This window comes from Apium graveolens, chromosome 4, assembly GCF_009905375.1.
Source record: "Apium graveolens cultivar Ventura chromosome 4, ASM990537v1, whole genome shotgun sequence".
NCBI lineage: Eukaryota > Viridiplantae > Streptophyta > Magnoliopsida > Apiales > Apiaceae > Apium > Apium graveolens.
In genome coordinates, this window is record NC_133650.1 from 293,778,490 (window position 1) to 293,850,578 (window position 72,089).

Consider the following 72,089-nt stretch of genomic DNA (forward strand, 5'->3'; position numbering starts at 1 on the left):
TCAATGAAGCTGTTCTTGTCGCAAGAAAGATACATTGAGAAAGTCCTTCAAAAGTTTAGAATGGACAAAGCTAAAGTGGTTAGCTCACCACTTGCTAGTCATTTCAAGTTAAGCAAGGAACAGTGTTCTTCAACTGATGAACAAAAGAGAGACATGGCTAACATCCCATATGCATATGCAGTTGGGAGTCTTATGTATGCCATGGTATGCACTCGTCCTGATTTGGCTCATGCAGTTGGTGTTGTAAGCAGATGCATCTGTCAAATCCGGGTAAAGAGCATTGGAGAGCTGTGAAATGGATTTTGAGGTATCTACGAGGAACCTCAAATTTAAAGCTCAGTTTTTGGATGGAGAAAGTTGAGACGGTGGCCTATTCTGATTCAGACTTAGCTGGAGATGTTGATACTCGCAAATCTACTTCTGGATATTTGATTAACTTTTATGGTGGCGCTGTTTCATGGAAGTCAAGACTGCAAAAGTGTATTGCACTTTCAACAACATAAGCTGAGTTTATTGATGTGACAGAAGCAAGTAAAGAGCTTTTATGGGTGAAGAAGTTCTTGAGAGAACTTGGGTTTGAACAAAACAGGTATGTACTACTTTGTGACAATCAGAGTGCAATTCATCTCGTTAAGAATTCTTCGTTTCACTCAAAGTCAAAATACATTGATGTGAGGTATCATTGGATTCGAGATGTTCTTGATGCTAAGCTCATGGAGGTTGACAAGGTTCACACAGATGATAATGGGTCTGATATGATGACTAAGGCATTGCCCAGAGGAAAGCTTGAACAATACAGGTTACTTGCCGGAATGGCAAGTCCTCCCACACAGTCATGAGGGGGAGATTTGTTGGACTGTCCTTCCTATATGGGAGTCCAATGGGGTATATGGGCTAAGCCCAATATGTGAATTAAACATAGGGTTTTGTTATATAAGGATTGCAGGTCCTTTTACGTGGGATATATATATATATATATGCATGAGGTAAATCGGGGAGCCGTCTTCTTGTGCCCTGCAATTTGGTCTGTTTTTGCTAATCGTTAAAGCTGGGTTTTGGGTATTTTTGTGGGATCTCTTGATCGTTGTTCTACTATCTTGTGGACTAGGTTTGTGTTCGTAGTTACCATACTTTGTGACTAAAGTTTGGTGGTGTAATCTCTAGTTTATCTAGAGTATAACTCCTGTAACCTATTTGCTGATAGTGGATGTTTGGGTGGACTCCGAAATCGGTACTGTGGTTTTTACTTCCTTCATTGGGAAGGTTTTCCACGTAAAAGTGTTTGGTGTTATTCATTTTTCAGTTTTCATTATATTCCATATATTGATTGCTTTGATTATTGCTATTAGGTTTGACAAAAGTTGGAAGATTTGATTTCTGTTTGCGCATGTTCTTCCCATCACTTTGGGTCAATGACTCCAAAACCATATGGTCATAGGACATTAGGTGTTGAGACACCCTTGAGGACTTAATTACTCGAGTAACAAAGGCCACAAAATAAGACTAGTCAATTTACTATTTACAACCATTTATTTTTTAATTTTTTAGCGAAGGCATGAATAGACATTGTTCTAACATGTGAGTTCTCTCTTAGGTATCAAAAATTATCTCACCCATCTTCTCAACAAAGACCTTTTGAATAACGTGCGACGTCTTAGAATTCAAGGTAAAATCTAATTATAATGCAAGTTTGTGAAGGTCACTATGCTTTTAATGTTCAAATCCTCTATAAGCACTATACATATAAGATACTTGAAAAAACAGTCAACACCAACTAGTAAATAAGGTCAAGAGTAAACAACCTAGCTAACATCCTAATTTTTTTTATTTTTGCTTTTCATCATTTTTTTTCATTTTTATTTTTTGTTATTATTATTATTGAGAAAAAATAATAGGATCAAAGTTATTCACAACTAACTCTCCCCATATCAAAAATCTACATTGTCCTTAATGTAAAAGAAAAGGATACACCAAAGAGATAGAGGTGTACCATTCTTTCACCACGGTGATAGAGACAATTTACAGTTCAATGTCAATCCTATTTAAAAATAAGGAAAAAACAACTTTCACCACGGGCGTACGCGAGTACAGGGGCAAGTACGGGTCGAACCACAGAGAACGCGAATAAGTTTTTAATTTATGAAATTCAAAAAAACAATTACACTAGCATTTAAGATATCACTTTTTTACAGATTTATGGAACGGATTTATCAGCTAAACATGAACATCATGGCATAACCATGTATAATAGTAAATAAACTCACAGGTATTCAGAGTAAATACATCCAATGATTCTAAATCAAGTTACATTCACAACCATAAAAATATTTCACATTCATTTTACCAATTAAATCAACTCTCAAAATCATATGGATCCTAACTATACGAACTCCCAACTTTAGTTGTGTGAAATGTATGAAATTACTCACATAGATATGATATTGGAGATAATAAATAAAATAAATATATAGCAATTAAAGCGCATACACCATGATATCAGGTCTCTTTAGCCAACTACATACTCCCCTTAAAAATGGCTTAGTTGAACATCATCGAAACCATCATGATATAAGAAAAAAAATAATTCATGCCAAGGATCAAGATGATGAACTTGAATCTTTTATTAATGATAAACCAGTATTTACAAGGGGAATAGAAACTCTAAAAGAAAGAGATGAAGAGAGATGTGACAAGAGGTGTAAGGTGAGAGGTAAGATGTGTGAGATAAGTGATGTGATATATGTCTAGAGTGTGAGACTAGGGGGTCTATTTATACTAAAAAGTTACACATCAATATTGATTACAAAGATCTCCTAATTAATTTATAACAATCTTCATGACCAAACGCTTGCACAACTTTCCCTTATTAAAAAATTTCCTTCAATTCACCATGATCCAGGTGAATTGTGATGACATATCGCAATATTCTGACTTGTGGCCTAATTCTTTCCATTTAACGAAAAATCCTGAAAAGTATTCTTTAATACCTGCACAATCAGAAATACCGCAAAATCAAGTGTAAAAAAGGGGAAATAACGTACTAACTAATTAATATAATATATTAATTTTATACAATAAAAATGTGTAATCAATTGGAAACCAATGCCATAATTTTAATTTTATAAAATCATATATATTTCTCATAATTGATTAAAACCAACTCTAATGCTTGACAGTTTCGGGCATATCAAATATAATTAATTTTTTTAAAAAAGCTAATTTCATCCTACCAAATGAAACACGAATTTTTATTAATATAATCCATATTCTAGTATTATTACTAGGAACATTTTGAGTTTCAAGGACATTTGTCCTAACAGTTTTCACATAAAAAATACTAATTATGATGGAAATAAATATCTTCTGATTTCTTTAACTATTTCATGCTATAAGAAGATTTTGGAAAAATTATAATCATTTTATTCTTGGTTATATATATGCCACACAAATGGAGATCATTGGGTCTCATTGTATTACTATTTTTAATATCATCCAAAATCCCTCATTTTGTAATATGAAAGACTTGATCATCTGGTAGTTTATATGATGAACTTTCTTATTCGACATGTTCTCTAACAAAAATTATTGTTCGACCACCTTCTGTTAAACTTTAAACTGAACACGCTAAAATCTTAGATATGATCCAAAGTATTTGTGTTCACATTCATCCATGTAGTCCTATTTAAATATTTCGTGATTTTAATTGATACATCAACCATATGGTCTCATGCATGTATGTCTATTTTCTATCCAAAATTTAGCATTTGTCAAATTACTTACCCAAATAATCAAGTTACGAGCCTAATTTCATAACCATCCACTACGCTATAGATGGCTTCTTGGAACACCAAAATTGTATTTCTATAGACCTCATTTGATGTTGCTATAGGCCAAAAAAAGGCTATAACAATACCAAAGCTATGTTGGGTCCTAGCTAGTAACTATAGGTATCTATAGCAACATCAAAACATGTCTAAAGTAACATAGCTTCAGATGTCATAATAGATCCATCTAGATTTAGTAATAGTGTCCTAAAACAACATATAATGCTATATTGCAATAGTTGTTCTGATTTAAAAAATAAAAAGTGGGCCACACATGTGGGCCCCACAAATTTGGGGACTACATTTTTGTGGGGCCCGCCTAAAATATTTCTTCAAAATTTATATTCAATAGTTTGTTTTTTCTTTAATTTTCACAAATGTAACAAGAAAAGGAGTCGTTAGCTCTTTGCTTTTATTGTTCCAATTAATCTAAGAAGTCTTTGTATCCCACCTGCCCTGTAGAAGGACCAGTATTCCATTAAAATATCAAGGAGTAAAAATAGTTTTACTTGCATGTATGAAGGACCAAGAGAACATACCCAGGTATTCTGCACCTTCAATAACATCTATAGTTGGAATATGACGTTTCTATGTATTATAAGGAAATGAATTGATTAAGAAAATTAGAAGGTTCCTAAAAAAGTTGAGGTACATAAGCGGAAACTATAAAGAGATGTTTTAAAGGATTGCATTAACTACTGTACAAAAATGCTTCTACTGAGAAAATATATATTATATAATTATAAAAACTTATCTATTTTATACTTTCCATACTTGAGAAAATATATTACAACTTTAAACGCTACCTGAAACTGCAAGGATGTTAACATCCTTAAAAATTATGATTATAGAATATTTATTATATAATAACTGCAAATGGGTATTCAAGTGTATATGTTTTACATCGAAAGTTGATGAGTGTTTTTTTTATTGGAGGAGATGTCATTGATCACACTGTCAGTTCTGAAATTTGTACTAGTTCTAGCGTTTTCTTAGATCGCTTAAGCAAATAATGACTTGCTACTTATTATATGTTTCCAAATAGTTTGAGAGGGCTAATCCATAAGCATACATGTTTGTAATATGTGGTTCCTAGAGAATGATAACACACTGCATTCCTAGATATCAACGCAATAATCGATGGGGAAACAATCATACCTGAAGTGCTAGATCCCTCGATGCATCAATCTGAAAGTTAATAATGTCTTCATTACCTCTTACTATTTTTATCGAGATATATCTCCCTTCAATTTCAACCAAAAATGATAGAAGAACATCTATAACAATCAATTCATGCACAATATAACAAAACGCCAACAAGTTCAACCAAATTTTTAAACATTAACAAAGATCACAGAACCTAAAAACCACACATTACACAAATATACATATACACATACCTGAAACGTAGCATCGTAGCAAGCAATAGGCGTTTCCAATTCAGGACTATGTAGCAAATAATTTATAGAAATAAATTCATACATAATCAATGAATAAGTGCAATGAAATTATCACGAGAAGAAAATTTAAGAAAAATTCAAAAAAACTAATAAGAAATGCTGAATTATACCTAAATGACTCCATCGAAAGCCTTTCGATTCACACAATCTCGACACCTATTTGATTTTTTGGGAAACAAAAAAATTATAAATGAAACACTAAAACCTTCAATTAAGTTTAAAATGAAGAGAGAGGGGGAGAGTGTAATAACCCCAAATTTTTAGAATTTCTGTAATCCTTATCAATAGTAAATTTTGTTGAAATTATTGATTGATAGAAATTTTCATGCCACACTATATAGGAGTTCTTTTATGGATATTACGAGATCATATTAGTACTCCATAATATAAATGACTGTATGTAAAGATTTTCTAAATTCAAATCCGGACACTTTGATTTTTCCCGAAAATCCACCAGATACCGAAATAAATTAAGTATAAGGTAACATGATTAAAATGATTTTAATTCAAGGATTATAAGAGAGGATCATTAAAGGAATAGAGAATATTAATAAAGGTTTAAGGAAGCCCAAGTAAAGAGATCCCAGATATGATCCCTCAAACGAATAACAAGAGTTAAGCGAACCGCAAAAAAAAAGTGACTGAGGATCAAGCTTATGCAAATAACAAAGATATTAACCAAATAATTAAGTACCAATCAAGAGGATTAGAGCAAGATGATGTCATTAATCCATAAGAGTTTGATAAGTGGAAACAATGTGACATAGGGAGGATGATGTCATCAAAAGAGGGGATATGTTACCTTGGTTGATTTGTGGCCATACAAAGTACCCTTGATTAAGCCAAGGTTAACTTAACCAAAGCCTAAAATCACCACACAATTAATAAAAAGTCAAAACAAGAAGCATTTCTCTTCATTTCTCCCTTATTTGCTCTCAGGTCCATTAAAGAAATGTAAGGAAGAAAATTGCAAACTCAAGCTCCACTCCTTTTTATTTAGCAAGGTAATTAACTAGGCTTCTTGATGATTAGATATAGACTTCCTACAAGTTTGAGCCTTAGATTTTTTACCAATCGTTTTCTATAAATCATCATAAGTGATGATAAATAGTGTTTTTCAAGAACTCATTTTCTTGGTCGTGTTTTTTTGGATAGATTAAGCAATAGTAAGGCTATACAATGATCATACCAAGCTTATTAGCCACTCTTACACACCAAGGAAGGTATAATATTCAAAACCCTAGCTTTTACTAGAAGTTTAATGAGTTTTATGGTTGGATTAGTGAATGAGAAGCATGATCTATGTTTGTTAATTAGTTTTGATTGATTCATTATGATTATGGTTAATGGATCTATGTTGATGGTTGAATGAGTTGTTAATCTTGAGAAAGTGGACTAAGTTAGTGTTGTTTAAGTGAAATATTGGTGTATTGGTGATTGTAGATGGTTTAGTGTGGATTTAGTATAGTAAAAATTTAGAAAACTCATAAACATGGCCATTGTAATGCCCGGTTACATATAGACTATTTGTTCTGAGAATTCGGAGCAGAAAACTCACTATTAAAACTGATCTTTGCTATGTTTATCTAAATCACATCAAACTTCATTTTGGTATGTGGTTCGCTTAGATCCGATTTACGGTTTAGGAGAAACGACCGTTTGAAGTAACGGCGTTTCGCGAACGAACCCTTACCCCTCGCATAACTTTAAGACCTTGTTTAAGGCCCTTAAAAGACTAATTGGATTACAAAAAAATTATGTAAGGTTTATTATTCAGTTTGTAGAGTACTCACAAAAGTCTCCTTAAAACATTTAACAGTTAATTTTATAAAAATGGTGGAGCCGAGGGTACACGAGCGACTAATGTAAATCGTTAAGCGTAAAATCGAACGTTAGGGTCTATATGGATAAAGTCTAATTTCTTAAGCGACCATGGATTAATTCTAGCTTATATGTTATTTATAGGTTACCGGACTCATACCAAACCTATTACCACCCCCGATCGCTCAGGCAAGTTTTCTACCGGTATAATGTTGTTGTGATGATTATATATATGTATTATCTTGAGATAAGTGCATGATTGTTATTAGAAAATCTTGCTGTATATTGAAGCATGTTAATAAATATATATGCCTATTTCAAAAATCTTGATATTTCATTGTCAATTCAATTGCTTATAACTGCATAATACCTATGCTAGAGTTAGGCATTATTTGCGTATACCCATAGTACAGGGGACCCAAAGTTGAATTTTTTTTAAAAAACGGGAGGCGAGGTTCCCTAGCATATTTTATATAGTTTTATATAACTATTAATCGAATAAGGTGTATTTGATAGTTTTGAATAATAATCAAACTTTATTTTCGATTATTCAAAAAAAGGTCATACTTTTGTATAAGTACATCTTTTGTTATTTATTATTCGTTTCAAGTATTAGTTTCAAAACTTCTACTTTATTTTTTTTTATGAAAACTATTCTTTATGGGAATTTTATTTAAATAATAATATTCAGATATTTTCTAATATATCGGAACTGGTTTATTTTATTAAATTATTCTTACTCTAAACATTTTCAAAAATCTTTTCAAATCTTCAAAATGATTTTAAAAGTTAGAGCGGATCCCAAAACTCATTTTTAATTTAAATCTTTCCTTTCATGGGGGAGTTTAAGAGGCCAGAAGATGGTCCAACATAAGGTCCTAATACGTCCAGAGTGATGACCTGTAGGGAATTCATTCATCTACTAGTAGAGAATGTGACTCGATTGATATCTTTGCCTGATCAGCAAGATATCAGGTTTATGCCAAAGTTTCTTCTTTCCAAAATTCTTGGGTATGACAACTCTGTGTATACTTTTTATAACAGAGGTGTTCAAGGAATGTATGAGATATATATGTGTGTGTGTATCAGGGCTTAATGAAGTATCTCATAACTTCATTTCTTTTAAATGATATTTCAAAGATTGATTCTATACAAGTTTTATCTTGCAGCTCCTTCTATACGATGAGCTTTTGAAAACTTTTTATACTTTGAACAATGGTAGTTCAAGTAGTTTTTCTAAAGGGTATAAGTATATTAGAATATTTTGTAATTTCATCCTTTTAAGCTTATATCCAGTAAGTAATTATCTTACATTTGATAAAGAATTTCAGTAAGTTGTCGATTCGGATACTTGCATTATTGATTAAGCTATATATTACCTTGCGAGCTGTAATGCTCACCCTTGCTTCATTTTTTCATCACACAACAACAGTTAGGAAGGATGGCCAGACTCAAGCAGACCCTGCGCAAGAGTATGGAAAGCATCCCGCGTCTACCCGTTGATATCGTAGCTGCCATTGCTGTAGAGGTAGATCTATCTGTAGTTCAGGCATTCTGCTTTTGGGAATCAAATTATGTATAATTATAACGGTGTTGGATAATGAAAAAGAATTGTAAACTTATTAAGTAATCATTTTGGGATTGTAATAACTTTTAACTTATGGATTTCAACGACTTTTACTTATTTCAATTTCATCTCAGAGACTATAACGTGTTATGGTGTGTGTGTGTGTTATTGTGGGGTCACATCATGCAGTTATTTATTTTAATTTAAATTAAATGATATAAATGGAAAGAAAGACCATGACAGCCCCGACTCCCGACCCCGGATCTAGGGGTATTACAGAAATGGTATCAGAGCTAAACGTTATAAACCTAAGAGATGATACAACGATATAATAATAAATTCACAAAGATAATAAGAACTATTTCCAAGTTCATAGTCAGGCTACTTAAAGTAGCACTGAAAATTAAAACCCTTACGGGAACTCTTATAAGTATCATGATAGTAACTTAGCTCACTTAATGTGTAGGAGCACGAGTTCGAAGATCCAGAGATGTATGAGCAGGAGCACGATGAGGCATTTCTACGTGTTGTGGATTAGGTTGAGCCTGGTTATGAGGATGTTGTTGAGGAGTAGGACCCCTCGAAGGATACTGAGCCCCTTTTTATTGAGGAGACTGATGAGGAGGATCCCATGGAGGACACTGAGCCACTTGCTGTTGTGGATGATGAGGACCCATCGGAAGAGATAGAGATAGAGGTTATCGAGATTTCTGATGATGAGGACCCGGAGGAGATTCCAGTTGATGAGGACGTTGAGACCCTTATTGCGGAGCCGTTTGATGCTATTGTGGAGTACACTGGTACCCATCTACTCCCACTCCCTATAGTCAGAGCCCTTACCCCTGTACCACTACCCTTGAGTCCTTATAATGATGGCTCCGAGACTCTTACTCAAGAGCCCATGCAGACTGAGCATGCACCCCTAGCAGATCCAGATTCCCCACCCCTCGACCTTGCTCTTAGGCAGTCCTTGTTGGTTCATGGCTTTGATCAGGACAGATTGAGTTCACGATTGGACGTTGATGAGGCCAGGTTAGATGAGGCTAGGAGGGAGCTACAGGCAGAGAGAACTCAGAGGCGTGCACCTATTCCCGAGGCAGGAGTTGTCATTCCGCAATCTGCGAGGCATGAGTTGACCAGGATCGAGCTTATGGCTCGCATTAGGATCCAAGGACTTCATGGAGACTGGTGCGACAGAGTATCCCGGAGGCAGGCTGATTACATTCTCCGTCGTGCGATGGAGAGAGTGTAGGAGTTGACCCACTCTCGTGATTGATTCAGGATCAGTGATGTAGTAGTCTAGTCATCTGGTTATTAGAGGCCATAGTTAAAAGCCAATTTTCCGGGATAGTTGACTTGTATATCGTATCCCTTTCACTGACTAGAAAGATAGACTTATGTATTTCACTTTTGGGCAGCTGACTGTAGCACAGTTATACTTTTGACCAGTTCTACTATGTATTTACCACATCATGTATATATTTGTTTCTATTCAGTTCAGTATTAGTTCATTGGTGATGAGAACACTATTTTATCTTTATTATATCAGCACTTCTTGCGATTAGAATTGTCATATTTGTATAGAAATGTGAGATACGTTCTTCATATTGTAGTTGAAGGGTTTTGAGCATATAAACGCAACGGAAACGATGTAAAATTAAATTAAAACCGGAATAAAATCAAAACCCTAAGCAGGATACATGCGAAAGTAGATATTTAATTTGTAGTAAGAATCTTTACCTTAATGAAGCTTTAAGAGTTCATTAATGGAGGATTAATAGAATTCCAAACCTTGTTGAATCACCACATATCCCGCTCGCGCGATCTACACTCTACGGTATCCACATGAACGCTTTTCTTGAAAGACCGATGTGTACGAGCACCCGAAAACTCCATCTCTACCTCTCTTCCTCTTTCTCCTTAAACGGCTAGGGTTTTGTAAACCATGTATCCTCCATGTATTCTCCTTGTATTCTCCTATATAAATCATCCCTCAAAGAGTATATATAGGGAGAAGAATGATTTTTCTAGTTATAATCTAATTATAATTAGTACTAATTCAAAATCCCAATTTATTATTTAATTAAGTCACACTTAATTAATTAATAACTTATTTTGGAATTAGTTTAAATAATTTCTCTATTTTATTTATTTAATTAATTAAGTCATACCTAACTAATATCATAAATAAAATAAATTACTTATTTAATTTAAATTCATAATTCAAATTATCTTCAAGCGTTCTTTTGTGTCCCTGTAGGTTATTATTACGTTGGCAATAATTTAATATCTCATATTAAAATTATAAAAATGAGCAGCATCTAGTAATACATCATTGCTAGCCAAATAATAATAATTAAATCGGTGATTCGATTAAACCTTTCGTGATAATGTACAATGTAATATAATCCCTTTAACCAAACATTAAAGATTAAACTAGAGGCATGTAATGTGTCATCCTCATCATAGTTTAATCCAAGTTTCCCTGATCAATGAGTACACAATCATATCAAATCAATATTTGAGCGTGGTCACGCATTTCATAGTCTAACTCACACAAGAGGCCAATAATATCACTCCTAAAATAAGAGGGTTAAATATCATCTAAATCATTCATATTTCTCATGCGATTCATAATATACCTAATGTCCACTTTTATCTTTACCCGGTCAAGGATAACTTTTAATGGAATCAAAGTATATTAATTCTCATATAGAAATATAATGACTTCAGGTCTAAAGACCATTACATCATTATCACTGTGAGAATAAATTATGACACTATAAACATGTAATATCTCACAAAAGGTCAATCCAGCACCATGTATCTAATACATGTGCCTGAGTTTTGACTTTAGTATCACCATACATATGATCAATGAGATGTGATCATCAGTCAACAAACACACCAGTCTTAATGCATTATTATTGTCCCTTAATAATAATACTCGACTAGGGACCTTTGGATATATTGATACTATTCTCGTAATCTCATTTATAAGTCATGTACTTAGAGATATATAATTCATATCATATTCCAAGGATATTTATTAATCTAACATTTATATTGCAGTAATTTAAGACATAATAAATTATAAAGAGAATAATCGATAGAACATAAATATTAATAATCCAAATGTATTAAACTAAAACATCATAGTGTTGTCTCTAGGGCACAAACACTAACAATCTCCCACTAGATCCAATCACCCATGTATCTAATACTCATGGAACTAGTATGACCATCGTGCTTCTGCTGCGACAAAGCCTTAGCCAGTGGGTCTGCAACACTATCATTACTATGCACTTTATATTTATATCTGCTTGATTATTAATCTCATTAATAAGGTGATATCGCTTAAGGACATGCCTAAATAGACTCCTTGGATGTTTCGAAAGCATCAATATATTTGGCTTTCATTATAGAATCATTAATGTTCTTGTTGTGAACTACTCCAACTAACATCACTTATATTTAGACAAAACACAAAATAAACATAAACACATAATCATCCTTGTCTGTCCAAAAATTAGGTCCAGGAACTAGGATCAGTGTAACCTTTTACAACAAGTTCCTTATCTTCTCCATACACCAAAAATAAATCTTTAGTCCTCTTTAAGTACTTAAGAATATTCTTGAAAACTATCCAGTGACCCTTTCTAGGATTAGACTGGTATCTTCTTGTCATGCTCAAAGCATACAAAACATCAGGATAAATACATATCATTGTACACATTATAGATTCAATTGATGAAGCATATGGAACTTTCTCAAATGGACCTTATCATCTAATGATTTAGGGGGCAAGTATCTTTTGAGATCACTATCCCATGAGATATCGAAGCATATCCTTTCTTTGTCTCCTGCATCCTAAAGTGATGCAATACTTTATCAATGTATGTACTCTGACTGGGTCGATTAATCTCTTCAATCTATCTCTATAGATCTTGATCCCTAATATATATGTAGCATCGCCTAAGTCTTGCATCGAGAAACTATTTCTCAACCAAGTCTTAACAGCCTATAGAGAAGGTATGTCATTCTATATCTGTTATATGTCATCTACATATAATAATAGGAATGTCACATGGCTTCCACTAACCTTCTTATAAACATACGGTTCATCTTCATTTTGAATAAAGCCAAACTCTTTGATTGTTCAACAAAATGAATATTCCATCTCCTTGAGGCTTGCTTCAATCTATAAATAGATATAAGCAACTTACAGACCATCTTAGTGAACTTTGGATCGAAAAAACCCTCAGGTTGTATCATATATACATCCTCTTCAAGGCTCCCATATAAGAAAGCAGTTTTGACATCCATTTTCCAAATCTCATAGTCAATGTAAGCAGCTATTGCTAGCAAAATCCTGATGCACTTGACCATAGAAACTGGTGAAAAAGTCTCATCATAGTCTATACCATAAATTTGTTTGAAATATTTTTCCACTAGTATCACCTTATAGGTATGTACTTTACCATTGATGTCAGTTTTCTTTTTAAAAACCCATTTGCACCATATAGGTTTTACCCCTTCGAGTGGATTAACTAAAGTCAATACTTTATTTTGATACATGGATTTCATCTCGGATTTTATGGCCTCCAGCCATCTCTCGGAGTCTGGACTGTTCATAGCATTTTGGTAGGTGAGAGGTTCATCATTATCCGTAAGCATCACATCACCATCATGAGTCAAGAGAAATTCATAATATCTCTCAGGCTCATGGTGAGAACAAGATTACTTTCAACATTTTGATGTACATCCTGATCTTGTTCCAACTCAGGTTCAATGTTGTCATGTGGTTCTCGATCTTCATCGAGATATATTATCATCCCATTGATTTTATTAGAAAGTAGTTCTCCTTCAAGAAATACAGCGGTCCAAGCAACAAACACTTTATTCTCGGAAGGTTTATAAAAACTATACCTTTTAGTCTCACTTGGTTATCCCACAAAATAGCATCCATCTAATTTTGGTCCAAGCTTGTCAGATGTTAAACATTTCACAAACACTTCACGTCCCCAAATTTTCATAAATGACATGTTATGATGTTTCTCAGTCCATATCTCATATGGAGCCATTTGAACCACTTTTGTCTAAAACTCGGTTAAGTGTATATGCAGCCGTTTCTAGAACATAACCCTATAAACTAATTGAAAAATCCGCTTGACTCATCATCGATCGCACTATGTCCAACAAGGTATGATTTCTCCTCTCATAATCTTCATTCTATTGAGGTGTTCTAGAAGGAGTAAATTATGATACAATATCACACTCCTTCAAGAAACTCTTGATTTTGAGGCTTAAGTATTCTTCTCCACGATTTGATCATAAAACTTTTATATTTTCCTCTGTTTGCTTTTCTACTTCGGCCTTATAGTCTTTCAACATTTCAAAAGAATCAAATTTGTTCTTTATAAGAACTACATATCCATATCTACTAAAATCATCAGTAAATGTTATGAAGTAGTATAAGCCACCCTTTTCCATCATACGCACTCGACCACATACATCATTATTTATATGTCCTAATCATTTGGTGGCCCTTTCACCTGATCATGTAAAAGTAGCTTTAGTCATAATGAGACAAAGTTCGCATCTTTTGTATGATCAAAATCAAACTTATCCAAGTATCCATATGTATGTAACTCAGAAATGCGTTTCTCATTAAAATGGCCTAAACGACAATGCTAGAGGTAATTTTTGATTTGAGTCATCGTAGAACATATAAATTGTTAACTAATTGTGCAACATTACAAGTCTTATCATTGGAATAGAATAAACAATTATTGTTTATTTATTAAAATGAAATACATTTCTTGTCCCTACAAGAAATTGATATAATGTATTCGCTAAAGGCAGGCACATAATAACAATTTATCAAGTTCTCAATCTCGCCTTATGGGAAAAATTAGGTATCGAGTTCCTTCAACTAGAGCAACAACCTTTGCTCCAAATCTAACCCGATAGCTGAATCTTGATCATTGCTAGTCTTCTCCTTTAGATCTTCCAAACAAGCTCGGCAATTTAACTTCTAATCATCCAGTTATTTCCACAGGAGTGACAATCATCTCCTTTAGCAACACCACTATCAGGCTTCAAAAGCCCTTTGTGATTGGACTTTGGTTTGGCACCGAATAAGATCAAATCTTCACCTTGCCTGTCCACTTTCCTTTCCCATTTGCATTCCATGTGTACACGATCAATATGGACGTAATTCATGCCTTTACCGTGTTATTTTCAGCAGTTCTAAACATGCCTAATAATTCAGTGAGTATTCTGTCTATCTCATTCCCTTTGTTCTTAACAAACTGAGAATAGAAGTTGTTCAAAGATTATTCGATCAAATCAAGCTGAGTCTCTAGACCATTATTGAAACCCAAATATCAAGATACATATACTTATCATCTTTAGAATATGTGGTCCAACCAGATATCATTCTTCCATTAATGCAATAGTATGGTGCCTTATTATTGTCAAATATTTCTGACGAGCCTATCCTTCAAACATCCTTTGAAGGTGCTCAATATGCTCTTGTTGTTTCTAAAGCTCAGCACTCATAGTTACAAGCATGAGACATGAAACTTCAGTTGCATAATCAATTTGCTTATGGTAAACATTTTGTTCAACACATATTTCATTCTCAACTAGAAGAAATAAGGGAGGGGTTTGAGTGACATCCTTGAACCTGAGGACAATCCTCAAGTTCCCATGTCAGTTGAGGAAATTATTTCAAGTCAACTTGTCCTTCTCAAGGACTATTACATAGAGAAGTTATTTATGTTATTTGTCATTTGATATCTACAATATTAAAGTGCATAAAATGAATTATTCTACAGATGATCATTAAATTATGTTCAAGTGATTATTCATATATATTCACAATATATATATATATCCAACTATTTTTATCAAATCAATAGCCCTAACTATTAATTCGGAAAGAACATCTTTTATATCGTTTCCAGTGAGCCAAGATCCATATTTCACCATGCGTTAGGTCGGCTTTAGCTTTTCTCCAAAAACATGATTATTTAGGTAGACAAAATTTGTCAATTATATCAACTATATAACTCTTTGATAGCTTGTGGAACAACATTTGTTCATATTTATCTAATAAATCTCGCCAAACTCTATGCCTTTAAGTTCACAATCCTATTGTGGTAACTTAGTTAAGTCTAACCAAATAGTCAAAAAGTATCAATATACTTCAACACATCTCCCATGATAGATGGGAGTACTTCACTTTGGTGAACCCACTCCTTATCGATCTAGGGGTTAACGCATTGGACTTATTGGAAGGCATCTGATCAACTTAATTTTAACTTTAGGGTTTGTTAGTTTTAAAAGGATCATGATCCCATCATAAAGAGATTCCAAATTTTTCCTTGAATAAGTTACTTCAAATCAATATTCGTCAATGGTTTGATTTCCAGGTAATGAGGGAGTCACAACGGTCTCGTTTAAAACCCACAACCTTACAAGTTCAATGAACTCGCTTTTGAAAAAATCACCCCATGTCAGAAATAAAGAAGATTAGTATTTTATTCCATGTTTCATAAACATGAGAATCTCATAATCGTTTGTTCATTTTAAAATCTTGAATCATTACAGATTTTATCTTGTTTAGCAAGCATGGCATGGGTGTCGTATCTAATACATACATCCTTAATCTAATTAAACATGCATCATTAAACTTCTCTACACATACATTCATCATATGAGCATATATATGTAAATATTGGGCTTGCTGAGCAGGCCTAACTCCACATTAGTATGATATTGTCCGCTCTGGGTCAAGCCCGCACGGGTTTGTTTTTGGGTCACTACCAAAAGGCCTCATACTAATAGAGTTATCTGGCTGCTTATATTCTAATAATATGCCCCTTCCACGAATGATGTGGGACAACTCCTAACAATCTCCCGTTCGCACATCGGACTCGACACCTGTCAAATCTGCGACCTGATTGTGTAATTTGGCTCCCCCTTGACCCGTACTGGAATCCTCCTGGCTTTTTGACTCCCCTAAGGCCCATACTGGAAGGCCCACCTAGATTTTCCTTGAGCCCATACTGGGTAGCCCATCTATCGCTTCCTATGTTTATTTTGGAGCCCACATAAGATTGTTATTGGACCGTTACAACCTGAAGCTCTGATACCACTTGTTGGGATTGCTGAGCAGGCCTAACTCCACATTAGTATGCTATTATCCGCTCTGGGTCAAGCCCGCATGGGTTTCTTTTTGGGTCACTCCCAAAAGGCCTCATACTAATAGAGTTATCTGGATGTTTATATTCTAATAATCTGCTCCTTTCACAAATGATGTGGGACAACTCCTAATAGTAAAGTGCAATAAAGTAAACGTGGTTGGTTATGGCTTCATCCTATGTGATCTTCATCAAGCTAATGACAAAGATCTAGTTCAATTTAAGGTGGAAAATAAATATAATCTAACTATAACATGTCTTATTTCTTGAGTTATCTCTTCCTTGTATTGCTTTCTTGGATGGCCTCCATGTAAGATTACCATTCCTTGATATTAAATCTTCATGTCTTCATGTACATTACAAGAATGAAATATAAAAACTAATCTAGAAGAACTCAAGTTACATTTGAGATTTTAATTACAAGATCAAACGACATGCAAGCCATATTTAAAAAACCAAAACCATTAACCTAAGATCATAAGCCATAATCATCCACCATGCTCAATTAACACATAAGAATATGTTAGAACACATAATATGATCTTAACCTATCATACCCATCATGATCTTATCATAAAAACAAAATATGGAAAAAATCAGAAAAATCAGAATCAAATTATAAAAATATTAAATCATTGTTTACAGACAGTAAACGACGTCAAACGCCTTACAAACAAGTCGATGATAGCTTTAGCTATTAGTAGTTTTGCTCAGATGCTTGATTCCCCATCGAATAGGGTATTCGTTCACAAAAATCGGACACCAGACCCAAATTTCAGAAAATCTGCAACATCTGATTCAGAACCCGTATCTAATACGATTCTCGTAATAAGAACAAATAGAAATCATCTATATATCAGTATACATACAGATTATATAATCATCATATGATTATACAACTCACATGAATATCATATATTCAAACCATACATATACAAACATATTGTATCAACATCAAAACATGGAAAATCACGTACATGCTTGTATATCAAAAATGGTTAAACACATAAACGAATTAAACACTTTCGCAAGTAGCTCTAATGCCATTGAAGGGTTTCGAGCACATAAACGTAACGGAAATGATGTAAAATTAAATTAAAACCATAATAAAATCAAAAACCTACCTAAGATCCATGCGAAAGTAGATATTTAATTCGTAGTAAGAATCTTTACCTTAAAGAAGCTTTAAGAGTTAATTAATGGAGGATTAATGGAGTTTCTAACCTTGTTGAATCACCGCGTATCCCGCCATCGCGATCTACGCTCTACGGTATCCACACGAACGCTTCTCTTGAAGGATTGATGTGTACTAGCACCTGAAAACTCCATCTCTACCTCTCTTCCTCTTTCTCCTTGAACGGCTAGGGTTTTGTAAAACATGTATCCTCCGTGTATTCTCCTTGTATTCTCCTATATAAATCAGCCCTCAAAGATTTTATAGAGAGAAAAATGAGTTTTCTAATTATAATATAATTATAATTAATACTAATCCGAAATCCCAATTTATTATTTAATTAAGTCACACTTAATTAATTTATAACTTATTTCGGAATTAGTTTAAGTAATTTCTCTATTTTATTTATTTAATAATTTAGTCGTACCTAATTAATAACATAAATAAAACAAATTAATTATTTAATTTAAATTCATAGTTTAAATTATTTCTCCTCCAAACGTTCTTTGTGTGTGACCCTGTAGGTTATTATTACGTTGGAAATAATTTTAATATCTCATATTAATATTATAAACAATGAGTGGCATCTAGTAATACATCAGTGTTACCCAAGTAATAATAATTAAATTAGTGATCCAATTAAACCTTTCGTGATAATGTACAATATAATATAATCCATTTAACCAAATATTATAGATTAAACTAGAGGCATGTAATGTGTCATCCTCGTCATAGTTTAATCCAAGTTTCCCTGATCAATGAGTAGACAATCATATCAAATCAATATTTGAGTGTGACCAAGCATTTTATAGCCTAGCTCATACAAGAGGCCAATAATATCACTCCTAAAATAGGAGGGTTAAATCCCATCTAGATCGTTCATATTTCTCATATGATTCATAATATACCCAATGTCCACTTTTATCATTACCCGGTCAAGGATAACTTTAAAGGAATCAAAGTATATTAATTCTCGTATAGAAATATAATGAATTCAGGTCTAAAGACCATTACATCATTATCACTATGAGAATAAATTATGACACTATAAACATGTAGTATCTCACAACGGGTCAATCCAGCACCATGTATCTAATACATGTGCCTGTGTTTTGACTATAGTATCACCATACCTATGATCAATTAGATGTGATCATCAGTCAACAAACACATCAGTCTTAATGCATTATTATTGTCCCTTAATAATAATACTCGACTAGGGACCTTTAGATATATTGATACTATTCTCATAATCTCATTTTTAAGTCATGTACTTAGAGATATAGAATTCATATCATATTTCAAGGATATTTATTAATCAAACAATTATATCGCAATAAATTAAGACATAATAAATTATAATGGGAATAATTGATAGAACATGAATATTAATAATCCAAATGTCTTAAACTAAAACATTATAGTGTTGTCTCTAGTGCACAAGCACTAACAGTAGTGACTGTGTGTGGTACACTTTTATGTGTGTGAATGTGAGCCAGGGCGGCCCAAAATCAGGAGTCTTCCATTTCAACCAATCTCGACCTCCATTATCGGCATATAACACTTATGGAAGGGTGCATTCCGGAGAGTGTAAAGGGAAGCCAGTAACCTGCTTTAAGTGTGGTCGAGAGGGTCACTATTCAGATAAGTGCACTTCGCCAACCCTCATTGCCAATCCAACCACCATTTTTATTAGTATGGATGCCCGGGTCATTGAAAGAGGGAATGCCCAATGAACAAACCAGCGGCTTCAGGAGCAAGCAGGACTGCTTCCAATAAGCCACCTACTGTAAGTACTTTTAACATGATAGTTCAAGATGCTATGAAATACTCAAGTGTGATAGCAGGTACCCTTTCTCTAAATTCAGTCAGTGTATTTTATTTGATTCGGGAGCAACTAAATCTATTATATCGAGGGACTTTGTACATAAATTAAGACTTAAAGCTAAACCCGCGATAGAACCCTTACAAGTAGAAATAGCCAACCATGAGGTTATCCCTGTTAACCAGATTCAACCCGCCTGCGAGTTAGGTATAGGTGAACAATCTTTTAGTGTTGATCTGATTCCTTTTAAATAAGGGGAATTTGACGTAATTTTTGGAATAGACTGGCTATCTAGAAATGATGCTCAGATAGACTATAAAGGAAGCAAGTTAAGTTGAATATCTCATGGAAGAAAGAAGTCATATTCAGATGAAAGAGACAGACGCAAAAAATTTTGACCATGGCCCGACCAAGAAGATGCTACAAAAAGGAAGTGAGGCTTACTTATGGTGAACACCCAGATGGAGGTGCCTAACTTACAAGATATCCAGATAGTCAATGAGTTCGAAGATGTATTCCCACAAGATCTTCCAAGACTACCACCCGATAGAGTGATTGAATTTGCTATTGAGTTGGCCCCAGGGATGGTGCCAGTTTCGAATGCACCATACCGGTTGGCCCCAGTAGAAATGAAGGAATTAGCCACCCAATTGCAGGAACTATTGAAGAAGGGTATGATAAGACCCAGTGTATCCCCTTGGGGAGCACCGGATTGTTCGTTAAGACGAAGGATGAGAGTATGAGGTTGTGCATCGACTACCGGGAGTTGAACAAGGTAACCATAAAAAAATAGGTACCCGTTACCTCGAATAGATGATTTGTTCGACCAGCTGAAGGATGTTATCTACTTTTCCAAGATTGACCTGAGAACTGGATATCATCAACTAAAGATTAAACCCGAATATATTCCAAAGACTGTATTCCGTACTAGGTATAGACACGATGAGTTACTGATGATGTCCTTTGGATTAAACAACGCCTCATCAGCTTTCTTGGATTTAATGAATAGAGTGTTCAAGAAGTATTTGGCCAAGTGCATGATAGTTTTTATTGATGATATTTTGATCTACTCGAGGATCGAGGAAGAACATGCAGAGCATTTGAGGATAGCTCTAGGAATACTCAGGGAAGAACAGTTGTATGCTAAATTCTCGAAGTGCAAATTCTGGTGGAATGAAATACAGTTTTTAGGACACGTGATCAGTAAAGAAGGAGTATTGGTCGACCCCTCCAAGATAGAGATGGTCTCAAATTGGGAAAGGCCAACGACACCCACATAGGTAAGAAGTTTTATAGAATTGGCCGGCTACTATCGTAGGTTTGATCAGGATTTTACGAAAATTGCAGCCCTTTTAATCCGACTTACTCGTAAGACAGAGAAGTTTGAATGGACAGAAAAATGCAAGAACAGCTTCCAAGAATTGAAGAGAAGATTGGTGACTTTGACGCCCTCAATCTCGGGGTTAGGAAATGAGGACCCACACACCTTTAAACTATGATTAAATAAGCATAAACCCTGATAAACTAATAACAGGATCAAACAGGATTAAGTTTGAGACAAGATTACAACTACCAACCAGATAATATATATTACAACCCAAAATAACATTTAATTTACATAATCGATTCCGACTTGGAACCGACTGATAACCCATTGTATTTTTACAAATTTTCTGACTAAGCGCTTGCTCACACACAACCTGTACTACCTGCTCTGGCATCTAGAAGCCTACAACACGGTAGGGGCCACCAGGTATGCTCTTACGAGCAGTACGCCTAAGTCTGACCATCGTCTTGCTTAACTGTCATGGTTCGAACAAAGCATAAGATATGAGTATAAAACTCAGCAAGTAACTAAATGATAGTTCTATGATGCAATAATCAATATCTATCCACAATTACTTTTAAGGCATTCTCTTTTAAAACTCTAGGTGGCGGATTTCTATCTTTGGTCTAGGGAAGGTTTATGAAGAGATAGTTGGGCTTTCAAGAATCAAGGCTCAAGATGTGGAGAAAGCCGACATTCATCATAAAGCGAGAATATATTCATCTTTGGGAATCAATTGCATGATTGATAACAATATCAAAATTAGAATCAGGTTCTCAAAGCTGTATACTAAATAATAACACAATCAACTCATTTCGAATCATTATAAACCATTTCATTTTCAAAGAATCAATTTGCTAAAGCAATGTATTCAATATCTTTTATAAAGTGATAGGGAACCCTTGATTGGACTACTTCAACTTTTCAATTAATAATAATAATATGGGTGATCAGCCCGTACCGACCTCCATCTGGTCGTTAAGGTGCCTATGGCATAATTTCAGCCTTAAATTGAACTTGCCCCGCTAGTCTCTTATATGACTGGACTAGTCCTACTAGTCTCTTACGTCTCAATCCAATCCATCAGGAATTTTTTTGGAAAACCTTGTGTTGGAAAAGAAAGGTTTTACTAAATTCATTTTATCATTACCAAGAATATGAAATCATTCGGACTCTTTCAAGTCGAAAATCATTCTTATATTCAATTTCAGGGATTCAAAGAAATCAATTGGATCAAGACAATCAAATACCAATGTTATGATCAAGATCAAATGACAATAAAAATCGTAAGTTAAGAAATCATATCAGTCTTAGAGATCATTACGGAATAAGGTATACAAAGGAAAGATATAGGTTTTTTAACACAATACGCAAGGGTGTTCACAAAGGTTCTTATATGGTTAACAAGAATTTAAAGTATCCAAAGAAATCAAAAGGCATTAAGGGTATGAATCAACAGGTTTACAGTAAGGGTTTAAACAATAATCAAATCAATTTGTTACAAGAACACTATTAGGGTGTTTCAAGGAATCAATAACAGGTATGGTACACGAATCAATATCAAGGTTCAAGAACAAAAACAGGTTATCACAAGTGTTATAAAAGATCAATACTCTATCATAGCATCATCAATATCCTTTCAATATACGACTTATACAAGTAGGAAGAGTTACTTGCCTGAATTCGCTTTCCTGTTTCACAAGGGTTGAACTACTGCCACCTAGTACACCTTTCTCTATCATAGCCTGAATGCCTTCACGCTCCGAATCTACAATCTAAAAATCAAAACCCTAATTAGATTCTATTAGGAATATGTTGTGAACTTGATGACAAATTAAACAAAACACCTTAGTAGATTTAACTTGATGAATTTTGTAGCACTCGAAGAATGCTCAATTATAGTCCCGACGGATGATTTAATATAGTCCCCACGGATGATAAATTGACATCCATCGGGTGAGTAGCTTATGTAATAATAAGATCTGTAGCACATTTCTGCAAATAACTTTGTAGATTCTATAGGAGCATATGAGTCATGTTGACTACTAGTAGATATGCATAATAGGTTGATTAATTGTAAATATGAGATGTCTTGTAATTCTGTATAAGTGAACTAGAGTCAAGTGATAAATAGCTACCCGACAGATGATCAAAAAAGCTACCCAACGGATGACAAATATGTACCTGACGGATGATCAAATTCAAATAGCTATTGATAGTGACAACACAGTCACATACGATGGGTGTTCGCAAAAGGAATGTGGCATCCTGTTAAGCAGGAATTTGAGAACAAAGAAGCATTACCATTTCCATGCAATTGTGAAGATATTCAAAGATGTTGGAATAGAGTTGTGAAGCAGCATGGAATTAGACTACATATGTTTGTTTTATTATCTTGTCTTATTGTCATGTAAACTTGGTGATATATAAACCAAGTGTAGCTAGTAGAACATTCAACTAAGCAAACACATTTAAAGGAGAGATAGAAAAAAGCTGTATTTATCAAGAATCTCTCTGTAGTTTGTTTGTTCTTCTTGTAAAGAAGCTGTGAGCATTTTTAAGCTACACAGAGTTCTCAAACTGATATATATATATATATATGGTGGATACATTCAAATCCACCACAAAGTTTTAAAAGCTTATGTTTTTATTACTCTGTGTTTTGATTTATATAATCCTTTCATTCTACACTGTGCAAATCCAACACTTATCTATATTCAGTTAGAACAGTTTTAAAATCTTGAAAAAGTAGCCAGAATTACATTCAACCCCTCTTTTATAATTCTTGTTGTATTGTTAGGGAAAAAGACAATTATCACCACTGGAAGGTGAAGATGCACCTCCATCATCTTTCTCAAGATGAGGCCTATGTGGATTGCATAGAGAGAGGTCCTCATGTACCAATGAGAGCTGCAACTGGCAATGAACCATCTGTTCCCTAACCTAGGCATGAATGGTCAGATCTTGATATTGAGCAAGTCAGGAAAGATAAGAAGGCCATGAACATATTGTTCAATGGAGTTGATGGTGATATGTTTGATAACATCATTAACTGTAAAACATCCAAAGAGGTTTGGGACACAATCCAAATTATTTGTGATGGTACTGAGCAAGTAAGGGAGAACAAGATGCAGCTACTGATTCAGCAATATGAGCATTTTCACTGTGAAGAAATGAGTCTCTCACTGATATTTTTAGTAGATTTCAAAAGCTACTAAATACTCTGAAGTTGCATGGAAGAGTCTATCAAACAAAAGACTTTATCCTCAAGTTCCTTAGATCTCTTCCAAAAGAGTGGAAGCCAATGACAGTCTCATTGAGAAATTCTTAGGATTACAAGGAGTTCACCTTGGAGAGACTGTATGGCATCCTAAAAACTTATGAGATTGAAATAGAGCAAGATGAGAGGATGGAGAAAGGAAGGAAGAAAGGAGGGTCCATAGTACTGGTTGCTGAGTTAGAGAAGGAGAAAGAGATGAAGGTAGAAGCTGTTGAGTCTACATCAAAGGTCTGTGAAAGTAAGGGTAAAGGGCTGGTAGCTGAAAATGAAGATCACTTGAGCCAAGATGACATGGATGATATTGATGAACATGTAGCATTCCTATCCAGAAGAATTACCAAGCTCAAATTCAAAAAGACTTTTGGAGCAGCCAAGCCAAGTAGAAATATGGTGGATAAATCCAAATTCAAATGTTTCAAATGTGGCTTGGCAGGGTATTTTGTAAGTGAATGTGCAAAGTCTGATTCTAACAAGAAGAAGTTTGAGCCTGTTGATTATAAACAGAAATACTTTGAGTTGCTTAAATAAAAGGAAAGGGCTTTCATCACACAGGAGAATGACTGGGCTACAGATGGTTTGGATGAAGATGAAGAAACAAATTATGTCAATCTAGCCCTGATGGCCAAGTCTGATAAAACAGAATTAAGTTCTTCAAGTAATCAGGTAATCACCACTAACCTAGCACATTTATCTAAAGCTGAGTGTAATGATACCATAAATGACATGTCCATAGAATTATATCACTTCCGTGTTACTATTAAGTCCCTCACTAAGGAAAATACTAAAATTAAAGAAAATAATTTATTTTTAAGTGAGAGGAATAATGTGCTGGAGTCTTAGCTTATTGAATTTGAAAAATTGAGAATTGAGTGTAAGATTGCTAAGGATGAATTAACTGAGTCCTTGAAGAAAGAAGAGATTTTAAAAAAGCAGCTTGAACGAGAACATGAAGTGATTAAAGCATGGAAATCTTCCAGAGATGTCAATGCTCAAATCACTAAAGTTCAAGGTATTGAGTCCTTTTGTGATGCAGCCTGGAAGAAGAGTATAGGGAATCTTGAGTCCAATTTTATTGAAGGATTGCTGACAGATGTGGACTCGACGGATGATGAAAATCATCCGTCGGATAATCAGAAGGATTATTCGTCGAGTGACAAGGAGCCACATCCTTCGGCTGTGAGTAAACCAGTTAGCAAAGCTAAGTTAGCCAAGTTAAATGAAAAATATGGCTCAGTTTTTAAGAACTTTATTCTAGGAGAATCAAGTCAAGTTAGGAAGGAAAAGAAAGTTAATGTTGGTCATCTTTCTATCAAGCAATTGAATGACAGATTAGAAAATATTGAGGTTAAAACAGAAGCTAAAAGGAAAAACAATAGAAATGGGAAAGTAGGAATCAACAAACATAACAACTACACACCTGATAAATATGTTCCAAGAAAAATATGTGTTAAGTGTGGTAGTGTTAATCATTTGTCTGTTAATTGCAAACTTGTCATGCCTACTCCTATGTCTGCACCATCTTCTTTTCCCAACATGACTGCCATGCCTACCATGCCTATGAATGCTATGTCTGCTCAGAATATGAATGCACAATTTGCTAACATGCCATTTGCACCTAATTCTTATTATGCTGCATTTAGTATGCCTCTAATGCCATTTAGCATGCCTTACTGAATAACATATTTGCAAATAGCATGCCTTTTCCTGTAAATCAAAATATGCATGATAATTTTGTTCTAATGACTGGTTTCAAAGGTCCAACTCAGATGACTAAGGATGAATCGGATATCCCCAAGTCAAATGAGATCAAACATAAGAAACCAAAGAAGAAAGCTAACAAGGTAGGACCCAAGGAAACTTGGGTACCAAAATCAACTTGATTTGATTTTGATGTGTGCATGGAAACAGAAAGAATCTTTGGTATCTGGATAGTGGTTGCTCAAGGCACATGACTGGAGATTCTATCCTGCTCACTGAGTTCAAGGAAAGAGCTTGCCCAAGTATTACTTTTGGAGATGACAACAAGGGTTATATTGTGGGATATGGCTTAATTTCAAAAGACAATATCATCATTAAAGAGGTTGCCCTAGTGGATGGTCTCAAGCATATATTGTTGAGTATCAGCCAGCTTTGTGATTAGGGCAACTCAGTAACCTTCAATTTAGAAGCCTGTGTTGTGACAAACAAAAGGAGCAACAAAGTGGTTCTCACTGGAGTGAGAAAAGGAAATGTGTATCTAGTTGACTTCAACTCATCTAATACAGAATATGTCACTTCTCTTCTCAGTAAAGCAAGTCAAGATGAAAGTTGGCTATGGCACAAGAAGCTGTCCCATCTAAACTTCAAGACATTGAATGAGCTTGTCAAGAAAGAACTGGTTAGAGGTATTCCTCAAGTGGAGTTTACTGAGGATGGATTGTGTGATGCCTTCCTGAAAGGAAAGCTAATCAAAGCATCATTCAGAAAGAAGCTTGATTCAATAATTGAAGAACCTTTACAATTGCTACATATGGATTTGTTTGGGCCAGTAAATGTGTTGTCCATCTCAAGGAAAAGATTTTGCCTAGTTGTGGATGATTTTTCAAAGTTCTCTTGGACATATTTCCTAAAATCTAAAGATGAAGCTGGTGAAATCATCATCAATCACTTAAGGTAAGTCAACAATCATCCTGATTTTAAAGTAAGAAGAATTAGGAGTGACAATATAGCTGAGTTCAAGAATTCTGTGATGAGATCATTTTGTGAAGAGAATGGGATTATGCATGAGTTTTATGCAGCAAGAACTCCTCAACAAAATAGAGTAGTAGAAAGAACATATCTCTTATTGAAGCTGCAAGGACAATGCTTGAAGAATCAAAGTTACCAACAGATTTTTGGGCTGAAGCTGTGAATACTGCCTGCTACACTCTGAATATCTCTTTGGTTAAGCAAGCAAAGTGCATGACACCCTACCAATTATTCAAGAATAAGAAGCCAACTCTAAATTTTCTTCATGTCTTTGGCTGCAAATATTACATCTTAAGGAATTAAACTGATCAACATGGGAAGTTTGATGCTAAAGCAGATGAAAGAATTTTTGTTGGATATGTTGTGGATAAAGCATATAGAGTCTACAATCTAAGAACCAACATTGTTATGGAATCAGTACATGTTGTGTTTGATGATAAAAAGATTGAAGGAATGTAAGATGGAGATTACCATGAAAGCCTAAAGTTTGATAATGTAGAGATGGTTAGTGATGACAATAATGATGAAAGTGATCAAGCAACAGTGAATAAGGATAATGCAGAAAAATCTAAAACTAATGAAGCACACAATTCAACATCTGTCGAGCTGCAATCATCCGTCGGGAGACAATCTGCCTTATCCGTCGGGAGACAATCAGCTTCATCCGTCGGGACACAAAGTGCATCATCCGTCGGAACTTTAAGAGAAGCTGAAAGTCAGAACAGATCACTTACAGAAAGTTCCCTTTTCTCAAATCAAAGATTCACAAATTCAGGGGGAGTTTCTCATAATCAAAACTCAGTCACACATCAAGACAACAATGAGGCCTCTTCATCTAGAGCTAATCTACCTCAACAAAGAAAATGGACTAAAGATCACCCATTTGAGCTCATCATTGGTGATGCATCTTCTAGAGTTCAAACAAGGAGAGCAACTCAAGAAGAATGTCTATATAGCAGTTTCCTATTTAAGGAATAACCAAAGAAGGTAGAAGAAGCTTTGTTGGATCCTGATTGGATTTTAGCTATGCAGGATGAGCTAAACCAATTTGAAAGGAACAAGGTATGGAAGCTGGTACCCAAACCTAAAGGAATGAATCCAATTGATACCAAGTGGCTATTCAGAAACAAGATGGATGAAAATGGCATAGTGATCAGGAACAAAGCTAGATTGGTTGCTAAGGGCTACTGCCAATAAGAAGAAATAGATTTTTATGAAACCTTTGCTCGTGTTGCAAGACTTGAAACCATCAGAATTTTCTTAGCCTATGCAGCCCATGCCAATTTTAAGGTCTATCAAATGGATGTTAAAAGTGCTTTTCTGAATGGAGATTTGGAGGAGGAAGTCTATGTCAGTCAACCTCCAGGTTTTGAAGATCCAAATTTTCCAGAATATGTCTTCTATCTTTTGAAAGCACTTTATGGACTGAAGCAAGCACCTAGAGCCTGGTATGACACTTTATCAAAGTTTCTTTTGGAAAATCACTTCACAAAAGGTACTGTTGATAAAACTTTATTCTTTAGAAATGTTAATGGCTCTAGTATCCTTGTTCAAATTTATGTTGATGATATTATATTTGGCTCTACAGATGAAAAACTTTGCAAAAAAAATTCCAAATTGATGCAAAGTAAGTATGAAATGAGCATGATGGGAGAACTAACATATTTTCTTGTTTTATAAGTTAAGCAAGTTAGTGATGGAATATTCATTAGTCAAACTAAATGTATTCATGATCTTTTAAAGAAGTTTGATCTAATGGATTGCACATCTGCAAAAACTCCCATGGCCACTGCAACTAAGCTTGAATTAAACACTGCTGAAAAGTCTGTGGATATTTCGAGCTACAGGGGCATGATTGGCTCACTTCTGTACTTAACAGCTAGTAGGCCAGATATAATGTTTGCTACTTGTCTTTGTGCTAGATTTCAGGCTGATCCTAGAGAATGTCACTTAGTAGCTATAAAGAGAATTTTCAGATATCTCAAGGGAACACCAAAACTTGGCATTTGGTACCCTAGAGATTCTGGTTTTGATCTAACTGGTTATTCAGATGCAGATTATGCAGTTGTAAAATAGACAGAAAAAGTACAACAGAAACCTGTCAATTTCTAGGGAACAAGCTTGTATCCTGGTTCAGTAAAAAGAAAAATTTAGTTTCTACTTCTACAGTTGAAGCTGAATATATTGTTGCTGAAAGTTGCTGTGCACATATTTTGTGGATGAAAAACCAATTGTTGGACTATGGTCTACAAGTGGATAGAATTCCCATTTTCCATGATAACACAAGTGAAATTGCCATCATTGAAAATCCAGTACAGCATTCAAGAACAAAGCATATAGACATCAAGTACCACTTCATTAGGGAACATGTGATGAATGGTACTTTGGAACTTCATTTTGTTCCAAGTGAAAAGCAGCTTGCAGATATCTTTACCAAGCCACTTGATGAATCCACCTTTTTAAGGTTGGTAAGTGAGTTAGGTATGCTTAATTATTCTTGAATCATTTCAGATATTTTTACAAGTTATAATGAAGCCAGAAAATTAATTGATTTTTCAGCTTTGGATGAAATTTTGGGTAAGTCAAAATTTACCTCCCGACGGATGCTCATTATCCATCGAGTTTGATCATACGTAGGTATATTGTTTGTTAATAAAATCAATTATTTTTATGGAGTATTTTATAACTCGACGGATAATTGATTTATCCTCATCCGTCGAATTGTCTCAATCTTAGCCGTTAAAACTCTGAACATTATTAATCGAGTATACTTACAGTTTGTAAGCACAACACAACGGATAAGTGACAGAATTTTTACAGTTTATTTATTTTTAAACGGCTATTTTGGTCTATTTTGATTGGTCACTTTATTATTTTTGTCAGTTTATTTCTGAGATAGTATAAAAGCAAAATTCATTTTTATTCTACTCTTTTATCATTCTCAATTCAATTGCTCTAACTTCCTTTCTTCTCCAAAGCAAATATTCTCTCTGCAAATTTCTCATTCTCTAACAATGACACCAGTAGTCAAAATCATGTCTCAATCTGGATATATCTATGAAAAGAACAACTTTGCAGCACTTGTGAATAAGGAGATTCCTCAGTCTGGAGACTTGCACAAGATGATGGATTTTGTTAAAAGCTGTAAACTCAGTTATGCTATGCTGGAATCACCCACAATTTACTGTAAAGTTATGGAGGAGATATGGACAACTGCCGTGTATAACTCTACTGACAAGACCATAACTTTCACTCTCAAAGGTAAGCAGTTTTGTATTAACAGTGACATTGTCAAAGCATTCTTTAGAATTCCAGATAATACTACTAATGTTCCACACACAGACACTGATTTAGTTAACATGCTAGATTCTATGGGCTATGCACTTCCTACTTCTAAGTTAATTGAAATTAGGAGGTTAGGTCTTAGAAAGGAATGGATCTATCTGTGTCTAAAGTATTTTCTGGTAAAATTACCAATTTTGATTCTGTTAACATCTTCATGCTTAACATGCTTTACATGCTACTTACTGATAAGTACTTTAATTTCAGTGACTTGGTCTTGTTTGAGTTAGGTTATAAGTTAGGAAAACTTAATAAGAGAGGTAAAAGTGTCTATTATGCTAGATTCTTTATGATGCTTGCTAACCATCTTATTGAGAATAGTGATGTTGAGAACCCAACCCACAAGCTAAATTGTTGGGTTCAAGAAAGGAGAGTGATAAGTGGATTTTATATCCACGTGGAACGCTTTATTACAAGCTTAAATTGGTGTTTTGGACTCAAGTTGTTGGTATTTTAATGTGTTTTTATGTTATTGCATTTCAGGTATTATTTAAATGAAGAAAGGAGCTTTTAAAGGAAATATGATGAAAAGTGATTAAATTGGGAATCGAATTCCATTTTCAAGTTGTAGAGAATCTCGTTAGCTTCGCGTGGACAGTTGAATCGCCTAATTCTGACGAGTAGAACTCAAGTTATGGGCAAAATAAGATTCATCAGAATTTTCCAGAGAGGCTGCAGGCGCCCGCCTACTGGTGCCAGGCGCCCGCGTGCTGATACGCGGCTGATTTCACTGAAAAAGCCTTTTTTGAGTGAAATTTGACGATTTTAAGGGTCCGGGTCCAATATGGGCTTATATATACTTAAAAAAAGGTTTTCATCATCCGGGAAGATTGGGAGATCAAGGAGAAGACCTAGAAGCACAAAACAACTTTGAAAAAGAAGATCTTGTTTTCAACTTGTGATTCTTTGAATTAGTTATAACTTTGGATGCTCATTTTCATTCTTATTGAACCTAGATTTTTTTTATTCGTACTTTAATTATCATTCAGTTTATTAAGACCTTGTTTATACCATGCTTTCATTGGAACCCATGGTGATGATGAGTTCAATTATGGGCTAATCGTTATCATGGGATTCTAGCGGATTTATATATGGATTTTAATAATTAATTTGTTTCAATAATCTTGGTGTGTGGTGATTAATTTATATCCTATTATTGGTTGTGCTTATTCATCTTATGTGCATAGCTAACATATAAGATAGCGTGTTAATCTCTGTTGAAGCGAAAGTGAATATAGAGGTTTAGAACTTGCCATGCTAGCATAGGTTCATGTATTTGTTATGCATGATTCGTAGGTAATTTTTACCATCTTACTTGCCCTATGTAATCAAGATAGATAACTTGCGCATTAAACCGTTATGTTTTCAATTATTATAGACATATAAGGACTAAGCATAATTGGTGACTATTCAACTTCTATCTCTTTTGTGGATGCTTGGTAGTGGGGTATTCATACAACGAAAGTTGGCATTTACTACTTTCATGTTATCTGATTAGTGTCATCACCATTCCATGCTAAGGTTAAGAACAATAAGGCTATTGAATGAAGTAGTAATGAAGTTAGAATCCCATGTTTGTCATATATAGTAATTCAACCTCAATTCTCTTAGTTAATATTATTTATTTAATCTCTTACTTTAATCAAAACCCAATTTTTTATTTGTCTTAGCATTTAGCGATAACCATATATTGTTGCATAGGTGCATAAATTGAAATTAACCTAAACCAGTCTCTGTGGGAACGAATCTGATTTATATCTTATACTACTTGCGAATATGTATACTTGCGTGAATTTTAGCGCGTGTTTTGTGCCTAACAAGTTTTTGGCGCCGCTGCCGGGGACTCGGTGTTAATTTTTAGTTTATGTGCTTATCATCAGTGGTCGTTAAAGTTCACTGACTCGGACTCTTTTACTCTCACGGTTTATTTGTTTGTGTTTCAGGTACTCAGTACAATGGGAGATCCAGCAGCACGAACGAAAGCCTTGATGGATTTTTCTCAACCCAAGATCAATGACATTCAATCTAGCACTGTCCGGCCAGCTATCACAGATAATACCTTTGAGATCAAGCCTGGCATAATTCAATGGGTGCATAATTCAATCCAGTTTGGGGGTTCTCCAACTGAAGATCCCAATATGCATATTAGGGATTTCATTGAGATCTGCGACACCTTCAAGTTCAACGGTGTTTCTGAAGATGTTGTGAAGCTTAGACTGTTCCCATTCTCTCTGAGGGAAAAGGCTAAGAGTTGGTTACACTCTCTACCAGCTGGTTCGATTACTACTTGGGAAGATCTTGCTCAAAAATTTCTCACTAAATTCTTCCCTATGGCAAAGACAGCCGCAATCAGAAATGCTATTACTCAATTTATGCAGCATTCGGAAGAATCTCAATGTGAAGCTTGGGAGTGCTACAAAGAGATGCTTATGAAGTGTCTACATCATGGAATTCCTGATTGGATGATCATCAACTATTTTTATAATGGTTTGGGAGCACAGTCCAGACTCATGCTCGATGCAGCATCAGGCGGAGCATTATGGGCAAAGAGCTATGATGAAGCTTATGATCTAATTGAACTGATGGTTGCTAATGAGTATCAGTATCCAACCTAGAGATGTCCATGAGGCAAGGTAGTGGGAGTTCTTGAAGTGGATACAGCTACGGCTATCGCTGCTCAACTAAAGGCATTGTCTATGAAGATCGATTCTCTGGCTAACTATGGTGTTAAACATATAATTAGTGTTTATGAGCTGAGTGTAGGTCCGCATGTGACGGAGCAATGCACTATATCTAGTGACTCAGCTCAGTATGTGAGCAACTTTCAGAGATCGCAGCAACCAGTTCCAGACACTTATCATCCTGACAACTGGAATCATCCTAACTTCAGCTGGAGCAACAATCAGAATGTGATGCAACAGCCGTTCAGCAGTTTGGAAATAAGCTATTCAACCCTCCTGGTTTTCAGCAATAAATTACACCAAAACAACAAACTCTTGGTGCATGTTTATCTTCGAATGAAAAATATGAATTGGAGGAGTTGTGCCTTATGTGCAAAAATCAGGCTCTTATATGCCAAAGTCAGGATGTTTCTATCAAGACTCTGGAGAACCAAATAGGGCAAATTGCTAATGCCTTATTAAATCGACCACTAGAAATGCTTCCTAGTGATACAGAAACAAATCCAGGAAAGAGGGAAGTTGAAGAACAGGTGAACGCCATCACCTTGAGGTCTGGAAAGGTCGCAAGCCCCCAAATTCAGCAAGACGAAGAGCCTGAAAAATCTCAAGTTTCAGAAAATGCAGTTGTGGCTGAAGAAGAAGTGCAGAAGGAAATAGAGGTGGAACCAAGGAAGACTACTGTGGAACACACTCCTCCTGAGGGTAATACAGGGGAGTAACAGATTTATCCTCCACCTCCTTTTCCTAAGAGGCTGCAGAAGAAAAATCTAGATAAGCAGTTTGAGAAGTTTTTGGAGGTGTTCAAGAAACTTCATATCAACATACCTTTCACTGAAGCTCTTGAACAGATGCCTAGCTATGCGAGGTTTATGAAAGGTATTCTCTCTCAGAAAGTGAAGCTCGATGACTTAGAGACCGTTACTCTTACGGAGGAATGCAGTGTTATGTTGTAACAAAAGTTGCCTCCAAAGCTTAAAGATCCTGGAAGCTTCACTATTCCTTGCACCATCGAAAACTTGTCATTCGACAAGTGTTTATGTGATTTAGGAGCTAGCATCAATCTGATGCCCTTATCTATCTTCAAGAAGCTTGGTCTTTCTGATCCGAAACCAACATACATGTCATTGCAACTAGCTAACCGTTCCATCGCTCATCCATGAGATATAGTGGAGGATGTCTTGGTCAAGGTGGATAAACCCATCTTCCCTGCTGACTTTATAATTCTTGATTTCGAGGAAGATAAGAAGATTTCGTGAATTCGAAACTTGAACAATAGCCAAAGTCAGAGACCTTAGAGAGATCCTTATAGGGGAATCAGTTATTGAAGATAAAGAAGAAGCAGAGCAATTGCAGGATTTGAATGCACCTCCATGGAAGAGAAAGTTAGATATGCCATTCGATTCTCTTGGGTTAGTAGAGCTGAAAATTTCTCAGGAGCGTTTTAAACCATTTATTCAAGAAGCTCCCACACTTGAGCTCAACTGAATGCCAGATCACTTGAGTTATTCATTCTTAGGTGAACCCCATGATAAGGGGTTGGGATATATTTTTGATGATGTAGAGAGTGGCTGGACGGATATTCCCATGCCTATAGAGGGTTCTTCTCATATGCAACAGGTAGTTGATAGGACTGGTGTTGGTGATGCACAGTATAGAAGATTGACTAGGGGTATGGAAGCCATGCATGTCATCCACCGATATTTTGCTGAAGATTTAATACACGCTTTTGGTAATGTTGTTCGAGACACTAGTGGCGAGGTTGATTAACCACCTGATCCTCCACCCGGCGAGGGTGACTCTCCCGCTAATTAGGTGTGACTCTCCCGCAAATTAGGTATGCCTGAAATCCTTATTATTACCTTCAATGAGGACATTGACAATTTTAAGTTTGGGGGTGATAATGTAATGATTAGTAGTGTGTGTGTCCATATAGATTCATATTGCAGGTTTAGTTGTAGTTCATTCATATTTTTGCATAATTTTTCATATAGGATATATTTGTTTATTTTTATGTGATTTCATATAGTTGCATTTACATGCATATTTAGCATGATCCCTTAAGATGAACTATGATATTTGATAAGTTGATGTTGATTTGAGTGTGGTGATGACGAATAGAGAGATGTTTAAGTCTTAATGAATTGATTTGCATGCCATAAACAAATATTTTTACAAAGTCTTATAGGGTTGCTTTTGATCTAGATCATGATCATACTTGTTTGTTGTTGAGATTTAATCACTTGGTTCTATTTTAAATTTTTGGTATTCTCGTAATGACAAAAAGAACACTGATTTTTAAATTGGAGAAAAGCTTGGATTTCATTGCTAGTTGTTGTAAGGCTAGGAGTCAAATGGCTAGTAGTTGGCTCATATTTTATGAGTAGTCTAGGGTTGAATGAGATGGAGCGAAACGCACTCATTCAGAAATTATTGAAAAAAAAAGTATGCATAATTGATCAAGAGTGAGCTCTGTAATACTCGAGTTATTAAGTTCTTAGGGGACTTTGTGCCTAGTGACCTAAGGCTTTTAAGTTTGGGGGTGATAATGTAATGATTAGTAGTGTGTGTGTGTGTGTCCATATAGATTCATATTGCAGATTTAGTTGTAGTTCATTCATATTTTTGCATGATTTTTCATATAGGATATATTTGTTTATTTTTATGTGATTTTATATAGTTGCATTTAGCATGATCCCTTAAGATGAACTATGATATTTGATAAGTTGATGTTGATTTGAGTGTGGTGATGATGAATAGAAGGATGTTTAAGTCTTAATGAATTGATTTGCATGCCATAAACAAATATTTTCACAAAGTCTTAAAGGGTTGCTTTTGATCTAGATCATGATCATACTTGTTTGTTGTCGAGATTTAATCACTTGGTTCTATTTTGAATTTTTGGTATTCTCGTAATGACAAAAAGAACACTGATTTTTAAACAGGAGAAAATCTTGGATTTCATTGCTAGTTGTTGTAAGGCTAGGCGTCAAATGGCTAGTAGTTGGCTCATATTTTTATGAGTAGTCTAGGGTTGAATGAGATGGAGCGAAACGCACTCATTCAGAAATTATTGAAAAAAAAGTATGCATAATTGATCAAGAGTGAGCTCTGTAATACTCGAGTTATTAAGTTCTTAGGGGACTTTGTGCGTAGTGACCTAAGGCTTTTATAGTCTGGGATCCGCTAACCTAACGCTCGTTACATGGGTATTATTGCAAAAGTCTTTTGGGACCTCATTCATTGCACGGTCAAATAAGCATTTTTGTTATGTGTTCAATAATAGTGTGAATCCTTGTATAACTCTAGTAGAAAGGAGGTGTTGTGAGTCATAATACGTTTATTATCTATTCTGTTTATAAGCTTTTGATTGTTTTGATGATAGATAAGTTATGGTTATTGATCTAGTATTAAGAGATATCTGTTAAGCATTCCACACACGCACGTTTCTAGTTTGTGAGTTGGTTTGTGGGATTTATTCGAACTCTATTTTAAGTCATTACATTCTTCGAGGCATTGGCTTATTCATTTGGTTATGGTTATTCTTAGGGGATCGATTGCATTATCATTTAGTTGCATTCACGTAGTTGCATTCATGCATTAGGTTTGTTTTGTAGTTTTGAGTCTCTTTATGCTTGAGGACAAGCATCGATTCAAGTTTGGGGGTGTGATAAGTTGATTTTATATCCACTTGGAATGCTTTATTACAAGCTTAAATTGGTGTTTTGGACTCAAGTTGTTGGTATTTTGATATGTTTTTGTGTTATTACATTTCAGGTATCAGTTAAATGAAGAAAGGAGTTTTTAAAGGAAATATGATGAAAAGTGATCATATTTAGAAGCCAAGGCCATTGTTAAGTTGTAGAGAATCTCGTTAGCTTCGCGTGGACAGTTGAATCGCCTAATTCTGACGAGTAGAACTCAAGTTATGGGCAAAATAAGATTCATCAGAATTTTCCAGAAAGGCTGCAGGCGCCCGCCTGCTGGTGCCAGGCGACCGCGTGCTAGCAGGCGCCCGCCTGCTGGTGCCAGCGCCCGCGTGCTGATACGCGGTTGATTTCGCTGAAAAGCCTTTTTTGAGTGGAATTTGACGATTTTAAGGGTCCAGGTCTAATATGGGCTTATATATACTTAAAAAAAAGGTTTTCATCATCCGGGAAGATTGGGAGATCAAGGAGAAGACCTAGAAGTACAAAACAACTCCGAAAAAGAAGATCTTGTTTTCAACTTGTGATTCTTTGAATTAGTTGTAACTTTGGATGCTCGTTTTCATTCTTGTTGAACCTAGATTTTTTTTATTCGTACTTTGATTATTATTCAGTTTATTAAGACCTTGTTTATACCATGCTTTCATTGGAACCCATGGTGACGATGAGTTCAATTATGGGCTAATCGTTATCATGGGATTCTAGCAGATTTATATATGGATTTTAATAATTAATTTGTTTCAATAATCTTGGTGTGTGGTGATTAATTTATATCCTAGTATTGGTTGTGCTTATTCGTCTTATGTGCATAGCTAATATATAAGATAGCGTGTTAATCCTTACTGAAGCGATAGTGAATATAGAGGTTTAGAACTTGTCATGCTAGCATAGGTTCATGTATTTGTTATGCATGATTCGTAGGTAATTTTTACCATCTTACTTGCCCTATGTAATCAAGATAGATAACTTGCGCATTAAACCGTTATGTTTTCAATTATTATAGACATATATGGACTAAGCATAATTGGTGTCTATTCAACTTCTATCTCTTTTGTGGATGCTTGGTAGTGGGGTATTCGTACAACGAAAGTTGGCGTTTACTACTTTCATGTTATCTGATTAGTGTCATCATCATTACATGCTAAGTTTAAGAACAATAAGGCTATTGAATGAAGTAGTAATGAAGTTAGAATCCCATGTTTGTCATATATAGTAATTCAACCTCAATTCTCTTAGTTAATGTTATTTAGTTTAATCTCTTACTTTAATTAAAACCCAATTTTTTATTTGTCTTAGCATTTAGCGATAACCATATATTGTTGCATAGGTGCATAAATTGAAATTAACCTAAACCAGTCTCTGTGGGAACGAATCTGATTTATATCTTATACTACTTGTGAATGCGTATACTTGCGTGAATTTTAGCGCGTGTTTTGTGCCTAACAAGTTTTTGGCGCCGCTGCCGGGGACTCGGTGTTAATTTTTAGTTTATGTGCTTATCATCAGTGGTCGTTAAAGTTCACTGACTCAGACTCTTTTACTCTCACGATTTATTTGTTTGTGTTTCAGGTACTCAGTACAATGGGAGATCCAGCAGCACGAACGAAAGCCTTGATGGATTTTTCTCAACCCAAGATCAATGACATTCAATCTAGCACTGTCCGGCCAGCTATCACAGCTAATACCTTTGAGATCAAGCCTGGTATAATTCAATGGGTGCATAATTCAATCCAGTTTGGGGGTTCTCCAACTGAAGATCCCAATATGCATATTAGGGATTTCATTGAGATTTGCGACACCTTCAAGTTCAACGGTGTTTCTGAAGATGCTGTGAAGCTTAGACTGTTTCCATTCTCTCTGAGGGAAAAGGCTAAGAGTTGGTTACACTCTCTACCAGCTGGTTCGATTACTACTTGGGAAGATCTTGCTCAAAAGTTTCTCACTAAATTCTTCCCTATGGCAAAGACAGTCGCAATCAGAAATGCTATTACTCAATTTGTGCAGCATTCGAAAGAATCTCAATGTGAAGCTTGGGAGTGCTACAAGGAGATTCTTATGAAGTGTCCTCATCATGGAATTCCTGATTGGATGATCATCAACTATTTTTATAATGGTTTGGGAGCACAGTCCAGACTCATGCTCGATTCAGCATCAGGCGGAGCATTATGGGCAAAGAGTTATGATGAAGCTTATGATCTAATTGAACTGATGGTTGCTAATGAGTATCAGTATCCAACCCAGAGATGTCCACAGGGCAAGGTAGTAGGAGTTCTTGAAGTGGATACAGTTACGGCTATCGCTGCTCAACTAAAGGCATTGTCTATGAAGATCAATTCTCTGGCTAACTATGGTGTTAAACAGATAATTAGTGTTTGTGAGTTGTGTATAGGTCCGCATGTGACGGAGCAATGCACTATATCTAGTGACTCAACTCAGTATGTCAGCAACTTTCTGAGATCGCAACAACCAGTTCCAGACACTTATCATCCTGACAACTGGAATCATCCTAACTTCAGCTGGAGCAACAATCAGAATGTGATGCAACAGCCGTTCAGCAGTTTGGAAATAAGCTATTCAACCCTCCTGGTTTTCAGCAATAAATTACACCAAAACAACAAACTTTTGGTGCATGTCTATCTTCGAATGAAAAATATGAATTGGAGAAGTTGCGGCTTATGTGAAAAAATCAGGCTCTTATATGCCAAAGTCAGGATGTTTCTATCAAGACTCTGGAGAACCAAATAGGGCAAATTGCTAATGCCTTATTAAATCGACCACTAGAAACGCTTCCTAGTGATACAGAAATAAATCCAGGAAAGAGGGAAGTTGAAGAACAGGTGAACGCCATCACCTTAAGGTCTGGAAAGGTCGCAAGCCCCCAAATTCAGCAAGACGAAGAGCCTGAAAAATCTCAAGTTTCAGAAAATGCAGTTGTGGCTGAAGAAGAAGTGCATAAGGAAATAGAGGTGGAACCAAGGAAGACTACTGTAGAACACACTCCTCCTGAGGGTAATACAGGGGAGAAACAGATCTATCATCCACCTCCTTTTCCTAAGAGGCTGCAGAAGAAAAAGCTAGATAAGCAGTTTGAGAAGTTTTTGGAGGTGTTCAAGAAACTTCATATCAACATACCTTTCACTGAAGCTCTTAAACAGATGCCTAGCTATGCGAGGTTTATGAAAGGTATTCTCTCTCAGAAAGTGAAGCTCGATGACTTAGAGACCGTTACTCTTACGGAGGAATGCAGTGTTATGCTGTAATAAAAGTTGCCTCCAAAGCTTAAAGATCCTGGAAGCTTCACTATTCCTTGCACCATCAGAAACTTGTCATTCGACAAGTGTTTATGTGATTTAGGAGCTAGCATCAATCTGATGCCCTTATCTATCTTCAAGAAGCTTGGTCTTTCTGATCCGAAACCAACATACATGTCATTGCAACTAGCTAACCGTTTCATCGCTCATCCATGAGATATAGTGGAGGATGTCTTGGTCAAGGTGGATAACCCATCTTCCCTGCTGACTTTGTAATTCTTGATTTCGAGGAAGATAAGAAGATTCCCATCATCTTGGGGAGACCATTCTTAGCTACTGGCCGAACTATGATCGATGTGCAAAAAGGAGAGCTTACGATGAATGTTCACGATCAAAAGGTCACTTTTAATGTGTTCAAGGCAATAAAGTTACCCACAGCTAAAGAGGAGTGCTTTAAAGTAGAGTGGGTAGACTCTGTCGTGAATTCGAAACTTGAACAATAGCCAAAGTCAGAGACCTTAGAGAGATCCTTATAGGGGAATCAGTTATTGAAGATAAAGAAGAAGCAGAGCAATTGCAGGATTTGAATGCACCTCTGTGGAAGAGAAAGTTAGATATGCCATTCGATTCTCTTGGGTTAATAGAGCTGAAAATTTCTCAGGAGCGTTTTAAACCATTTATTCAAGAAGCTCCCACACTTGAGCTCAACCGAATGCAAGATCACTTGAGTTATTCATTCTTAGGTGCACCCCATGATAAGGGGTTGGGATATATTTTTGATGATGTAGAGAGTGGCTGGACGGATATTCCCATGCCTATAGAGGGTTCTTCTCATGTGCAACAGGTAGTTGATAGGACTGGTGTTGGTGATGCACAGTATAGAAGATTGACTAGGGGTATGGAAGCCATGCATGTCATCCACCGATATTTTGCTGAAAATTTGACACACGCTTTCGGTAATGTTGTTCGAGACACTAGTGGCGAGGTTGATTACCCACCTGATCCTCCACCCGGCGAGGGTGACTCTCCCGCTAATTAGGTGTGACTCTCCCGCTAATTAGGTATGCTCGAAATCCTTATTATTACCTTCAATGAGGACATTGACAATTTTAAGTTTGGGGGTGATAATGTAATGATTAGTAGTTTGTGTGTCCATATAGATTCATATTGCAGGTTTAGTTGTAGTTCATTCATATTTTTGCATAATTTTTCATATAGGATATATTTGTTTATTTTTATGTGATTTCATATAGTTGCATTTGCATGCATATTTAGCATGATCCTTTAAGATGAACTATGATATTTGATAAGTTGATGTTGATTTGAGTGTGGTGATGACGAATAGAGGGATGTTTAAGTCTTAATGAATTGATTTGCATGCCATAAACAAATATTTTCACAAAGTCTTATAGGGTTGCTTTTGATCGTACTTGTTTGTTGTTGAGATTTAATCACTTGGTTCTATTTTGAATTTTTGGTATTCTCGTAATGACAAAAAGAACACTGATTTTTAAAATGGAGAAAAGCTTGGATTTCATTGCTAGTTGTTGTAAGGCTAGGCGTCAAATGGCTAGTAGTTGGCTCATATTTTTATGAGTAGTCTAGGGTTAAATGAGATGGAGCGAAACGCACTCATTCAGAAATTATTGAAAAAAAAAGTATGCATAATTGATCAAGAGTGAGCTCTGTAATACTCGAGTTATTAAGTTCTTAGGGGACTTTGTGCCTAGTGACCTAAGGCTTTTAAGTTTGGGGGTGATAATGTAATGATTAGTAGTGTGTGTGTGTCCATATAGATTCATATTGCTGGTTTAGTTGTAGTTCATTCATATTTTTGCATGATATTTCATATAGGATATATTTGTTTATTTTTATGTGATTTCATATAGTTGCATTTGCATGCATATTTAGCATGATCCCTTAAGATGAACTATGATATTTGATAAGTTGATGTTGATTTGAGTGTGGTGATGACGAATAGAGGGATGTTTAAGTCTTAATGAATTGATTTGCATGCCATAAACATATATTTTCACAAAGTCTTATAGGGTTGCTTTTGATCTAGATCATGATCATACTTGTTTGTTGGGAGATCAAGGAGAAGACCTAGAAGCACAAAACAACTCTGAAAAAGAAGATCTCGTTTTCAACTTGTGATTCTTTGAATTAGTTGTAACTTTGGATGCTCGTTTTCATTCTTGTTGAACCTAGATTTTTTTATTCGTACTTTGATTATTATTCAGTTTATTATGACCTTGTTTATACCATGCTTTCATTGGAACCCATGGTGACGATGAGTTCAATTATGGGCTAATCGTTATCATGGGATTCTAGCGGATTTATTTATGGATTTTAATAATTAATCCGTTCGATAATATTGGTGTGTGGTGATTGATTGATATCCTAGTTTTGGTTGTGCTTATTCGTCTTATTGCGTAGCTAACATATAAGATAGCGTGTTAATCTTTATTGAAGCGACAGTGAATATACAGATTTAGAACTTGCCATGCTAGCATAGGTTCATGTATTTGTTATGCATGATTCGTAGGTAATTTTTACCATCTTACTTGCCCAATGTAATCAAGATAGATAACTTGCGCATTAAACCGTTATATTTTCAATTATTATAGACATATAAGGACTAAGCATAATTGGTGTCTATTCAACTTCTATCTCTTTTATGGATGCTTGGTAGTAGGTTATTCGTATAACGAAAGTTGGTGTTTACTAGTTTCGTGTTATCTGATTAGTGTCATCACCATTACATGCTAAGGTTAAGAACAATAAGGCTATTGAATGAAGTAGTAATGAAGTTAGAATCCCATGTTTGTCATATTTAGTAATTCAACCTCAATTCTCATAGTTAATGTTATTTAGTTTAATCTCTTAGTTTAATCAAAACCCAATTTGTTATTTGTCTTAGCATTGAGCGATAACCATACATTGTTGCATAGGTGCATAAATTGAACTTAACCTAAACCAGTCTCTGTGGGAACGAATCTGATTTATATCTTATACTACTTGCGAACGTGTATACTTGCGTAAATTTTAGCGCGTGTTTTATGCCTAACAGAGAGTCATTGTTGATCTCAACAGGGCAAGTCACCATAAAGAGGTGCCACTCCATTACTTTCCAATCATGGAGGGACCTCAGGTAAGTGAGGTAAGCACTACTGTCACCACTCTTCCAAACTCACATATTTCTTTGCCTTCTAGTGTAGCTATGGCATCTGTGTCAATGACCCAACAGATGCCTACCCAATCTACCAAACCAACAATTTCAAAATCCAAAGCTAATAAAGCCCCCTCTGGTTTCTCTCAAAAGAAACCAATTACAAAATCTACTAAACACAAAGAGGGGAGTGTGAAGGTGAGTAATCAAGGTGAGGGACAAGGTGAAAATCAAAGAAACCCTAAGGATAAGGCTGGTGAGATGAGTGTACCTAAGCCTAGCCACACCACAATTTACCAACAAACAATGGTTGTTAATAAGGAAATTAGCTCACTTCTAGTTTTATCCTCCCAAAAGGATCTTACTATTGAAACAAGCTCCCAACCAGGAGTACAGGCCAAGAGGGTTAGGGACACTAGTTCACCACAGACTTATGCTAGAAAGAAAAGATCAAAAATTCCTTGGGGATGCACAGGGAACATACACAGTGCAAACTGGTGCTAAAGACCCAGTCACTGTACCTTCTCAAAGTCAGATTAATGTGCCTCCAATAAATGTGGAGTCACAGCCAAAATCTTTAATAATTGAAGCACCTGAAACACCAAATTCACCCACACACTCACTGGATGTTGACATGATCAATACATCACTTCCAAATTCTCCATCTCTAACTCTCTTGGAGAAGCCAAAAATCCAAGCAAGTGAGCATCATCTTTTAGATGATTTGTTGGCTCACTTGCCAATTCTTCCTGAGTCTATTGAGACATCTGTGCCTAAATTTTCATCAATCTGCACAGAGTCTACAATAGGTTCCACTCTAAACTCATTCATTTCTTCTATCCCGGTGGATATCATTCATCCGTCGAGTAGTGATTATATCCCGATGAGTAGTGATTATATCCCGACGGATGTGCCTAACAGCATTCATCCGTTGGCTAGTCAAACTCCTACCCCGATGGATATTCCTCATCTGTCGGGAGTCTCTGCACAACTTCAAATTTCTTTAATTATCACAAGTGCAGAGGACTTAGTAGTAGTATAATCACTCTTAGGACTGAGGGAAGGGAGTGAACTGAGTGAGAGGCTGGGTTGCTCCCAGGCAAAAGGAGAGAATATGAGTGAACAAATGCAGACCATTTCTTCAGGTCTGGAAAAAGTGAGTGAGAGGAGTCCCACCTTAGATGGTGAAAGTGAGGGTGTGAGGGTGGGAAGCCAAGGGGAGCCCTTGATGATAGATTTATCTGCTCAGGCTAGAGGAGCACCTTGATGATGATTATGAGCAACTTCTTTGTACACTTTGCTTTGTTCAATTTTCAGTAAAACCTTGTAGAACTTATCAGTTTTATCTACTATTTTTCATTCTGTGTTTTTAGGGTGTTTTTTATCATCAAGTTTCTCTTAATTTATGGCTACAATTCCAGTAGACATAAATTGGGGGAGATTGTTAGGAATATGTTGTGAACTTGATGACAAATTAAACAAAACACCTTAGTAGATTTAACTTAGTGAATTTTGTAGCACTCGACGGATGCATAATTATAGTCCCGACGGATGATTTAATATAGTCCCGACGGATGACAAATTGACATCCACCGGGTAGCTTATGTAATAATAAGATCTGTAGCACATTTCTGTAAATAACTTTGTAAATTCTGTAGGAGCATATGAGTCATGTTGACTACAAGCAGATATGCAGAATAGGTTGATTAATTGTAAATATGAGATGTCTTGTAATTCTGTATAAGTGAAATAGAGTCTAGTGACAAATAGCTACCCGACGGATGATCAACAAAGCTACCCGACGGATGACAAACATGTACCCGACAGATGATCAAATTCAAATATCTATTGACAATGACAACACAGTCACATGCATTGGGTATTTGCAAAAGGAATGTGGCATCCTGTTAAGCAGGAATTTGAGAACAAAGAAGCATTACCATTTCTATGCAATTGTGAAGATATTCAAAGATGCTGGAATAGAGTTGTAAAGCAGCATGGAATTAGACTAGATATGTTTGTTTTATTATCTTGTCTTATTGTCATGTAAACTTGGTGATATATAAACCAAGTGTAGCTAGTAGAACATTCAACTAAGCAAACACATTTAAAAGAGAGATAGAAAAAGCTGTATTTGTCAAGAATCTCTCTGTAGTTTGTTTGTTCTTCTTGTAAAGTAGTTGTGCGCATTTTTAACTACACAGAGTTCTCAAGCTGATATATATATATATCTGGTGGATACATTCAAATCCACCAGAAAGTTTTAAAATCTTGTGTTTTTATTACTCTGTATTTTGATTTATATAATCCTTTCATTCTGCACTGTGCAAATCAAACACTTATCTATATTCAGTTAGAACAGTTTTAAAATCTTGAAAAAGTAGCCAGAATTACATTCAACCCCCCTTCTGTAATTCTTGTTGTATTGTTAAGGAATAATAGATTCCCACTCGATGTTCCCGGAACGTTTAACAATTACCCCTTATCGCAATATCCTAAGAGTATATATACTCAATCATAATCACAAAGCACGTTTATACCATATACTAGTATACTTCAAGTCAAATAGTCATCGAATCACATATTGTGACGCAACCATAACACATAGCATACGATCCTTACATCCAAACTCTATACTTTGATCTATAATATCAATTATACAATCTTATATCAAGACGACTCAATCCTTCCTTTTATTTCCCATAATTCGAACCAAAACAACAAATAAACCAAATAATTCTTCGAAATCTCACATGCATTCACTTAGTGAAATCTTAGGATCAAATCAATTACTTTTATACCTATAAACCATTCGTCTATAACACAAAACACGAGTGAGAAATCAAACGATTCTTTTAAATCCTAATCTTGCCAAATACAACACCATAACTTACATGCGACCATTATTTTATCCCAATCTAACTTCAATTCAGTATTATAACTCATAAAAAACATAGAAGCAACACTTTGAGCATATAATTCATCCTAATTTCCTATAAAATCGAATTATACTATTCGAATTTCCAAAAAATATCACATGCAAACATCAATTAGATCTTTAATCCATCAATTTATCTATCTATATCATGGTTTCTAATAACAACTACTTACAATCATCAAAATACAACATGCATGTATAAATTAATGTTTATAATCCACAAATCAGTATACTTTTCCAATTCTTATATACAATCATTTATAAGTCCAAAAATCAACTTATTAACTTTTGAAATGAAAAACCTGGGTTTTAAGTAAAACACCACATGCAAATACCAAAAATTAGTTTAAGGATATTAGAGCTCAGTTATAACATCATCACTCACCACCGGTTCACCGGAGTTCATCACCGGTGGCGGTGGCTTCAAGGTGGTGCCCCCACTCTGGGGTTTCCAACCTTAAAACACCAATTTCTACAACAAAGATACACATGCAAACACATATCATTATTCCATATCATTTGAAAATCAAAACCCTTTTGTTTTCATAAAAACCAAACCAAAGCCACCAAAATCCAACTTTGGATTTTTCAAAAACTTTGGAGATAGCAACATGCATCTATATATCTGAATAGAAGAAGCAAAATCTCATATAACCATGGTCTTATAATCGAAAAATGATGAATAACAAAGGACATATTGAAGAAAGAGAGAGTACAGAGAGAGAGAGAGAGAGTACAGAGAGAGAGAGAGAGAGAGTTCGGGGGTGAGGAAGAGAAATAAAGGAGGTGGGTAGGATTTATATACTACCATGGAGGGGTATTTTAGTAATTGGGTAATTATATTTCTGAATTCTCTTTTATTCTTTTCCAAAAATGAATTTAATTAATGAGTATCTCTCTCGGAAAAGATGAAAATGAAATGAATAATAATTTTTGAACATAGATCTCGAAATTAGATTTTCAACCATATTTTTAAAATAATTTTTGAGCGTACGGTTTATTTATTACGGATTTTACAAGATTGCGCTCAAAATAGAATTATAACTCGATAAAATCATTTTAAAATACACCGATCACTAAATAAATCCATCTATCATTTTTATAAAGTCTTTAGGACTATTTTGATGATATTTGATCACAAATTTCCCTTTTTATTATTATTATTATTTCCCCTTTTCGCGTAACGGGTCGCGTCCTGCTTGACGGCCCGACGCTGAGCGTTTCAATTACGCTTCACAATCAATCCTTTATACCAACTGACACGTCACTGGAATATAACACTTACTTAAAAATTTCCATTTCATATAACAACACATAGTTCACATTTAAATACTTTATATCTCTTTTAAAACGGGTCCCGTTCTACCTGACGGCCCGACAACACAGCTTATCCCCTAAGCTGAATCATCAAACTGGAACGCGTCATTTTAAGTTTCCAGTTACTAATATACTATAAAGATAATTAACCAACAAAATTTTTTAACCCTTTATTTAATCACATAATTTATAATTACACCACAGAATTATACTTTATTCATTTAATCACATCGCAAAATTCCCAGTCGCTACAGCGACGGCCCCTGTGTTGGCGTTATCGGACGGAAAGGGAGATTTTGTGATATATAGTGACGCATTGCACAAGGGATTAGGGTGTGTGCTTATGCAGCACGATAAGGTAATCGCGTACGCATCGAGACAACTGAAGGAATACGAAATTCAATATCCTACCCATGATCTTGAGCTTGCAGCAATAGTTTTTGCCTTAAAGATTTGGAGGCACTACTTGTATGGAGAGAAGTGCGAGATCTTCATAGACCATAAGAGCCTCAAGTACATTTTTATGAAGAAAGAGCTCAACATTCGCCAGAGGAGGTGGTTAGAGCTAATCAAGGATTATAATTGTGAGATTCTCTATCATCCAGGGAAAGCCAACATGGTGGTTGACGCCCTTAGTAGGAAGGAAAGACTCAAGATGATAATGTCTTCGGAAGAGTTGATAAGAGATTTCGAGAAAATGGAAATAGAAGTGAAGGTAACCGGAGCCGATACCAAAAACCTGTTTGAGATTGCAATGCAACCCGAGTTATTGAAAAAGATCATATTTTTCAAAGAAAAAGTGATGAATGAAGGCAGAGAGTCAATGACTGGAGAAGAGATCCATACCGAGAGAGATGATAAGGGAATAATGAGGTATTCCTACGGGATTTGGGTTCCAAATGTTCAAGAGCTTAAGGATGAGATTTTAGATGAAAGTCATAGTTCAAGGTATTCCATTCACCCGGGGAGCACCAAGTTGTATAGGGATTTAAAGGAATATTACTGGTGCCCAACATAAAAAGAGACGTAGCAGAATGGGTAAGCAAATGTTTGACTTGCCAGAGAGTAAATGTAATATCCGGGATATAGCGTATAATTATTTTTATCAATAAATAATTATTATGTGATTATTATGTGATTTTTTTGGTGAATTATCTGATGATTGGTGTTGATAAGTGGATGTTTATATGTGATAAAGTATAGGTATATTAATTTTATTATGTCCAGAATAAAATATATATAATTGTGAAATTTTTCTGGTAATTTTTGGAGTATTATATGATTTTATATTGATTTATGAATTTATTAATTATTTTCTGAATAATTACAAAATTATTTTATAAAGCCGGGAATCGTCTGACTTCAACGGAGACGTTATCGAACTCCGATTAATACCGTGTTCTTGAAAATTAATCGCACAAACGGAGACGTTATCGAACTCCGATTCGGGCGTGCAATATATTAAAAAGAAGCTCTCGAAAACCTCTTTCTGAATCCACCATCTGTTTTTTGCAAGAATCAAGGTATTTTTCTTATTTAATTGTTTTATTTCGAATTTATTAAAGATTAAATTATGAAAATTTGTTCTAATATTGTTGATATGATTTGATGATTCCATCGTGTAGATGATAATTTTCAGGTCAATTTGGTATATTATATGTCAAGAATAGAGTTCAATAATATGTAGAAAAGTGTGTTTGATTCTGGAAAACTGAAATTAGGGTTTGAATGTTTGAATGTTCTTAATCAAGAATTGGGCATTTCTGCCATGGGGTTATTAGCTGTTTTTGATGATTTCATCATGTTCCTAATGAAATTTGTAATCGATTTATATATCTGGAAGTACCAAACGGTTCCTGGGTTGTTCTAATCGATCGAATTAAAAATCGCCGGAGTTCATGGTCGAACTCGCCGGGTTTCTTGTTCCAGTTATTGTTTATGATGTTGGATGGTGATTTTGGATACCAGAACATTGAGAAATGAATTCATGACAGGAAACGATGCAAAAGATCGCGGTTTGCAGGTGAATTAAGGTCGTCGGAGTCCGGCGACGGCCACCAGAAACTGGGTTCATCCCAGAAACCGGCGGTTCGTCTCGACCCGGTTACCGACCCGTTTACCTGATTGTCAAAACCCGATTTTGATCCCCTGAAACCCATTTGCAAAATCTAATTTCTGTTTCTGAATTTTTTTTATTTAAAAATTATTTAAAAATTCTATTTTGATTTTTAAAAATTCATTTTAAATTCTAAAAATCAATATTTAATTCTAAAAAATTATTTTTAAATTGAAATTAAATCTAAATTATTTATTTAATTAATTATTTAATTAGTCAATTAATTTAAATGTTAATTGATTAATTAACTTAATTAGTTATTAATTAATTTTAATTGATATAATAATTAGATTTAATTATTTATTTTTGATTTAAAAATTCCGAAAAATAGTTTCGAGTGTTAAAATATTATTTTAAATTATTTTCAAGGCTCGATAATTATTATAAAATTATTTTAAAGCCATATTTGAGTGTTCGAATTCTATTATTTAATTATAAAATGATTCGAAGTCCCGTTTAAATTCTGAAAAAATGTTCAAAAATTCGTATCATTTTAACCTCGAATCTTCTTTGAAAAATTATTTGAATTGAATATCTTACGTGCTACATGTTATATGTGATCTGGTTGATGCATAATATGACTGTAGGTGCATTGTTTGACTGTTTTATCCATAACTTTCAATCCGTAAATCAGATTTGGGTAAAACGAAGGGTAGATAAAAGCTTATGATGTCTATGTGACGATTAGAATGATATGAGATTGAGTATTAATAGATACTTGTGATGCCTAGCAGAGTAAGCGAGGCATAAAAAGGAAAGCCAGTTATCAGTAAATAGAACTGAGGTGTAGAAAAAGAAAGCAAGTGATCGATGAATAGAAGCAAGGCATAGAAAAAGAAGGAAACTGATGGAAAAGTAAAAATGTTAGATGGGTACAAGTAAAATTGAAAATCATTGGTGATAAGGCAAGTACTTCTGAACCTTTCTTCAAGATATAGTGCAAATATTTTCAAACTCTCTCATAACATGTTGCTATTATTCAAAATAACTCTTGTTTTATATTGCAAGCGCTTTGAACTATTCAACCTTGAACCCTGATTCTGATTGATATTGAGCCATAAGCCTTATTATTCATAAACCATTATTATTGAATTCTCAGATGCGAGCCGGACGCATAAGATACTACTCCTCAAATACATATCTACCACATACTGATTTCTGATATTGAATTGCTTGACATACCAACCCTTATTCCTTGTTTAACAGAAGACCAATCCTTGTAACCCTTGAACCCTTGGTCTTCTACTTTCTGATTCTTCCTTTGATTGAAAGCCAATCTTTTTGAATTCCTTGTTATACCTTCATGGTATTGTGAATCACCCTATGCTTCAAGATAAATGTTGTTTATATTTCAGCTTATTGAATTACATTGGTTATCATATTGAATTGTTTTAGAATTGGATGGTTTTATAAATATGGACCAGATTCATGGTCGGACCAGATTCATGGTCATAATAGGCCAATGCGTGCCTTGGATCCAGTATATAGAGCAAAGCTGGGAGCCTTGCTCGGAGCTAGTGTGTGACTGATATGCATCCTAACCTTGATTTAAAAAAAAAGTGAATATCCAATTCTAATCATTGCTTATTCAGAAACTTGATTCTTCTTAATCATTTCAATTGATTATTATTTAATCTCGGTTATTGCTATTATGACTTGATGAGCTAGTTAGCTCACTCTTGCAAACTTTTTATGTTTTCAACAGTTGAAAAGGAAATTGTTGGTAACGAGGATTCCCAGTCCAGTGTGCGAGCTCAGATTTGAGGTTTAGTTGGATCGAGCTAGCAGGAGCTTTATATCGTAAATGATTTATGCAAGATTGTAAGAACGATATCATTATCAGTTGTAAGTTGAACTAGTTGGGTTTTGGTACAATGTAATAAAAGATAAGGTTGTGGCTTATTTTCATACTTGAACCTTTTGCGATCCATGGTTGTGAAAAGAAGGGTCAATGCATATAATATTTTATATACAGGTTTATATGTTGTGTGTGTGTTGTGAGCCCCAAACTTCTGACCCGGGTTTGGAGGGCGTTACAGTAAAGGTAGAACACCAGAGACCCGGTGAACTTTTATGAACACTGGAGATTCCCGAGTGGAAATGGGAACAGATAGCCATGGATTTTGTTGTAGGCTCGCCGAGAACCAAAGCCAATCATGACACCATATGGGTAATTATAGACCGACTAACAAAGTCAGCTCACTTTATTACAATTAATGAGAGATACACGGTCGATAGACTGGTGGACATTTACCTTAAGGAAATAGTGACGAGGCATGGAGTTTCAGCATCCATTGTCTCAGATCGAGACCCTAGATTTAACTCCAGATTTTAGAGGAGCTTTCAGGAGTGTGCGGGAACCAAACTACACATGAGTACCGCTTAGCATCCCCAGACGGACGGGAAAAGTGAAAGGACCATCCAGATGCTCGAAGATATATTGAAAGTCTATGCAATATACTTTAAAGGAAGTTGGGATGATCATTTTCCATTGATCGAGTTTTCTTACAACAATAGCTTTCATTCCAACATCGGAATGCCGCCTTATGAGGCCCTGTACGGAAGAAGGTGCCAATCTCCCTTATACTGAGATGAGGTTGGAGAGCACAAGATGCTCGGGCCCGAAGTGGTCCAGAGAACCAAGGATATAGTGGATCTAACCAGAGGACGGCTGATAGCAACCCAAGACCGACAGAAAAAGTGTGCCTATTTATCCCGAAAGGACAAGGAGTATGAAGTAGGAGACCTAGTACTGTTAAAGGTATCCCCTTGGAAGGGATTGATGAGATTCGGAAAGAAAGGAAAGCTAATCCCAAGATACATTGGACCTTTTGAGATACTAAGACGTATTGGGAAGTTAGCTTACGAGCTAGACCTACCCCCGAACCTACAACAAGTTCATAATGTATTCCATATTTCCATGTTAAGGAAGTATCATCGGGACGCCAGGCACATAGTGGAAAACGAGCACGTGGACATGTAACCAGGCCTGACTTATGTGGACCAACCAGTGAGGACCATAGATCGAAAGAAGCAGGTGTTTCGGAACAAAGTGATCAAGCTAGCCAGAGTACTGTGGCAGAATTATAATGTGGAGGAATCAACTTGTGAACCAGATAGCGCAATGCTAGAAAAGTACCCCCGTTTTTTTCTATCTGATTCCGGGACGGAATCCTTTTAAGGAGGGGAGACTGTAATAACCCCAAATTTTTGGAATTTTTATGATACTTATGAATAGTAATTTTTTCTAAAATTGCTGATTGATAAAAATTTTCATGCCACACTATATATAAGTTCTTTTATGGATATTCTGAGATCATATAAGTACTTCGTAATATAAATGAGTATATGTAAAGATTGTCAGAATTCAAATCCGGAAACTTTGACTTTCCCCGAAAATCCACAGATACCAAAAAATATAGTATAAGGTAACATGATTAAAAGGATTTTAATTCAAGGATTATTAGAGAGGATCATAAAGGAATATAAAATATTAAGAAAGGTTTAGGGAGGCCCAAGTAATAAGATCCCAGATATGATCCCTAAAACGAATAACGAGAACGAGAGTTAAGCGAACCGTAAAATAAATAAGCGACCGACGATCAAGCTTATAGAAATAACAAAGAGATTAACCAAATAATTAAGTATTAATCAAGAGGATTAGAGCAAGATGATATCATCAAGCCATAAGAGTTTGACAAGTGGCAACAAAGTGACATAGGGAGGATATGTCATCAAAAGAGGAGATATTTTCGCTTGTTTGATTTGTGGCCATACAAAGTAAGCTTGATTAAGCCAAGGTTAACTTAACCAAAGCATAAAATCACCAAACAATTAATCAAAAGGCAAAAAAAGAATCGTTTATTTTCCTTTCTCCCTTATTTGCTCTCGGCTCCATTAAAGAAAACAAGGAAGAAAATTGCAAACTCAAGCTCCACTCCTTTTTATTTAGCAAGGTAATTAACTAAGCTTCTTGATGATTAGATATATACTTCATACAATTTTGATCCTTAGATTCATTATCAATATTTTTCTATAAATCATCAAAAGTGATGATGAATAGTGTTTTTCAAGAACTCATTTTCTTGATCTTATTTTCTTGGATAGATTAAGCAAGTAAGGCTATACAAGGATCATACCAAGCTTATTAGCCACTCTTACACACCAAGGAAGGTATAAACTTTGAAACCCTAGCTTTTAATTTGAGTTTAATGAGTTTTATGGTTGGATTAGTGAATGAGAAGCATGATCTATGTTTGTTAGTTAGTTGTGATTGATTCGGAATGATTATGATTAAGGGATTTATGTTGATGGTTGAATGAGTTGATAATCTTGAGAGTGTAGACTGAGTTAGTGTTGTTTAAGTGAAATCTCGGTGTACTGGTCATTGTTGATGGTTTAGTGTGGATTTAGAGTAGTAAAAATTTGGAAAACTTGTTAAAAAAGTCGTCGTAATGTCCGTTTACATATAGAATGTTTGTGCTTAGCATTCGGAGCAGAAAACTCACTTCTAAACTATAAATTTTCCATTTTTAGCTAGATCACGTTGTAAACTTTGTTTTGGTATGTGGATCACTTAGATCCGATTTATGATTTTGGAGAAACGACCATTTTAAGTAACGGTCTTTGGCGAACGAACCCTTACCCCTCGCATAACATTGAGACCTTGTTTAAGGCCCTTAAAAGACTAATTGGATTACGAAACAATTATGTAAGGTTGATTAGTCAGTTGGTAGATTACTCACGAAAGAGTCGCCTTAAAACGTTTAACGTTTAATTTTATAAAAATGGTGGAGTCGAGGGTACACGAGCGACTAATGTAAATTGTTAAGCATAAAAGCGAACGTTAGGGTCTAATTGGATAAAGTCTAGTTTCTTAAGCGACCGTGGATTAATTTCGGATTATATGTTGTTTATAGGTTACCAGACTCACACCAGACCTATTACCACCCCTGATCGCTCATGCAAGTTTTCTACCCGTATACTGTTGTTGTGATGATTATATATATATATGCATTATCTTGAGATAATTGCATAATTGTTATTAGAAAATCTTGTGGTATATTAAAGCATGTTGATATGATATATATATGCCTGTTTCGGAAATCTTGGTATTTCATTGTCGATTCAATTGCTTATAACTGCATAATACATATATTAGAGTTAGGCATTATTTGCGTATATCCTTAGTATAGGGGACCCAAAGTTGAACATTTTTCTAAAATCATGAGGCGAGGTTCCCGAGTATATTTTATATAGTTTTATATAACTATTAATAGAATAAGGTGTATTCGATAGTTTTGAATAATAATCAAACTTTATTTTCGATTATTCAAATAAAGATCCTACTTTCGTATAAGTACATCTTTTGTTATTTATTATTCATTTCAAGTATTATTTTCAAAACTTCTACTTTATTTATTTATATAAAAACCATTCTTTATGGGAATATTCTTAAAATAATAATATTCAAATATATTATAATATATCGGAACTGATTTATTTTATTATATCATTCGGACTCTAAACATTTTCAAAAATGTTTTCAAAAATGTTTTCAAATCTTTAAAATAATTTTAAAAGTTAGAGCAGATACCAAAATTTCTTTTTAATTTAAATCTTTTCTTTCGCGGGGGAATATAAATACTCGCTCAAAACCTAAGGGATCCGGCTTCGTGGTGTATTTTTGCCACAACGAAGTTGCTGAATGAAAATAGAGTCTTTGATTACTTTCCCAACGTTCGGGAAGTAAGCCCAATCGAAATGCGTCAGCATTGGTGAACATGGGCTGGGTGGTAGTCCATCAATGTGTAAGAGGCCGGAAGACGGTCCAGCAGAAGGTCTTAATGCATCCAGGGTGATGATCAGTGGGGAATTCATCCATCTACTAGTAGAGAAAGTGACTCAATTGACATCTTTGCATGATCAGCAAGATATCAGGTTTATGCTAAAATTTCTTCTTTCCAAAATTCTTGGGTATGACAACTTTGTGTATACTTTTCATAACAGAGGTGTTCAAGGAATGTATGATATATATATACATATATATATATATATCGGGGCTTGATAAAGTATCTTGTAACTTTATTTCTTTTAAATGATATTTCAAAGATTAATTTTAAATAAGTTTTATCTTGTAGCTCCTTCTATACGATGAGCTTTTGAAAACTTATTATACTTTGAACAGTGGTAGTTCAAGTAGTTTTTCTAAAGGGTATAAGTATATTAGAGTATTTTGTAACTTCATCCTTTAAACTTATATTTAGTAAGTAATTATCTTACACTTGATAAAGATTTTCAGTAAGTTATCGATTCATATACTTGCATTATTGATTAAGTTATATATTACTTTATGAGTTGTAATGCTCACTTTTGCTTCATTTCTTCATCACACAAAAATAGTTAGGAAGGATGACCAGACTCAAGCAGACCCAGCGCAAGAGCGTGAGAAGTGTCCTGTGTCTACCTGCTGATATCGTAGCTGCCATTACTGCAGAGGTAGATCTATATGTAGTTCAGGCATTCTGCTTTTGGGAATCAAATTATGTATAACTATAACCATGTTGGATAATGGCAAAGAATTGTAAACTTATTAAGTAATCATTTTGGGATTGTAATAACTTTTAACTTATAAATTTCAATGAATTTTACTTATTTCAATTTCATATATGATACTATAACGTGTTGTGTTGTGTTTTATTATGGGGTCACAATATGCAGTTATTTATTTTAATTTAAGTTAAGTGATATTATTGGAAAGAAACACCGTTACAACCCGGATTCCCGACCGGATCTGGGGGTATTACAGAGAGAGAGAGATGGGGGGTTTAATTGAAGCATACAAACCAAAACTAAGCTGAAAATCGAAAGTGATTAAATGCCTCAAATTCGAAATATATGAAAATTGAGCGGTAGATGTTGAACCCTAATTGAACTCTGAACACTTGAATCTCAAATTGGTCTCGTTTGACCCTCCAATTGAATCCAAATTCAGCTTAAACATGCAATGACGGGATTTGAGAAACTAGCACTAATTTAGACCGAGCGACGGGTGAATGAAGAGAGAGGAGGAAGTGAAGAATATAGAACCCAAATTTTACCCCTATTTGTTTTGTATGAATTTTTCGCTTCGCGCTTTTTTAAAATATTGGCTGCCCCACACAAATTTTAGCACAGCCAATACAATTCATTTGTTTTTTTAAATTAATAAATATTATAATTTCTCTAAATTGCATACATTATACATTATTATATTTCATTTATTACTTTCAATTAAGTTGTAAAAATTCAAACTCGCCACAAGCATTTATTTTCAATAAATAAAGGTTTTAGTGATTTGAATCAAAACTTATTAGTTTTATTAAACTAATTATTAAAATCCATTCATTTGATATTAAATTCCAACAAATAATTTTTATATTAAATAAATGAAAATAAATAATTTATTTGACATAATTTTTAATATAAATCAATAAATTATTTTATTAAAATTAATTAATTTAAAAAAAATATTTTTTGCATAAAATTAATATTTTGTTTATTAATAGTTTGTGGCAACACAGTATTATGGGTTACTCTGAATAACACCTTATTGAGCTATAGGAACATAACTTTATCGTTTTGGTAACACCGTGTTGTGATAGGGTGAAAATTCCATACGTATAGTAAAATATGTTATAGTAACACCTATGCTGAGATGTGACGATAAGCCACATATGGCATAGTGATTCTATTAAACAATCCGGTTAGATAATGTTACCCAATGCACATTCTCAATTTTTAATGATTATTCCCCAATCTTTATCGAACACCCAGTAACATACGCGCATACATATAATGATTTGGAAAATCTTTGATTAAGAGGCTTCAACTTATTACTCGTCCTTTACTTCTTAAATCCAACCTATATACATCTGTTTAGAGTCATGCTATATTATATATCGTGAACCTAATTAATAAGGGTGAGGCCATCTACCATATCATATACAAACTCTGCACTAATTTGCTATTGATATCTCTCTCTTTAAGATTTTTGAATTTTCCATATATGATCTTATTACACCGCCACAAAGATTAAAGATATGACTTCAAAAAATGATTTGTGGATATACTGATTTTAATTCATTATCGTTTATAAAATATCTTGAACCATATGATGTCTTTATTATTCGTTTTGCTGATTGTTACTATGACGAGTCTGTATTTTTTGAGAAAATTTTGTTACCCAATAAAGATATAATTATTTAAGGGGGGTTTGATATAATTATACCAATAAAATGAAATCAGTATGTAAGAATAATAACATTTTATTAATTCTGATAAAACTGTTACAAAACACTCTCAAGAAATTCTCATGTTCTTGAGAACTGCTAGGTTACAATGATACTCATGATAAAGTTAATATAATCGATAACCTATTATGTGTTTATATACTATATATTTGCTCTATCAATTACAAGATATGTTATAGAGATTATTATTATGTTTCCATATATATCATAATCAACAGTTGTATTCCAATAAGTCAGGAAGCGACAAATCAATATTTTCTAAAACACTGGGACTGTATAAATAAGTAGATACTGATTTATTCTGAATATCCTGATAAGCACGCATATCCTGACATCTGTCTTTATCCTAACTCTATGTAGATCCTGACACCCTGCATATCCTGACGCCCTGTGTTCTCCCAGCAGATCCTTATTTTACTTAGAGCATTTTTACCTAACAATCTCCCTCAATTTATGCTTTGTGAAATAAGTATAAATTATATGCTCTAGTTGATGCCAAAAACAAGAAGACAAAATATTGAGTAGAGATATAGAGCATACTCAGTAACTTATGTTGATATTAGTTTTTTGGCTCCTCATATACCTTTGAGTACCTCCTGATAAATGGCTTTACTCTTTCATTTATCTTCTTTTTGAGAAGTTTCTTTAGTTTGTTCTTCAAATTTCTTTCATAATCAATTTTCTCAAATAACTGATATATAGCAGCTCTCAAATTTCCAATTGGAGTTATTTCAATCATCAGATCATCAAGAAGCACATAACTAGCCCTCAATCTATCAAGACTGAGTGTCAATTGTCTTGAAGTAAGAACTGTTTCAAACACAGTTGCACCTTTCTCATTTCTACTTCCTAATGTTTGTACTTCATGTAGATAGGTGTGAATACAATCTGCGATTAATACATATAAATCAAACAAGTGTGTGTGTGAGTAAACAAAATCAAACAGAGAAAGAAAAGATATAAAACAGAAGAGAGATCCTCGAGTCCAGTTGAAACTGTCTCCTTAAAGTTATTTCGCCTCTCACCGTATATGCGAGTCGATAGCCTCCCAGGATAAAACGAGGTAGCGGCGGCGTTACGGATAACGAGCACCTTCAGCGAGCTTGAACGGGCACGAAACTATCACCGACAGAGAGAGAGAGGGGTAGGGTTTTGTGTTTAGAGTTGAATGTGTTTTTGGTGTGTCTAACCCTAACGCCTTAGAGGTGTTTATATAGGTGTAGATTGACTTGTGCGCTACTCTTTTCCATAATTAAATATCATTAATTATGGAATCGGTGTAATACTTGCAAGCTACTCTATTCCATAAATAATCTGAAACAGAATCAGATTAAATATATCAAGACATACACCATATCAATTAATCTGAAACAAAATCAAATTAATTATGCCATAATATTTGAGCCAAATTCTAATGGAAAATAATAATTTCCATTATTAAGAGAATATCATCATATCTCACACATCTTTTAGTCATAATGCTCAAATAATTGACTTACTAATATGGGACTTATACCCATATTTTCCAACAATCCCCCACATGGGTGAGATTGGTGATCTTAGTAGCACACACCAGACAGAAAGACAGACAGAAACAAGGCTTGACTTGGTGATAGTTTCTTCGATCAGATGTAGCATACGATAGGTAGAGAATGCTCCTTGAACCTTCGCTCGAATAAGCATACCGACTTTACTGGTAGACAGTAGATGTGCTTGTCCTTGAACTGTTCGACCATTTATGTAAACGATGATATACTTATCACTATATCATTTCTGACTCGTTCAGCTCTCATGAGTATGTCCATTTTGGCCATGGAACATCGTCCTGGTTCTGCAGGAGTTTCTAAAGAATTGTGCCTTACAATTCTCCTTTGAAGCGGCCCCACTTCTCTCCCACATAGGTGATCTTTATCTTATAGAGTAACCCGCGTTTACTCAACTGAATTCTATGTGTTCACTCATGAACTCCATGTATTCATCAAAGATCATTAAAAGCTCAAAGCTTAACCTCGTACCTTACGGGTCTCACTGTTTCTTCATCATAGAAACAGGCCAGGGGTTACCCCCACAGTGATTTGGTCATCATGATTTAGTTGTCCCATTGAACCAAGTTCTTGGGATCTCCAGTCAGCAATGGTTGGGTGTCCACCATGATGCCGTTAAGCAATAGGCTTAAGGCCCATTCCTCTCGATGATTTGTCAACCACTTATCTTGATAATCCTTTGATTAGTGGATCCGCGATATTATCTTTTGACGGTATATAGTCAATAGTGATAATTCTGGTTGAGATCAATTGTCTAATGGAACTGTGTCGTCATCGTATATGACGAGACTTTCTATTATACATCGTGCTCTGTGCTCTGCCAATAGCGGATTGACTATCACAGTGAATCCCTATTACAGTTACAGGCTTTGGCCATCTTGGAATATCCTCCAGAAACTGACGTAGATATTCAGCCTCTTTGGCGCATTTATCTAGTGCCACAAACTCAGCTTCCATCATAAAATGAGTTATCACTGTTTGTTTTGAGGATTTCTATGATATTGTCGCTCCAGCTAATGTAAACACATAGCCACTCGTAGACTTAAGTGCTTTCTTGCTAGATATCCAATTTGCGTCAGTATATCCTTCTAATACTGCTGGGTAGCTGCCATAGTGCAGTCCATAATCTCGAGTTCCCCTCAAGTACCTTAGTACCCTTATGATCGCTTTCCAGTGATCAGCTCCCAGATTACTCGTAAACCTACTCAACTTGCTAATTGAGTATGCAATGTCTAGTCTTGTACAGTTCATGAGGTACATCAGACTACCAATTATTCTTGAGTATTCCAATTGGGAAACAGCTACACCTTTGTTCTTGGATAGGTGCAAAGTCATATCCACAGGTGTCCTAGCTTTCTCAAAGTCATCCTTAAGAAACTTCTCAAGGATTTTGTCAACATAATGTGGTTGACTTAATGCGAGACCCTCTGATGTTCTAGAAATTTGAATTCTCAGAATTACATTTGCTAGTCCTATATCTTTCATGTCGAATCTTGATTTCAACATGTCCTTGGTAGATTTGATCACTTCATCATTGCTTCCGGCAATAAGTAGATCATCTACATATAGTGTCATCATGACATAGCAACTCTCGTTATCCTTGTAATAGGCACAGCTATCACATTCATTGATTTTGAAGACATTGGCCAGCACGATCTCATCAAATTTTTCATGCCGTTTCATAGGCACTTGCTTCAAACCATACAATAATTTCACCAATCTACAAACTTTCCTTTCTTGTCCTCGGATAACAAACCCTTCGGGTTGTTCCATATAGATTTCCTCATCTATGTCTCCATTTAGGAAAGCTATTTTCACATCCATTTGATGTACAGTTAGATTACGCATTGCAGAAATAGCAAACATCATCCTTATGGACGTTATTCTCGTTACAGGAGAATATGTATCAAAGTAATCAAGGCCTTTTTGTTTCTTGTATCCTTTAATCAAAAGTTTGGCCTTATACTTATCAATAGTGCCATCAGTTTTCAACTTCTTCTTGAAAACCCACTTGCTACCTAATGGTTTGTAACCAGTTGGCAAGTCCACTAGTTCCCAAGTATGATTCTGCATAATTGAATCAACTTCATTCTTGATGGCCTCTTTCCACATAGGCCCACCAGGTGAGGTAACCGCCTCCTTATAGGTTTTTGGGTCACCTTCTTCGAGCAAATAGGTCATAAAATCAGACCCATAGGATTTCTCCGTTTGTTGTCTTTTGCTCCTTCTCACTACCCCACATTTTCGTCTTCACTTTCGTCACTCTATTATCGTCATCTACAGACTCATGAGATCGTTTAGACGTCGTAGGTTGTTGGTTTCCTGGATTACAGGGAAACATCGTCTCAAAGAATGAGGCATTCCTTGATTCCATAATTGTATTCTTTTGAATGTCAGGAATCTTGGATTCATGAACAAGAAATTGATATGCAGTACAGTGTGGAGGATATCCGATGAAGATACAATCCTCAGTCTTAGGACCTATCTTCACCTTCTTCGGTATAGGGATCAGTACCTTTGCAAGGCACCCCCACACTTTTAGGTGTTGGATACTTGGTTTATTTTTCTTCCATATTTCATAAGGACTTACATCCTTATTCTTGCGCATCGTAATATTTAAAATATTATTTGCGCTTAAGATGGCTTCTCCCCACATCGATTGTGGAAGCCCAGAGCTTAACAACATCGTATTCATCATCTCTTTCAGAGTGTGATTCTTCCTTTCAGCCATACCATTTGACTGAGGGGAGTATGGTACAGTGACCTCATGGATTATACCATATTGTGAACAGAATTCCCCAAACAGTTCAACATATTCACCTCCACGATCACTTCGTATCATTTTGATTTTCTCAGTTTGTTGTGTCTCAACTTCTTCTTTATAGATTTTAAATTTATCTATAGCTTCGTCTTTGCTTTTCAACAAATATATATAGCAGTATTTTGTACAATCATCAATGAATGTAATAAAATACTTGTTTCCTCCTCTTGTTGGAGCGAATTTTAAATCACATATATCGCTATGTATTAGGTCTAGCACTTTGGTGTTCCTTTCCACACGTTTAAATGATGATCTCGTTAATTTTACCTCAACACAAGTCTCACACTTATGTTTTGAATCAATAGTGAGTTTTGGTATGTATTCTTTTGCACTTAAACGTCGTAAAGTGTCATAATTTACATGTCCTAATCTAGCATGCCATAAATTAGGAGACTCAAGCAAGTAAGCAGAAGAATTCTTCATTTCATTATCGTCCTTAACAGACATTACATTGAGCTTAAAAAGCCCATCGGTTAAATAACCCTTGCCTACAAACATACCACTCTTAGACATAATAACTTTATCTGACTCTATTACATTGCGAAAGCCATGCTTATTCAATAGAGAACTAGACACAAGGTTCTTGCGAATATCAGGCACATAAAGTACATTCTTCAAAGTCAGATTCTTCCCAGAGGTCATCTTCAGGATCACCGTGCCTTCACCCTCAGTGGTAGAAGTTGCTGAATTCCCCATTTAGAGCTTCTCACCAGCATCGGAAGCTTTGAGGCTAGAAAAAATTGCCTTGTCTGAGAAAACATGCCTAGTAGCACCAGTATCAATCCACCATTCACGTGGATTAGAACCGACCAGGTTCACTTCAGAGACCATATCACAGAGATCTATATAACCCATCTCCTTGGAGATATTCTCTACCATGTTTGCTTCTTTCTTCTTGTTGGGCTTCTTGCAGTTAGAAGACCTATGACCAAATTTATCACAGTTGTAGCACTTCCCTTGAAATTTCAACTTCGAAATCCCTCCCTTGGGTGTCAGCTTTTCCCCTTTACCAGAATTAGTCTTCTTGGGCTTGGAGCTTTGAGCATGCTCCACCATGTTTGCCTTCTCAGTGGCAACATTAACTCTCTTCTCGGACCCTCTGTTGTATTCTTCAATACGTAGTCTAATAATAAGATCCTCCATAGACATTGCCCTTGGCTTGTGCTTAAGGTAGTTCTTGAAATCTTTCCATCCAGGTGGAAGCTTTTCAATAACAGCAGCGACTTGGAAAGACTCCTTATGACCATTCCCTCAGCATAAATGTCATGAATGATCACCTACAGTTCCTTCACCTGACTGACCACAGTCTTAGAGTCTGCCATCTTATAATCAAGAAAGCGGCCAACAATCCACTTCTTTGCCCCAGCGTCCTCGGTTTTATACTTATGGTCAAGTGACTCCCTTAAGGCCTTAGCTGTTGGCTTCATGCTGTACACGTTATACAACGAGTCAGACAAACAATTTAGCACATAGTTTCGACAGATGTAGTCGGAGTACTTCCAAGCATCAGTAGCATACACAGTCTGTATGTTACTCTCAGCAGTGAGCAACGGTGGTTCTTCCTTAAGGAAGCGATCCATATTCAACGTGATCAGATAAAAGTGCATCTTTTGTGGCCAATATTTGAAGTTCGTTCCGTTGAACTTCTCAGGTTTTTCAGCATGTGCAGCAGGCATAGTTGGCATAACAGGTGCAGCAGGCATCATATGTAGGACAGATGGTATGTGTATCTGTACTACAGGTGTATGCACACCAGTAGGCACCACAGGTATAATCGGAGGAGTGAATTCTGTAGATATTTATCCAAGAGGCACACTAAACTGTCCGATGACAGTATGTCCCACAGGCACATGTCCCGAAGGCACATGTCCGACAGGTGTCTGACCCCCATCAGATATTACGATCTGTGCGTTAGGGTTAATCGTCTGCTGGTGAACCCCATCAGATCCAGCAATTTGTGCGTTAGGATCAGCCATCACGTTTCCAGCGTTAATCACAGTTTGGTTCTCTATCGATCTGTTACTCAACAAAACAAGCAAAATAGATGTATCAGTCACAGATGTATAAAATAAAATAGCTTTAAGATTGTGAATATAATCTGCGATTAATACATATAAATCAAACAAGTGTGTGCATGAGTAAACGAAATCAAACAGAGAAAGAAAGGATATAAAACAGAAGAGAGATCCTCGAGTCCAGTTGAAACTGTCTCCTTAAAGCTATTTCGCCTCTCACCGTATGTGCAAATCGATATCCTCCCAGGATAAAATGAGGTAGCGGCGGCGTTACGGATAATGAGCACCTTCAGTGAGCTTGAACAGGCATGAAACTATCACCGACAGAGAGAGAGAGAAGTAGGGTTTTGTGTTTAGAGGCGAATATGTTTTTGGTGTGTCTAACCCTAACGCCTTAGAGGTGTTTATATAGGTGTAGATTGACTTGTGCGCTACTCTTTTCCATAATGAAATATCATTAATTATGGAATCGGTGTAATACTTGTAGGCTACTCTATTCCATAAATAATCTGATACAGAATCAGATTAAATATATCAAGACATACATCATATCAATTAATCTGAAACAAAATCAAATGAATTATGCCATAATATTTGAGCCAAATTCTAATGGAAATGAATAATTTCCATTATTAAGAGAATATCATCATATCTCACACATCTTTTAGTCATAATGCTCAAATAATTGACTTACCAATATGGGACTTATACCCATATTTTCCAACAATAGGAACATACTCACCAATATATTCAAAACCTCTATCTAGAATTCTTCTTCTAATTGAATAGAAGACCTAATCAGCATTCTATGGATGCATGATTCTCAACCATTAGATAATAATGTATGTATTTCAATTCTTTGGTTGACATCATTAGGAGCTCATTAGAAGAAAGAATTTGAACTTAATCACCATCCATCATTAGTATTATCTTCTCCTTTGGTTCAAAACCATCATGTTTATCAATAATGATCTTTATAGCTTTGTTAGGTATGAATACAACACAGAGGGGGGGTGAATGTGTTTTGGCTTAAATGTTTGATTTTTGATCGACTTAGGCTTTAGCAATTGATTGTTATCAATGATTTAATAGAATAGATGTTAAACATAAATAACTGTGCAAATATGTAAAATAAAGATCTTCAAAACTCACTTAATTTTATATTAAAAATCAAGCAGTATTTTGCTACAAAATCTCTAAGTTCTTGTTTTAGAACTTAGCTCCTTTCTTGAGAGAGAATACAGGATTTTCTATCTAGATTGTTACAACTGACTAGAGGACCAGTGTTAACTTTATAACTCAGTTAACTGCTGGTTTACACAAAGGATAATAAATATGCTATTAGCTTTTCTAAACTGTTACTTGTCATTACTATTTATAGAAAAACAAATCTTCCATTTCTAGCTTAGCATATCTTTAGCATCCCGTGTTTACTTTAATCTTCCTCTGTCAGTTAATCTTTGCCATTGATCTTGCACATCTCTCAAGCTGCTTTTTGTAGACTTGTCAATCCAGCTATATGAATTATTTGTTGATTTACAACCTTGGATATTAAACTGTTCTGCAATTCTGTACTTAGAGAAATTTCTTCACTTCGAGATCTCCAATTAAGCTGTAGAGAACTCGACATCTCGATAGGCATGTTGGCTTGTCGATATCTCTGAAACTTCATTGTTGACTTGACTTATCGACAACTCTGAGTTCTCTAGTAAATTTTGGTTTATCGATAACTCAGAGTTCTCTAATGGACTTTGGCTTATCGATAACTCAGAGTTCTCTAATGAATGTATACTTGTCGATATCTCTGAGTTCTCGAATGGGTATCTGACTTATCGATATCTCCAATAGTATTTCCTGAGTTCTCGATAGACAATTCCTGAGTTCTCGATAGACAATTCCTGAGTTCTCGATAGGCAATTCCTGAGTTCTCGAATGACTTCTCTATAACACTAATTATGTGACTTGTAGAGATCTTGACTTAGAATGTTTTTCACCAAACAGAATTATTCAACTCCAAGCTTCTTCATAATTCTTCTGAGGCATGACCTTCTTGATCTTCTTCCAGATAGAATTCTTAGGTTTGACACTGTTTAGAGAAAAATGCTCCAGTCTGCTCCATTTACATTTTACTGACATTAAGTGTTACAAGTATAAATTACAGATTAAGGTTACAATACAACTAATCTCAGGGTTGGTCCCAAGCTTGACTGATTTCTAGTGACATTGTTAGCATCAGTAATCTTTGACATTATCTATTATATATTACAATCTCCCCCAACTTGTTCATTATGAAATTATGCACAAGTTCAAATTATTGAAGATTAATGGCATTGTTAGCTCCAGTAATCTTTGACATCATCTATTACATATTACAATCTCCCTCAACTTGTTCATTATGACATTATGCACAAGTTCTGATTGATGATGTCAAAATTTTAACTAAATACAGAAACCAAAACCAATCTTCCCATCAGGTCTTCTTTTGTTGAGTTGCATTTAGATTTATTCAACATCCATTAGTTGTTTTGGCATTTAGATATATATTCTCCCCCTTTTTGACATTATCTCCAGGAAGAAGGATCCAGCTAAATGCACATTGTTCAAGCTGCTGTCATTTTCCATTTGGAACACTGTCTGCAGCTTCAAACTTCACTGAGATTCATGGTGATGAGTTTATCAAAAAGAATAGAAGTTTCACTTAGATCTGCAGAAAAAGTCTGTCAGTGATAAAAGTTCTAAGCTCTCTGTTCTTTTGAATAAGTAGTCTCACTAAATCTCATTGCACTAGTCTCATGACTTTTGAGAGTCAGAGTTCCCTCACAAGGATTACTAAATCCATACACTCATTCTACCTCTCCTTTTGCCAGGAAGGATCCTGCCTCTCTTATTTTCTGTTTTTCTCTCAAGCTTTTCTCTTATTCTCACATGAAAGGCTCAAATGTTGTTTGACCTACAGAAATAAGAGGTGGCTGAGAAGAGTTAATATGTGATCATATGATTAGAGGAAGACCATATAGGACTAATCATACTCATTTCACCAGAAAAATGAGTGCATAAGCATCTATGACTGGGATCACAGTTTGACTCAGATTGCTCTGTGGTTGTGACAGTGTATTGTCCTCTACTTGTAGTAGGAACCTCCAATTGAATTAGAGGGGATTTGACTGGGTTACTGTCATGTACACCCGCCTCAAACCTTTGTGCACCTTGCAGAGCACTGTCACATTAATGTGATGAACTTGCATCTCCCACAACAGGATCATTGGCAATTATACTCCTAGCTTCAACTGTCAAGGCAATGTCAGCTAGGGTTTTGAGGGGAGTTGTTACTTCTAGAGGAACCTCCAATTGAATTGGAGAGGATTTAGATAGCTCTCTCTCAAGAGTACTACCCTCAAAGCTATTCATCTGTGAAGATGATTGTGCACATGAAGGTGCAAGAGTGACCATGGGGTCTTCAGTAAAAACTGATGAAACCCCCATGTTTGTGATGGTGTCATCAAGGTCTACCCCAGCTAGTAGCCTCTCATCATCTAGATGTTGGTTCTGGGTGGTGAGCACAGTTTCATGAACCATGTCACTTGAGTGTTGGTGTACTTGAGAATCAGATTCAAGTGCTCTATATGATGAAGAAATTTGAGAGATTAGAGAAGTTTGCTCAGTTGTGAGTGTTGGCAGCTCCCCCTGAATGGATGAGGGAGCTTCAAGTGATGTGCCCTGACAGTGTGTGCCATCCTTATTTCTTCTACCATACACTCTAGGTGCAGGTTGTGCTGACTCAGTACAGGATGCATTGGGGTGAATGCTCTTTTCAATAGATACACCCTGTTGAGATGATGCATCTAGTAACTGTTTACTCCCCATTTGTTCAACTGTGCCCTTTTGGGTGGACACAGAGGTGTTTTGAGTGGTCAACTCAAGTAACTTACTCTTATTTGGTTTCTTGACCAAGGGTGACTCTGGTTCAGTTTGAAGTGTTTCACTCTCATTTACAACAGCAAGGGTTGGTTCCTTTCTCTTCTTTTTACTCACTTCAGTCTTTTGAGAGACTAAAGTGGTTGGTTTGCTAACATCTAGTGGTTTAGAAGAAGGGGTTGCAACTTTGGAAGGTCCCTGTTGGTGTGCCTGTATTTGTGCTTCCACAGGCTCAGGAACCATAGCTGAACTAGAAAATTTAGGAGCCTTCATGTCTGACATAGGGTAAGGATAAGTGTTGAATCTTTCCAACATAAATGGAGTGATTCTAAGACTTACACTCACCTTATTCTTTGAAGTAAGTGAGCCAAATATTATTTTGGACACTTGCTTATAATTGCCAATTCTACTACTATCAATACCAGCTAACAAATGTATGTCATTTACTTTATGAGCTAAAGTAGACATAATAAACCTTGGCAAAAAGATTTCTTTACCTCTATTCTTCAAAGGCATAGTAAGCCTGGTAGCCAGCTCCTCCATAATTAGAGCCCCAACATTCAGATGCCTGTTGTGAGCTATTGAGAACACCAGCTTTTGCACCACACTTGAGATGTTTTCAAAGCCAGTTTTTCTGCAAGTGAAAGCCCTCACTACAGAATCAAACACAAAGGACCATTCCTTTCTAAGGTTTGTTTTGTTCAGGATTGCCAAGTTGATTGAGCCACTGTAGTTGATGAAGTCCATGAATTCACTCAGCTCATCTGCAGTTGGCATCTCTCCATAATTCTCAGTTGGCAACCCCAGGGCTGTATTCACATCAGCAGCTGAAAACTCAATTTCCTGGCCTCCAATTGTGCATATGACCACCGTAGAAGTGACATCCTCTAGAACAATTGTCCTAGTTATAGCTAATATCCAAAATTCATGAAGAACGTCCAAACACAGCACAGGACTTGCAGTTAAAGCACCTGCAATATAAGATTCAGAAAGAAACTTCACAAACCCCTTGAAACTATCAGGGGCTTGGTTAGCATCAAGAAAAGCAATAAAGTTAGTTCCCTTCTCTGGAATGATAGCTCTAACAATGTTTTGTGCCATTTTAGTGTCTAGAAGTAGTGGGTAAGAAAAGGTTTTGAGAAAGGAGCAAAAACGAGAGAGAAATCGCCTTTTGTCTGAAACCTAGGTCACTTGAGATCTCGAGAAAGTGTAAGTACAGTGTATGTATCGAGAAGTCTGGGTATTTATAGAAAAAGTAAAATACTTATCGAGAAGTCAAATAAACGCTTGATATTAAACTTATCGAGAAGTCAAAAATAACTTATCGAGAACTCTGATAAATGCCCAGTTTGTCCGAAAATGGACTAAAAAGATTCTAATTTATTTGAATTAAATCAAATTGAAATCAGAATAAATTTTCCAAAAGTATTTGTCTAAAATAATTCATTAAATTAAATTATTTTAGTTCTGAGTTATTGATAAGTCTCAAAATATCCTTGTCGAGAACTCTGTGAATTAACACTATTAGAGAACTCTACATGGTCTTATCGATAAATCATAATAGAGCTTATCGAGAAGTCATTCGAGAAGTCTGTAAATAGACTTATCGAGGACTCACTCGAGAACTCTAAAATGACTTGTCGATAAGTCATTTTGACTTATCGAGAACTCAGTTCTCTATACCTTTGAGTTCTGTTATTCTGCCTTGTGTTAATTTTACACATTTAAGATGTAAATTAACAACTAAGCAGTTTACTTAGAATTTTGAAGTATTCTAAGTTAATTTTTGAATTTTTTTTTTAAGAAAAATAAATATACAGAGATTCTGAAATATTTATAATTCATATTTCAGTTAATTTCCAATTAAATCAAACTAGGTTGATTTATTAGAAATTAATCTGCTGCAACACATTTAGCTGAGTTCTTGCCTTAGGATGAAGAATTGAGCATTCCAATTTCACTCACAAGTCTAGTGAAGGTTGCTTCATCCAAAGGTTTAGTAAAAATGTAAGCTAATTATTTCTCTGTTGGAACAAAAATGAGCTCAATGGTACCATTTGCAGCATATTCCCTGATAAAATGGTACCTAACATCAATGTGCTTTATTCTAGAATGATTAACTGGATTAGCTACTATAGATATGGCACTAGTATTGTCACACATAATAGGAATTTTGTGTAATACTAGACCATAGTCCATTAGCTGATTTCTAATCCAAAGCACCTGAGCACAACAACTTCCAGCAGCTATATATTCAGCTTCAGCTACGGAAGTTGACACAGATTGTTGTTTCTTACTATACCAGGATACAAGTCTTTGACCAAGAAATTGACAGCTTCCACTAGTACTTTTCCTATCAACTCTGTATCCAGCAAAATCTGCATCTGTGTATCCAACAGCTTCAAAACCAGTTTCCTTAGGATACCATAATCCCAAGTTTGGAGTTCCCTTTAAGTATCTGAAAATCCTTTTTACAGCCATCAAATGTGATTCATTTGGATTGGCTTGAAATCTGGCACATAGACAAGTAGCAAACATGATGTCTGGTCTACTAGCAGTTAAATAAAGCAATGATCCAATCATCCCTCTATAGCTTGATATATCCACACTCTTGCCTTTATTATCTTCATCCAACTTGGTTGCAGTAGACATTGGTGTAGATGCAGGTGAGCTATCCATCATACCAAATTTCTTCAATAAGTCATTCACATATTTGTTTTGGCTGATGAAAATACCATCACTTCTTTGACTAACTTGAAGGCCAAGGAAGTAACTCAATTTTCCCATCATGCTCATTTCATACTCACTCTGCACTAGCCTAGAAAATCTTTGACAAAGCTTTTCATTTGTAGATCCAAAGATGATATCATCCGCATAGATTTGAACTAGGATCATATCTTCACCATGCTTCTTGTAGAAGAGAGTCTTATCAATTGTACCTCTGGTGAAGCCATGTTTGAGTAGGAATTCTGACAGTGTGTCATACCATGCTCTTGGTGCCTGTTTCAATCCATATAGAGCCTTGAGTAATTTGTAAACAAAGTTAGGGAATTCTGGATCTTCAAAGCCAGGTGGCTATTGTACATAAACTTCTTCTTCTAGTTCACCATTAAGAAAAGCACTCTTGACATCCATTTGATACACCTTGAAATTTGAGTGTACAGCAAATGCCAGAAAAATTCTTATTGCTTCTAGTCTTGCAACAGGAGCAAAAGTCACATCATAGTCAATTCCCTCTTCTTGTGAGTAGCCTTTAGCAACCAGCCTTGCTTTGTTTCTAGTAATAATTCCATTTTCATCCATTTTGTTCCTGTACACCCACTTAATTCCAATTATGCTTCTATTCTTTGGTGCGGGAACTAATTTCCAAACTTTGTTTCTCTCAAACTGATTCAGCTCCTCCTGTATAGCACATATCCGATCAGGATCCAATAGGGCTTCTTCAGTTTTCTTGGGCTCTACTTGAGATAGAAAACATGCATGTAGGCATTCATTAGCAGTTGCACTTCTAGTTCTCACACCAGCTGAGGGATCACCAATAATAGCTTCTACTGTATGACTCATATCCCACTTTCTAGTATGGGTCTGTTGACTAGTACCTTCATCATTTTCTTCAGTATTACCATGACTGTCATTTCCATTTTCCCTTTCTCCCCTTGAGTTTGTGCCATCAAATTCAGGTGTCTGAAGAGAGCTTTCATTCTCATGATTTTGTTCAGAGGTCTCTTCATTTGTCACTTGTTGTGCCACAACTTCAACTTCCTCAT

General features: G+C 35.4%; 2 non-coding genes across 2 annotated transcripts; both read right to left on the reverse strand.

The window, feature by feature from the left end:
- Positions 1-32,902: 32,902 nt before the first annotated feature.
- Positions 32,903-33,009, reverse strand: LOC141722005 (small nucleolar RNA R71). The gene has a single exon (XR_012575043.1). It is a non-coding gene; the product is annotated as a small nucleolar RNA R71 (small nucleolar RNA).
- A 5,904-nt stretch (positions 33,010-38,913) lies between these two features.
- LOC141723039 (small nucleolar RNA R71) lies at positions 38,914-39,020 on the reverse strand. The gene has a single exon (XR_012576032.1). It is a non-coding gene; the product is annotated as a small nucleolar RNA R71 (small nucleolar RNA).
- Positions 39,021-72,089: the final 33,069 nt, after the last annotated feature.